This window comes from Monodelphis domestica, chromosome 4 (genome assembly GCF_027887165.1).
Source record: "Monodelphis domestica isolate mMonDom1 chromosome 4, mMonDom1.pri, whole genome shotgun sequence".
In the NCBI taxonomy this organism is placed as follows: domain Eukaryota; kingdom Metazoa; phylum Chordata; class Mammalia; order Didelphimorphia; family Didelphidae; genus Monodelphis; species Monodelphis domestica.
In genome coordinates this window covers 102,403,428-102,475,516 of record NC_077230.1, presented here as the reverse complement: position 1 = coordinate 102,475,516, position 72,089 = coordinate 102,403,428, and the positions used below count along the sequence as shown (strand labels likewise).

At 37.1% G+C, this 72,089-nt stretch overlaps 1 protein-coding gene across 1 annotated transcript; it reads left to right on the top strand.

Annotated features, from left to right (window-relative positions):
- The first annotated feature begins 30,817 nt into the window (after positions 1-30,817).
- RBP2 (retinol binding protein 2) lies at positions 30,818-61,293 on the top strand. Its single transcript, XM_007493945.2, has 5 exons — positions 30,818-30,894; positions 34,188-34,277; positions 52,612-52,790; positions 58,856-58,957; positions 61,020-61,293. Exons 2-5 carry the CDS (start codon positions 34,205-34,207, stop codon positions 61,068-61,070), a joined length of 405 nt encoding a protein of 134 aa, XP_007494007.1. The 5' UTR covers positions 30,818-30,894; positions 34,188-34,204; the 3' UTR covers positions 61,071-61,293.
- The last annotated feature ends 10,796 nt before the right edge of the window (positions 61,294-72,089 follow it).

The following is a 72,089-nucleotide window of genomic DNA, read 5'->3' as shown; positions in this document are numbered from 1 at the left end:
ACCTGGAGATTTCCTCAGCTGCATTGGATGGCCGTGTTGTCTTTTGTGCTCCAACACTCCCTAAGCACTCCACAGTGCTTTGCTGTGTTGCCATCTCAGCCGTTGAACCTTCTTATTGGTTTCTTCCGCCTGTTTCGCTGAAGCAGTCTTCACATGCTGGGTGAGCAAAGCCCTGGTTCACCAGGGGTCAATGACGACCCGATGGCTACCCTCACAAGGTTTGGCTGGCCTGTCGAAGCCGTTGCCTGGGGTGTGGCCGCTGCCGCATGCTAGCAGCTACTGGGAGCCACAAGTGAGAGCTGGGTGTCAGGTGAGGGTCAGAGGCTGGAGAGCTGCCCTAGGAGGGCATGACAAGCCCTCCATACCAGAGATACTACCCCTCCCTGAGCACCCCATACACCTATATTAATAGAGGATCTCAGCTTTCCATTCTCAGAACTAGATAAATCTAATCATAAAATAAATAAGAAATAATTTAAGGAGATGAATAGAATTTTAGACTAGTTAGATATGATAGCTCTCTGGAGAAAACAGACTGGGAATAGACAAGAATATACATTTTTCTCAGCCATACATAGCACTTGCACAAAAATTAGCCATATATTAGGACATTAAAATCTCACAACCAAATATGGAAAAATTAAATGTATCCTTTTCATACCATAATTCAATAAAAATATATTCAATAAAGGGCCTTGGAAACATATGCTAAAAAATAATTGGAAAATAAATAATCCAATCTTCAGAATGAATGGGTCAAAGAATGAACCATAGGAACAATAACTTCATTGAAGAGAACAAAAAGGAAAAAAAAAAACATCAAACTTTATAGGATTAAGCCAGAAGAGTACTTACTGAGGGAAAAATTTATCTCTCTCAATGCTAACATCAATAAAATAGAGAAAGAACAGATCAGTGAATTCAGCATTCAATTAAAAGGACAAATTTAAAATTCCCAATTAAAAACCAGATTGAAAATCCTGAAATCAAAAGAAAGATAAATAAACTTAGAAGTAAGAAAACCATTTGGTTACTAAGTCAAACTAGGAGCAGGTTTTATGAAAAAAAAATATTGAAATCAATCAAACATTGGTTACTTTGATTAAAAAAAGAAAGAAACAAAATATTAGTATTAAAAATGAAAAGTGTGAATTCATTGATAATTAAAATGAAATTAAAGCAATTATTAAGAGCTATTTTGACCAGTTTCATGTCAACAAATATAAGAACCTAAATAAAATGGATAAATATTTAGAAAAATATAAATTGTTCAGATTGAGAAGAGAAAATAGAATCCTTAAATAATCCTATCTTAGAAAAAAAATTAAACACTCTATAAATGAACTCTACAGAAACCTCCCCCAGGACCAGATAAATTCACAAGCTAATTCTACTAAGCATTTAAAGAACAATTAATTCCAATACTATCTAAACTATGTAGAACAAAAGGCAAAAAAGGAATCTTACCAAATTCCTTGTATGATGCAAATTTAGTGCTGATACCAAAATCAGAAAGAGCAAAAACAGAGAAAAAACTGTAAGTCAGTTTTCCTAATGAATGTTGATGCAAAAAATTTTATTTAAATATTAGCAAAGAGATTATAGCAATATATCACAAAGATAATATGATATAACCAGGTAGGAAATCAGATTATGTAATTCTGTCACCTAATTAATTGTTTTCCTTTAATTAATTGGTCTTATTTGAATAATCCCTTTTGATTCATAAAAATGGGTCCCCCCATATTGAGTCCAGTGCCAAAATTGAAGAGTTCTGGTCCTAATTTCCTGTGCAATAGGCATATGTTGCTTAATAAATAAATATACTCAGAAGTTTGAACCTTTATTTCTTCAGTAATTTCATCTTTTCTATTACATTTTTATTAATTACACATATCTACAATTTTAATAATTCTTTTCTGACATTTTGTGATCCATATTCTCTCCCTCCTTCTTTTTATCCTTTCCTGAAATAGCAGGTAATATGATATAGGCAATACATGTGCAATCATGCAATACATATTTTCATGTTTGTCATGTTGTAAAAGGAGACATTTTGATTACATAAAAAAACTCACAAAGAAAAAAAAAAGAAAAATGGTTTGTTTCCATTTGCATTCAGATTTCATCAGTTCCTTCTATGACAGTGGATAGCCTTTTTCAACAGTTCCCTGCAGTTGTCTGGAATCCTTGTCTTCCCAATGATTGTTAAGTCATTCAAAGTTGATCATTCTTACAATATTGCCCTTACTTTATACACCATACTTTGGTTCTGCTCACTTTACTTTAAGTCACTTTATATTTGCCTTTTCAGTTTTTTTTTAATCATTCTGTTCATCATTTCTTATGGCACAATATGACTCTATTACACTCACATACCACAACTTGTTCAGTCATTCACCAGATGACAGACAACCCTTCAACTTCCAAATCTTTGCCATTACAAAAAGAACTATTAGAAATATTTTTGTACAAATAGATCCTTCCCCCCTATCTTTGATCTCTTAGGAATATAGAAATAGTACTGGTGTTAATGGGTCAAAGGGAATCAGTAATTTCATCTTTCGCCCACTACAGTGATATCATAAGCAAATTAGGGGAGCATAGAATATTTTACTTGTCAGATCTATGGATAAGGAAAGAATGTCTGATTTAAAAAAGCAACAAGGAATATTATAGAACATAAAATAGATAATTGTAATTATATTAAATTTAAAAGGTTTTGAGAGGAGTGAGGGAGGGAGAGAAACTAGAATTCAAAATTTAAAAAAACATTAAAAAGATTTTACATTCAATTAAGAAAATTAAACTCAATTAAAAGAAAATTTAAGTTCATTCTGGACCTTCTCAAGTTTCCACCAATTATAAACCAAACTTTCTCTCTCATTGCCACTGAATAGAAAAAATCAGAACACTTACAATGAGGCTCAATGATATGATGACAAATATTTAACAACTAACTCTTGAAAAAAATGCATTCATGACACACTTTTAAGTTTAATCTACATTATGAATGTTTTCTTCATTACTTTCTTTTTTTTAAAACCCTTACCTTACTTCTTGGAGTCAATACTGTGTATTGGCTCCAAGGCAGAAGAGTGGTAAGGGTTAGGCAATGGGGGTCAAGTGACTTGCCCAGGGTCATGCAGCCGGGAAGTATCTGAGGCCAGATTTGAACCTAGGACCTCCCGTCTCCAGGCCTGACTCTCAATCCACTGAGCCACTCAGCTGCCCCCTCTTCATTACTTTCTTAAGTCTAGACAACAAAACAATAAAGAAATCTCTAATTGTAGCATTTGTGGATTTCTGACATGTAAATGCTTACACTGAAAATTTCAAAATTGGCTCTTGCTAACTAGTTACAGCTGGTTTTAGTGTATCTCTCCATAAGGGATAGTGAATTGTGAAGAAAAGATGGGTTGAAATTTCTTCTGTCAGGATGAAATTTGTAGCCAGAAGTAGCCCAAGACAAAATAAAAAAAAAAACTAGGCAAAGTTCCCATTTTGATTCATGCCACTTTCCCTTTCTTTGCCTCAGTTACCTTCTAATCTTATCTTTTAAGTACACCCAGCTCTCCTTCCTGAACTTTCCTACTCTGTCCTCAAAGGTTCAAAACTGCCTCCCACACCTCCCTTTATCAAATCTCATTACTCAATGTCTGCCCCAGAAGGGAGATCATGAAAGGGGGAATTATAAATTAATTCACACAATAAGATACTAATAACTGATATTTTCTTTTCTTATAGTATTTTCAATTTAAAAGAGGACCTAGAAGAGGCGATGGTTTTACTCAAATGTACTGAAAAGACAAATCTCTAATGGAAAGACTTTTGGTAGGAGAATGGAGGGAACTTTGTTGTGATACCCTAAGTCCCCACAAGCTATTCTGTTGGTGTGTAAATTTAGTTTTCTACAATGTCTCCCTACCCAATTTTCTCTCACCAGTTTTTTAAGATCTGGCTCAAGATAAAACTCTACCAAGAATTCTTCTCCAACTAACCTCATTTTTTTTGATCACCCTTATACTCTAGTCTCTTTGGCATGCTCTTTAAAATCCATTATCTTGTTTTTTAACTTAAATTGCTCTGTTCTTTTCTTTATGTCATGCATGATCCTTTTGATCATTTGAGTGACTTTCTCCTGGTCTTTTTTTTTTTTTTGGTCTTCTTGAGCTATGCTAACCAGAACTGCTCTCACACCGTATTCCTACATCTCTTGACCAATTCCTCCCTTGGCGTGGTTCAATTATAAGTGAATCTGGTATAAGAGTGAGTTAATTAGTAGCCTAATCTGAGTACGGCTATCAGTTCAAGCTTAACATGGCTTAATCTTGTCTTGTTGCAGTATAAGATCTTCTGACTGAATTAAGAAATCTCCTTGCCACGCAGTAACATACAGTGATCTTTGTCCCATGGAAGAGATGGTGTCTGGATGGTAGAAGAGAGGAAGCTGACCTCCAGATGAGTTGGCCATTTCTACATCTTATCAGGGCATCAAGATATTGCCTTGTGAGGACTTGAAAGAATTGCTTATATCTTGCAATTTGTGAATTTGATCATTTATATCTCATGGTGATAAATCTCAAGGCTGTATTAATGCCCAAACCCACCTATGTCCAAGTGCAATCATTTTGGCTTTATCATACCTGAGCTGGAATAGAAATTCTACCCACCCTTCTGACCTCAACTCATGTGCTGCTTCTTTGAAACTTTCTACATTATTATAACCTGTGCAGGTCTCTCCTTTCTCCACATTGTTACAGTACTCATGGTCTGAAGTACACAATCTGAAACTCTGAAAGCTGGGATTCCCTTACAATCCACTATGAACTCAAAAAATCTTGTTAGAAACTCAACTATCAAAGTGGAGGAATTCCATGGAGACTGGAACAACCTCCAGGAAGTGATGCAGAGCGAGAGGAGCAGAACCAGGAGAACATTGTACACAGAGACTAATACACTGTGGTATAATCGAACGTAATGGACTTCTCCATTAATGGCGATGTAATGTCCCCGAACAATCTGCAGGGATCCAGCAGAAAAAACACTATCCATAAGCAGAGGACAAACTGAGGGAGTAGAAACACCGAGGAAAAGCAACTGCCTGACTACAATGGCTGAGGGGACATGACAGAGGAGAGACTCTAAACAAACACTCTAATGCAAATACTAATGGGTTCCAATCAAGAACACATGTGATACCTAGTGGAATCACACGTCGGCTACGGGAGGGTGGGAGGGTGGAAAAGAAAATGATCTTTGTCTTTAATGAATAATGCATGGAAATGATCAAATAAAATACTATTAAAAAAAAAGAAACTCAACCATCGCTTCATTTTCAAGATCTTCAAAGCTGCTCCTACATTTTGGGCCTCTTTCCTGACATTGTAGCCTTGTAGACATGAGTATATGCTCTCTTATTTCCCATCTCTATCTGGGGCCTGATCTCCACTACCTTTCAGGGTACCTTTCATTCCTCTGAGATGAGAAATGATCAGAAACATTCTGTTTGAGCCCACTTCAGAGATATAGCCATGGAACTTGTACAGAATCCAATGGTGCGTAGCTTAGTAGACAAACTTAATTCTGAAATTCTTTAGGATTGGAAGCTTCTGTCAGGGTAAAAACCAAACTGGGATACTAACAACAGCAATAACAAGAATCTAGCATAGGGTCTAGCTCACTGTTCCAACTCCCACATACTTTGTAGGATGAGTCCGTAGACTGGCTACCAGTCCCCCTGAGGTCCTTGAGGGCAAATCTAAGGAGTTGTCAGTCATAATTCTGTTTCTTCTGAGCCCTCATCATGTATGTTTCCCCCAATATTGCTTATTTCCTAGTTGTATAATCCTGGGCAAGTCTCTTAATCCCAATTGCACAGCCTTTACCATTCTTCTGATTTAGAATCTATTCTAAGTCAAGGGTTAAAAAAAATCACTCAACCAGTTAAAATCTCTCCAACATCAATTAAGTAATTAACATTAATTGTCTTTTACGAAGGGGCATTTTCTAAGAAAGTGTAGCAAAGTCTAGGGGGGGGATCGCTCTCAGAACAGGGCCTCATTCTACCCTTTATCACCTTGTTGGAGGGGGTGGAGTGAGGGGAGGAGGGGTGGGAGGCATCAAATTTACAGTACTTGCAAGCAACCATTCCCCCATGCAACCTGGAGAGAGGAGACTACCCTCCTGCATCAAGGATTCTTTTTCTTTCTTTGAAGTGTCTTCACCAAGTTCATTTCAGAAGATGGTACAGCTTATAAGACCCCAATGTTAAATTTTCAGTGTGAGCATTTGCAGCCCAGAAGTTTAAAGATACTATAAATCAGGATTTAATTTATTGTTCTGTTGATTATCTAGACTTAAGAAAGTGATGGAGAAAATGTCAAAAATGCAGATTAAATGTAGAAATCTGTCAATTTGCTTTTTCTTTTTCCTGGAGAGCAGGTTATAAAACATTTAGCAGTACACCACTGCTTTCAGCTCCAAATCCTATAACCCTATTTCTCTTAAGAGTTGGTGTAATCCTTGAAAAGAGACTTTGACCCCAATTTACTTGAATAGAGAAGATAAGGAGGGGAAATGGGCACCAGAGGAGAGAGCAATGTCTGAGTATCAAATACAAACTTCTTGAATTTATTGGGCAGAATTCTTAAGCTTCCCCAAACTAGCTAGTCTAGAATCTTATTCACACATTAATCTGCCACTTGTGAGCAGCTTTGGTCACATGAGTCCTGGGGAAGACTCTCTTGTTTAGGGAATGCTCTACATTAGCACTGAATAGATTTAGTGAGTAACAGTCCACTTGGTATGAAGCATCACCACCCTTCCTTAAAATATCTGCACTTTAATAGCTGAAATACCACAAGTAGAGATTCATTCCTTTGGATTGTTAAATTGTTTTCTATCCTTGGGAAGGGAGGGGGGCAGTCTAAAGATCAAACATTTTTTCTTTAAAATCAAAAGGCTGTTTTGGGGGTCAAAAGGGGGCACAGATCAAATTTAATATTTCATAGGTTATATATATATATGTATATATATATATATATAATGCTCTCCAGGTTATGCTTTAATATAAATGTCCCTGAAAGGTGTTAAATCCATAAACTATGTTGTGAAGGACTTTATCAGCTGCTCTTTTCCTAACAGTCATCAGATTTCATAACAGGATCAGAATTTTAAGGTTGAAAGGAATCTTAGGGGTCAAATCAGTCACCTTACTTTAATGGGGAAAAATGAAGCTCAGTGTATCTAAGGGACTTACCCAGGATCATACATGTAGTAAATATATGAAGCAAGACTCAAACCCAAGACTTCCTGACTATGCTACACTACCTCCCCAGTTCATAGAAATGGAAATTGAGATAGATGAGGAGAAGAAGATTCTGGAACTGAGAGCACTGATAGAAAATAGGCATGTTTGGGTGTGACAATTCAGGAGAGGGCTCCTGAGGATGCTGGGCGCCTGAGGAGTGGAATGGGAACACCAGGTATTGGGAAGGAGTAAAGTAAAGCGAAGCTCCAAATAGAAAAACAAATTCAGCCTCTTTTAGGTAACCTGCAGTGAAAAGATACTGGGCTTAGACTTGGGAGACTCAGAGTTTAATCCAATTTCTGAAACGTAAGTTAGATAGCCACAGACAATGACTAAGTTTCAGTTTCTCCATGTATAAAATGAGAAGCTTGGACTAAGTGGACCCTAATGTGCCTTTTTTTTTTTAATAAGATCACAGATTTAGAGCTAGAAAGAAACTTAGATGCTATATAGAGATTATCATCAGAGACACAGAGAAGTTAGGAAATTCACCCAAGGTCACACATATAGTAGAGCTAGGATTTGAGTCAAGAACTTCAGAATCCTAATCTAGTGCTCTGTCCATCATATCACACATTACACGATTCTATGGGAATATGTATAAATTTGCACTATTGAAACACAATGTTGAAAGGAAAACCTTTTATAATATTTTTTATAGTAGTGTGAAAATATGGGCTATTAATAGGGGGCTAAAAATTGCCCAGTAGGACCTGAATGTATGTTTCTTTACTCATTGAAATTGTGGTTGTTCTGATGTCCTCAATGAGGAAGATGACAGCATTGCACACAATGGAATCTGGACTTTAGTTTTCATTCTCTAAGGTCAATGTCATCAAAGTCTAGGGCTTATCTGACCTAGATAAGAGCCAGCATCTCTGGTGAGAACTTTTGGCCACAGAAAAGGTATAATTACTCTAGAACTCTGCCATGCCATATGTTGGTTATTAACAGAAGGAATCATAGATGATCCTGGCTATATTATTGAACCTCTCTGTGCCTCAGTTTCCCCAGCTGTGAATTGGAGGATTGAGGGAAAGGTAGACTTGATAACCTCTAAGATTCCAATTCCAAATCTATGATCCTATTAAAGAGATAATGTTCACTTCCCCTTAAATGGGACTCACTTTGCACAAGAAAAGCATTAAGCAAAGGAACCATACCATAGCTTGAATTTGTGGCAAAGACTTCTTGATTTATCTATTGATTTCTGTAGTGTTTTCCTCTTGGAAAAACACTAATGCATTTTGCATTTAAGAAAACAAAGTTCATCATAAAGAAGGTAATCTCTTCAAGATGACTGGAGAGTTCTTTGGGCCTCAGCTTCTCTTTTCTGCCTCAAGTACACTCACTTATCTGTTCCCCTAGACTCATCCTCTGAGACCTAAAGCAAGAATATAGAACTCATTTTAAAAAGAAAAGAATGGTAAAAATAAATAATTTTTAAGGTGATGGGTTCTCATTCACTCACTCATAACTTATTACAATCTTAGATCTAGAAGGGAACATAAAAATCCATCTAGTTCAACCCTTTCCATTATTCAGATGGAAAAAACTGAGACCAGAGGATGTTTAATAGCTTGCCCAAAGTTATATACGTAGCTAATGGTAAAGCCAGGATTAGAACCCAGGATGATTGAGCTCCTCAATTACATACACTTTATTAAAGACTTCCTATATTCTAAGGGCAGCTATATGGCCCAGTAGAGAGAACACAAGGCCTGGAGTCATTTAGATACATCTTTCTCAGTTCAAATCTGGTCTTAAGCACTAGTTGTGTGACCCTGAGTAAGTCACTCCATGTGTTTGCCTCAGTTTCCTTATCTGCAAAATGAAATGGAGAAGGAAATGGCAAACCACTATAGTATCTTTGCCAAGGAAATCCCAAATGGGAGCCAGGTAGAGTTGGAAATGACTGAATACCAACATGCTCCAAGTATTGTACTAAATGCTAAAGATGCAAAGGCAAAAGAAAAATAGCTCCTGCCCTCAGGGAGCTTACATTCTATAGAGAGTGAAGAATAGCATGAATATAGAAAATAATAAACTTTTCTAACACTCAGCATGACATAATATAACCCTAACCCTACCCTGATGTGCATCTGTTTCATGAATATTTGTCTTATCTCCCCAACTAGATGGTAAGATTGTATCTTCTTCTTCCTACAAGTCTAGATTGGCACAGTAGGAACTAAGTCAATGCTTTTAGATGAACTAATATTACTGAAATTTTTTTTCTACAGTTTCTTTCTCTGGTTTATGGGTGATCAGGTTGTGGCCACAGAAATTCTTAAAGATACTCTATCAAGTTGTAAAGAGGTTGCTGTTTGCAGGGGTGAAGGAAACACAGTGATGACACCACAGATCCTTGGAGTATTCAAGAAAACAGAAAATACATATGTAGTGAATATTTTAACTACTTTGATTTTTTAACTGAAAAGGAAATTTGGGGTTCTCACCCAGCTTTGTTCATGGGGATGTGACTGTTCATGGAAAAAGTTGGTTTGGATTGTATGCTCCTAAATTTAATTCTGAGAATTTAGAAGGCTTCAAGTTCAGCTCTATCATTTTGCAGATGAGGAATCCGAGACACAGATAGATTAAGAAATTTATCTAGTGTCAAACTACTAGCAAGTATATAAGACAAGTTTTGAATACAATTCTTTCTGATTCCAAGTCCAACATTCTATTCACTGTGCTACCTAGGCTGGCAGGTGGCCAAGTCAAAGTGAGTGCGCATAAGTGGGAAGGAAGGAAGCAAAAGATTTTTTGCAGTTTCTATTGAAACTTTGGTTTAAGATCTTAACAAAAATAAAATTTCTCCCTTTCTCATCTTTGTCCATCCACTCCACTACCATGATTTCCAAGAAGGACTGGGGGGTTCTTAGTGGCTGACAGCATGAGCGTAGGACCCTATAGAGAGTGAGAAATCACAGTAGCTCCAGAAGAATGATAATAACCAAATCAATACATAAGAATGATTGGTTGGACAGTGAACAATATTTGAAAGATAGATTGCAAGGGTAGATTGTGAGGGCTTGGTATTAGGGGGGAAAAAACTCCTTACTAATAAGTTATCCAAAAGTGGAATGGATTACCTTAAAAGATAATGGATTTAGTATTCTGCACAGTAACAGCAATGCTGTAATGATGATCAACTGTGAAAGATTTGGTTATTCTGATCAATATGATGATCCAAGACAATTTCAAAGGACTACTGATGAAATAATGTCATCTTCCCCCAAGAAGAGCCCAGAAGAAGTCTGAGAGCAATTTTATCAGTTTCTATATTTTTTTGCCTTTTTGAGATATGGCTAATATGGGAATATATTTGCATGATTTTATATGTATAGTTAATATGTTGCCTTCCTTCTAAATGGGTGGGAGGTAAAATGAGAATATGGAATTTATTTTTAAAAAGAAAAGAATGTTAAAAGTAAATATTTTTTTTAAGGAGATGGGTTCTCACTTATTCAAGGACTTCAATCAAACAAAATTATGTTGACTATGTGGTACTAGGGATTCTTCTCCAAGTAAACATTAGGCTTAATGGATAAAGAGGCCCTTTCCAAATCTGAAATTCTGTGATTTAGTAAAGATGAGAAGATCTACTAGGAGACTAGTATAATAATTCAGGTAGTGATCCTGTACTTGGCTGGTGGCACTGGAATTAGTGAAAAGACAAAAGATATTAGAGATGTTGTAGAAATAAAAATCAAAAGGAATCAGTGTCTATTTGAAATATGAGAGTCTAAGGAGAAAGTAGAACCAGAATGGAGAAGATGCTCAAGTCCTGAATGAAAATGATGACAATGATCATCAATAAGTCAATCAAACATTTTTTAAGCACCTACTATATTCCAGATACCATATTAGACACTGGGGATAAAAAGACGAGAAATAAAATAGCTTCTTCCCAACAACTTGTCTCTTCTCATGGAAGAAACAACATATAAGTAAATTGGTTCTTATGTGACAGAAAGAAATATGATAATAGAGGTGGCTAGGTGGGCATTTAGGTAGTGCAGCAGATAGAGCACTGGGCTTGAAATCAAGAAGACTCATCCAAAAGTGGAATGGATTGCCTTATTCTTATTAGCTGACCAGGGCAAATCACTTAACCTTCTTTGTCTCAGTTCCTCATATAAAAAATGAACTGGAGAGAGAAATGGCAAACCATTCCAATATCTTTGCCAAGAAAAATAGTGGGACCAGGAAGAGTTGGACACAACTGAAAAGGCACAACTTTAGAAGGGAAGGTTCAAGTGACCCATGCATCCCAAATTCATCATGGCCAAAACTGAGCTCATTCTTTTCTCCAAAACTTTCCCTCTTCCAAAGTTATATATTACTATCACTACATCACCTAGCTAATGTATTGTCAAATCTTGTCATTTTTATGGTCATAACATTTCTCAAACTATATCTTTCTTTGTACCCCAAACTTAAGCATCTTAATTTGAGCCCTCTATCACCTTTTACCTGAATTTACAATAGTCTTTTTATTAGCATTTGTTTTATTTTACATATATGACATAATATATAATGTAGCAATACTATTATATATAATTTGTTATAAATATAACAAATATTATTTCCAAGAGAAATAAATTCTCACAATATGTTTAAAAATGTATTCCTCATTCTATTTTCCCCCTTCATCCCTCTGTTCCATCCTTCCCAAGAAAGCAGATTATATGATATAGATTATACATATGTTATCATATAATATACGTTTCCCTATTCATCATGTTGTAAAACAAGACACATATTGCTTACACTAAAGAAAAAATTCATAGAAGAAACAAAGTGAAGAATGGTATATTTCAATCTGCATTCATATTCCATCTGTTCCTTTTCTGGCAATGGAGATCCTTTTTTTGTCCCTGAGAGTCCCTTGGAGTAGTCTTGGATTCTTTCCTTGTTAATAGTAGTTGAGTCATTCACAGTAGATCATCATATATTATTGTTCTTTCTATGTACAACTTTTTCTTGGCTATTCACTTTGCATCACTTCCTACAAATCTTTCCAGGTTTCTTTGTGATCCTCTTGTTTGTCATTTCTTATGATGGCACACTATTACTCCATTACAATCATATGTAACAACTTGTTCAATCCATTCCTCAGTTGATGGGCATCTCTTCAGTTTCCAATCCTTTGCAACCACAAAAAACAAAACAAAACAAAAAAAAAAACAATCCTGCTTTAAATATTTTAGAACATAAAATTTATTTTCCTTTTTCTTTGATCACCTTAAGAAATAAACTTGTAATATCACTATCATAAATATAAAATCTATAATGCCCCTATAATAATAGGTAATACTGAGTTAAAAGGTATACACAGTTTTACAACAGCATATTTCCAGATTGCTCTCCAAAATGGTTGGAGCAGTCCATAGCACCATCAACAATGTATTAGTGTTCCTATTTTTCCACAACCTCTTCAACATCTACATTTTGCCCTTTTAACATTTTAACCAAAATGATAAATGTGAGATATCTCAGAGTTGTTTTGATTAGTATTTCTCTAATCAATAATTATTTAGAACATTTTCATGTAGTTTTGATTTCTTATTCCAAAAATTGTCTGTCCATATCTTTTGACCATTTATCAGTTGGGGAACAGCTTAAAATCTTATATATTTGATACAGTTCTCTATATATTTCAGACTTCTATCCTAGAAACTATCTATAAACATTTTCCTAATTTGTCGCTTTCCTTCTAATCGTTGCTGCATTAGTTTTATTTGTACAAAACCTTTCTAACTTAATGTATTCAATGTATTCATTTTACATTTCAAAATGCTTTCTATTTATTACATATTCACAAATTCTTCTTCTATCCATAAATCTGATGGGTAATGTGCTCCTTGTTAATATAGTTTATTTATATATATAATATAATTTATTTATAATATCTCTATGCCTAGGTCATGTATCTATTTTGATCTCACCTTGGTAAATGAGGTAAAATTTTACAATAGCCTTCTAATTGTTTTCTCTGCCTCAAGTCACCTCACTATTGAATTATTTCTTTACATAGTTGCCAAAGTGATTTCCTTAAAGCATAGGTTTTAACATGTCACTTTCTGTTCAGAAAAAAATCCTAGGAATTTCCTATTACCTCCAGAACCAAATACAAAAACTTGTTTGGTATTTTAATGTAGTTCACAATCTAACATCTTTCTACCTTTGTATTCTTCTCATAACAACATATCCCTCTGGACACTCTATAGTCCAGCAATTGCTGTTCTTCACACAAGTTGGGAAGCTAGTTGGTGGCATGCAGCTAGGTGGAGCAATGAATAGAGTGTTGAGCCTGGAGTTAAGAAGACCTGAGTTTAAATACTGCCTCAGACACTTACTAGCTTGTGTACCCTCTATTAGCTTCAGTTTCTTCATCTCTAAAATGAGCCAGGGAAGAAAATGTTCAACCACTCCAGTATCTTTGCCAAGAAAATTCCAAAAGTGGTCTCAAGGGTGACACAACTGAAAATGACTGAACAACAACATATAAGACACTCTTAGACTTGGTTTCCCTAATTGCACCACATACCTTTAAATGTTCTCTCTTCTCATCTCTGTTTTTTGACATCCCTGACTTCTTTCAAGACTCAGATCAAACATTACTGTCTACAGGAAGCCTTACTGATCTCCACGGTCACTTGAGCCTTCCCCTCTAAGATTACCTCAATTCCATTTGGTTTTATAATGTATGACCCTGTTTACTTACACATTGTCTCCTCCATTAGTACAAAAGCTTCTTGAAGTTAAGGACAGTTTTTGAATGCTCTTTCTTTTTATCTCCAGTATTTGAGGATTAAGGTGCCTGGTATAGAAGAGCTTGATGAATGCTTGTTGACTGATTGATAGATAGAGATGAAGGGCAATATTAATAATAGATCCGTGGGGTAGGAGCAATATCCTAAGCTTTTATCCCATGTAGTCTAGGCTTAAACATTAGGCTTAATGGATAAAGAGGCCCTTTTCTTAAAGGATTTCCTTAAAAGGTATTGAAACCATCATCCAAATTTAATCATTTCAGGGAGTAATGTCTTTGGCCAATTTCAAAGCTTGATAGTGGTCTGGATACAAAGAATCCAAGACACAAGAAATCATCTGAATCTTCCCTCAGGCTTCTGACCAGTTTACTAGCTTGACCAGCCAAACCCAGGAAGTCTTCATTCAGGTGAGTCAATGCTGTATCCTTGCCGAATATTCTTTCCTGGCTCTGAATATCTTTCACTTGCAATTCTGATCCATCAATCAATTAATCAATATTAATTATGTGCCTACTTTGTAGCATTGTTCTCTTCCATCCCTCTAGGTGTGTATGTGGGGTGCTCTCCCCTCATGAGAGCTGCTAAAGCTGGTACTATTAATTGCTTCAAGACCCTTAGATTTGTAAACCCTTTCAAATATGATGAATGCTGGGGTGTCATCATTATTAAAATATTTTTCATAGATGCCATGACATACCTGAATCCTTCCTGTGGCCACATAGCCCTTGAGATCTTGTCCTTTGCATGTGACACTGTAGCTATAGGACCTAAGTACCAGAAGACCCTGTAGAAAAAATAATAGCTCTAATATAAGTACTAGTCAGAGATACAGGTCTTGTAGCCCTAGTTACCGGAGTGAGGGGGGGGGTCAGGAGTGTGGGACAGTCATTGAATTCGATATATTTTAAGCTACTTATTCCTTGTTTATTTGCCTGTCAGCACAATGCTTTCTATTTTAAGTACATTTGTGGAGCTGCTCTTGCTATTATATGAGGCTATCTGAAATATCTAGACCAATTTAAAAACAGGAGGGGAAGGGAGGGATTCAGTAAGAAGGGGCTCATCATTGCAAATAGCTTGAACCCAAAGCTGGGGAAATGCTCGGGGAAGCAGGTGGATATTCTTTTTTTGTGAAAAATATGTTTTAAACCTTAAAACACTATAAACATGTCAGCTATATTATGGTTGTTACCACCATTTTACACAAGAAGAAACAAAGAGATTAAATGACTTAACTGTGATCATACAACCTGGGTCAAGATGGGCTCAAACCAAGGTTGTCTGATTCTAATTCCAGTTTTCTTTTTTTGTAAACCACAAAGAAAAGTGAATCTAAGGACACTTTTCATGACTTTGTAATGGTTAGTTTTTAACAGTCAACATAAATATTGCCAGATGGGAAGTTATCTGTAAAGGAAATATTTAGTCTGTAGGATCACTGCACCTGCCACAAGGTTAGAATGATACATTCTTTAATTTTGCACTGAATCCAAGAGTGAGAAAGCAAAGCTTTGGCAAAAGTTCACTAATACAAAGGCCTTGAAATAATTAATACTGCCAGTTTCAGCAGCTCCCACAGTGGGAGAACACCCTCATGGGAGAATGAGGGAGGATGCCAACACAGTGGAGGCTAGGAGTTGGATGTTTTCATTGTGGTTGTTTGAGTTACTGATGTGGAAATTAGTTTTCTCTGTAGATTTTAATATAGCTGATCCTAGAGACCACAGGGGAGGCTGACTATGGCAGAAGCCCTGTCTGAATCCTGTTTTATGTGTATACATCATTTCATTCTGACCAACTTTAGTAAATCTCTGCCTTATCGTATATTCCAAAGCCGATCCTAACACTTGGGACTAATAGACTGAATTTTTAAAATGGAGAATATTTACTGGGAGAAAGGGGATTTAAAATACTAAATCTTTAAGAGAGAAGAACTTCTTTGACTGGAGTTTTAGAACACTAATTAATGAAGTTTTCTTCATCCCAGCCCTTAAATTTGGAGCTATTAAATGCAGTTAACTCAATGCAGTAGAGATACTACTGTATTTGGGATCAGAAGACCTGGATTCAAATCCTCACTCAACCATCTACAGTTATAGATTTAGTGGTAGAAGGGACTTTAGAGACTCCCTAATCTAATCATCCATTTTGAGGAAACAGATCCAGGCACCAAGGAAGTGATGAGACAGGATTCAAATTAAGGTATTCTTGATTTGAAGCTCATTTCTCCTCTCATTGGTACTATGCTATCTTTGGAGAAAGTTAAGCAACTTCTCCCAGGGAGTTTCCCTTCCTTCCTCTTTAGAATAAGACTTGAAAGATTCAAAAGAGCAAATAATTTTCCAATGATTTGTAGCTGACAGTCTAGGATATTTTTGTTCTTATATTTTGATATTATGGAAATTGAGTTCTAACAAAACAATTAAGCCACACTGCAGAAGTGACTCTGGGATTTTAAACCAGGTCCTGTCACCTTAAATTCCATGTTTTATCAGCCTTGTCCCAAAGTAAGCAGACATTAGGGAAACTTTTAATAACAGAGTTGAGTATATTTGTGAGACTGTCAGATACCAAATAACACTGAGACAGAAATCCAGAGACCTGGATTTTAGTCTTACCAGTGATTTGCCAGGTGACCTTGGACAAATTACTTAAATCTTGTATCATATTTTCCCGTCTGTCACTGTTGATAATATTTGCCATTTCTACCTCACAAATTTGTTTTAAATTTTGTTGTTGTTCTGTTGTTCAGTAGTGTCTGATTCTTCATCACTCCATGAACCATACCTATCCATGGGGTTTTCTTGGCAGAGATATTGGAGTGGTTTGTATTTTCTTTCTCTAGCATATCCAGTGGATCCTTTTGTAAGGCAGAGGTAAAATGACTTGCCCAGAAGAGTCTGATGTTCAATTTGAACTTAGCTGCTTCTTGTCTTTTATTAGAATTTCAAGGGAGGCTAAAAAAAAATCTTGACTGATTTCTCTACACAGAAATTCTCATGAAGGAGAATTCTTTATTCAGGTAGGCTGAATAAAAGGGAAGAAGAAAAAGGTTAAGGATCTTGGGCTCTAATCCAGAGTTTTGTTTGCCTAACCTGAAACTCTATGGACATCAAGGATGAACAATATTATTGTTAATAATAATAATGGCAATCTCTTATACTCGTATGATACATTTGTACTCTTCTAAGTTGCAACTCATTTGACTTTATTTAAAACAGGAGGATGCAAAGTTCAAATCCCAACATCAGACACTTTATAGCTGTGAACAATCTTTGAGAGCTGAGCCAGCAGTCTCTCAGAAGGGAGGTTCCTTCTGTTTAGGTGTGATGGTCCAGTCGCATAAGAATGAGAGACATTGAATGCTCAACCCCTATTTAGGCATCACTCAGTGTTCTGCCATGCACAGGGTTTGTGTTTTTTTTTTTTAATAGATTCAGTGAGTACATACTTTTCTGGCACACAATCGTTTTTCAACATTTGTGGTTTCATAGACCCTAACAACAGACATGAAGCCCAAGGAGATAGTCAATGAAACATTGTTGCTATAACAGAAATAGATGAATGACATAAACAGTGTGATCTGGAGGTTAGTTCCTCCTGACCTAGAGGATAACCAGTTAGGAGAATCATCACAATTACTTAGGAGATGGGTAACAAAACATTTCATATCTAGGTACAAGGTTAGAGGGTAATTTAAGACAGATCCGAATTGGGATTTTCCTCAATTTCCAAGCTGTATATTTCTTGTGTTTGATTCAGGCACCTAGCAAGGTTGCTTGGTTGTTATAAACATAACAAATCAGTGGAGTATGTCTGTAGCTTGTGTTTCAAAGGAATGATTAATTTACCTGTCATGCTTTGCCTGCAATAGGTGTAGAATGTTTAAGTGTGCTTCTGCTTGAGAGAGAAGGGAGGGTGGTGGGTAACGGTCTTTAGATTTTAATTCTGTGATTATAATCTTTTGAGGTAATAATCTGGGGAGTGTTATATATGTGTTAAACCTGCATTTGCTCTCATGTTATTTTTCATATTTTGGGAAGAGAACAATAATCATAACAATTCCATTAGAGAGAGACAAGTCACACGGGGTAGGGGTGAGGGGGAGGTTCAGTGGTTGCCTCATCCTTCTGAAGGTTGCTCTGAAGCCTCCATTTCCCCAAACTGTGACTCTGTCAGACAGTGGGGGTATGATGGTTCTCCACAAACAATGTAGCAAATGTTTGTATGTGGGATGAAGTGATTCTTAGGATTTCCTTGCAGCCCAGGACTTTTACCTCATATCTTCATAAAATCATAGAATTTTGGAGCAGAAAGGGAACACAGCAATAATCTAATCAGAAACAGATTTTCAGAGAGTCAAAGTAAATTGCACAAGTCTCATAGTTTGATAGAGTTGGGTCAAGTTTCTGGGATTTTAGAACATTTAATCACTCATCTAATCCTTAAGATTAATGATTGTCAAACTTTTGTTAACTGAATGAATTGAGAGACTAAAAAAGGGTGAACAGGTAAGGGAAAAGAATGCCCTTTGACAATCAAACCTAACTACTCTTACTCTCCCCCTTTTTTCCTACCTCTTCCAGGTGCTTTATTCTTTCAGACCCAGTTCAAATATGCCTTCATTCCCTTCACCCCAGACCCAGTGCTCCAACTATGTAAAAAATGGCTCCTCTCAAGAACCACACAGCATAGCATTTAATTATAGGGTTTAGATGTATTTTTTGAATTTTTCCTAGAATAAACTTTCTCTCCTCAACTAGATTGTTGGGCAGACAAACAAGAATAAACTGCTCTTCTCTCCTACATAGTACAAGCACAGAACTAAGTGGAAGTAATTCTCTTCAAGGCCCAAGGGGCTGAAAATGATGACCAGAATACAGACATAGAGGCTTTCACTGGCCAAAGAGAGTGAACCTTTTATTTGAGCACTTGATCTTTCACATCTGACTCTCAGCCCTTCTACCTGTCTTTTCCATGATAATTTTGTGAAGGAGTTGTTTGGTTTAAACTTAATAGTGGCACATTAGAAATGGAAATTATCTCATTCCTTAAGTTCAAATTACTGGTATGTCTGCCATCTTGAAACCAATGATATCTAATAAAGGCTTTTTTAAAACTTCATTTTTCCAGATTCCATGCCAATTAATTACATTAAAATTTTTAATATTCATTTTCTGGACACATTTTCTATGTTTTCTAATGTATTTCAATAAAATTTGACAGTCTAGACATTTAGCCACCTGAATATTAGGTTTTTTTTAATTTTGAGTTCCAAATTCTCCCTGCTTTCTCCCATCCATGGTAGGTAATCTGATGTGTACATGTGCAATCATATAAAACATTTTTCCATATTACTCATTTTGCTGCGTATATTTTTTATACCTTCTGTCTTAGTATCTATTCTAAGAAAGATTAGCTGCAAGAGTTAGACAATTGAGGTTAAATGATTTGCCCAGAGTCACAGTGTCTATGTGTCACAGGTGAGAGTTGAATGCAGATCTTCTTGACTCAGAGACTGAGCCTGTTATCCACTATGTTACTCTGTCTTATTCAGTTTGGAAAAAACTCTTCTTCAAAATGATATTGTGGAATATAAGTGAAAAAATTTGTGAAAATATTAGAGCCAAGAGATGTTCTGTTTATGACAAGAACATTTTATGCAAAATTTAATGCTTATAGTAGTTTTAAGGCAAGCTGTCATATTGAAAAGGTTATTCATTTTAGAATCAGATGACTTGGATCCAAATATTTGCTCTATTTTGGATTAGTTGTGTATCCCTGAACAATTGCTGACACAGTGGATAGAGCTCTGGCCTTAGAATCTGAAAAACTCATCTTCATGAATTCAAATCCTGCCTTAGATACTTACTGGTTGTGTGACCCTGGAAAGGTCACTTCACTCTTCTTGCTTCAGTTTCCTCACCTGTAAAATGAGCAAGAGAAGGAAATGGCAAACTCACTCCAGTATCTTTGCCAAGAAAACCCCAAATGGGTCACAAAGAGTCTGACATGACTGAAGTAACTGAACAACAAGTGTGACCCAAGGCAAGTTATTTTGTTTCTTACAACCTCAATTTTCATTATCCATAAAATGAAGGGAGTAGATGATCTCTATGGTCTCTCTTCCAGTTCTAAATCCTAGAACTTAGTCATAAATAAAAGCAGTCCTTGCTTCACGTAATTGGACCACTCTGTAGACCTCAATGAAAAACAATTTTTATGTCATGCATATTTTCCCTCTCCACTCTTTTCATTTAGCCTATATAACAACAAGTATACACAAAATAACTACCTAAGTGATAAACGTAGACCTATTAAATACTAAGCCTTGTTATGAAATGAAAGGCAAAGTTAATGATAAAGCATGCCTAATACAGTGCAGTAGAGAGCCCTTTCCCTGCCCCCTGCACCTAGTTTTATCATCAGCGATTGGCTGCACAACTTTCTTATGAAACTCCAGCGAGAGGCTTAATCTGGGCAATGATTTTCCTTTTTGCCTCATATATCTGATGGTATCAAACCATTCTCAACTAGTCTTTCATCATTCGTTCCATAAGGTCAAATTGATGGAATGCAAATTTACAGAAAGCAAGAATTATCTCAAGTCTTGAAATATAGTCTAAAAATAGTCTGAAAATAATGCACTTATACATTTTTCTTCTAACTTACTAACATACATTTCATACTTCTCTATTTAAATGCATTTGATTTCTAAATCACAGGGATCTCTTAATTGTTGGAGTTTCCATGATTATGCTCAATAGTGCGGAACATGGCTAGTAGCTATTAGGGCTGTTTTCTTGGATTCCCGACCCACAAGAGGGATCCACTCTTTTGAGCTCACAAAAGGAGAGTGCCCAGTCCTGGCTCTGGGTGCTCTTATCTTGTCTGAGAAATGTCAGGCTTTCAAAGGCTCTAGAAGAAGGCTCAGAAGGAACAACACTTCCCCCTAGTCAGGATTACAAATTCCAGGACTTGGACTGCTTGGAGCCAAGCCTCAAGGCTGCCAGACAGGTAAAAGAAAGGCTTTCTAAATGTCAGCTCCCGGGAAACCAGGGGTTAGAGTGAGCAATTCAGCATTCCAGTGACCTTGAGCTACATAAATAGAGCCTCTTGGCTCCTAAGCCCTGACACCGGCAAGCAAGTTTGTGAACATTTCAAGATGTGTCTTGTTTCCCCACTCCCCCACACCATATGTGGACTGTGCTTGTCACTGGCCTCTTGGGCTGGATTTTCCACCATTAAGAAGACTTGCATATGTAGAGGTTAAGAGAAGAGATGGCTCTTAGAAAGAACATCATTTCCATTCTCCCACCAGAAAAGCTCTGCTTGACCTTACATACAGGTACAATAGAAGAACACTGACGTAACGTCTGGAGCCCTGAAAAAATCTCTGTTGTCCCCAAATGCCTCCATCTGCTTGAAGTCCATCTCCTAAGAGACGTGTCTGTAGTTCCACAGATAGAGAGAAGACTGTAAATGGGGCAGAGCCTCAAGACTTGTACAAAGACAAAAGAAAAACAAATTTCCCCTCTGCCTCCTAGTAGAAGATTCTTAAACCAATGTATTAGGGTCTTCGGTGAGGGCAGGTTTTAGTCAAAGCATAAAAATGCTAGACATTGGAAGAAGAGGGGAAAGTCTTCCAAAGAAGGGATAGCATGGCCATAAAGGGGGAAGATAGAAAGAAGAAAAGAATGTGTGTGTGTGTATATATATATATATATATATATATATATATATATATATATATATATATATATATATATATATATATATATATATATTTCCACCTACTAAGTTCCTGGCAAGATCTTATACAAATATTATCTCGTTTAATCCTCACAACAAGGTGAAGTCAGTACTTGTGAGTTCAGTACTATTATTATCATCATTTTTCAAACAAGAAAACTGAGGCAGAAAGTAGTGAAATGACTTAGTAGGAATCACAAAGTTAGTAAGTATCTGAGTCAGATTTTGAAGCAAATGTCCTTGCTCCTAGGTCCAGGCTTTTATTCCCGTGCCCTAGAGCTGCTTAGGAGCAGAAAGACAAACTACCTTAACATTTCATCAGTTTAGCTAGAAAAAGAGAGAGTTTTAGAACTGGATCATAGTGTAGCTCCTGATTCTATAAGTCTGACCATTAATGGATAATTAATGCCATTTCCTTGAGTTTGGAGTATTTGTTCCCCTTTAAAATGAAAAATAAAAAAGAGGAGGTGGGAATCAGATTGACCTACCCTATTTTTATTCCATCATTTGCCATCAAATCATTTTTCCAAATGAGTGATCCTCTGGTGAATCACTATCTTTAGGTTGGGTAAAAGAGAGCCAACACATAAAATCTTACTTGTACAAATGAAATTTATGAAACGTTCTTCATCATGGTCCACAGAGGCCTCAAGAGAGGTTAAGAAAGGGAGACATTGCAAATCTCCAAATCATATTCAATGCAAAAGGTATATGTAATTGTGGGTGAATGGCAGTTCCCAATAAGAGTTCCCTCCCTGTCTCTCCCTCCCTCCCTTTCTCCCTTTCCCTCTCCCCCCCCCCATCTCTGTCTCTGTCTCTCTCTGTCTCTATCTCTCTCTCATAAAGGAAGTCTCATCTTTGACATGTACTGGTTCTTTTCTTGGAATCTTTAAGCATTTTAATTTTTAATTATTATGATTATTATATTTATATATAATATATAATAATAATAATTATTATTAAATTAAGTATTTAATTCATTGAGGGGGAAAAGTGGGAAGAAAAAAGAGGGAGCTGACATTCTCATGGCTTACTTTTGATTTAGTTTTCAGAGAGAGAGGGATCTTGGTACTCATGGTCTTGATACTAGAAACATTTCTAGAGCCCACATGTGTTGGTGGGCTCACTAAAAACTGGCATTATTTCATCTCATCTGAGCTCTCCCTACGAGAAAGGCAATCCTTCTACTCCTCTCTGGTTGAGTCTCTACCACACTCATCAGAACAACTGTTCCACACTTCTTCTGTCCTTACGCCTCCCGTAGCAACTGTTTCTGCTGAGGACGTTGCCTTATATGTTGCTTTAAAAATCAAAACTATTTTCTGAGAGCTTTCTCTTCTCCCTTTCTGTTATATCTTATCCCTCTGACATAATCTCCACTATCTCCTATTTTACTCGAGTTTCTGATGAAGAAAGAGGTAGGCTTTTCCTTGCCAAAAATTCCCTTTCTAGTACACTTTATCTCTTCAGTTCCTATTTTCACTAGCAGATTGTCCCCACTATCATCCTCACCTCTAAGCTTCAATCTCTATCTATTGGCTTCTTTTTTACTGCCTAAAAAAAGCCCATTTCTTTCCAAACCTTAAGAAATTCTCACTTGATATTGTTAGCTATTGTCTTATATATTGTCCCTGCTAGTTATTGTCCAATATCACTCCTCCCTTTCTCAGTTAAATTTTCTTCATTTTTTCAATTAACAACCATTTATTTTCTCTCCATCTTACAAATCTCCTCCATCCCCCATTCCAAAAAAAGAGAAAAGAAAAATGAAACCCTTGTCACAAATATGCATAGGCAAGCAAAAAAAATCCCATATTGGCCTTACCCAAAAATGTTTATTTCATTTTGCATATTTATAAAGTCTATTGCCTTTCTGTTAGGAAGGAGGTACCATTTTTTCATCAGTGGTCCTCTGGAATCATGGTCGATTACTGAATTGATTATAATTCTGAAGTCTTTCAAATTTTTCATTTTTACAATGTTGTTTTCCTATAAATTGTTTTTCTTGGTTCTGTTCACCCCACTTGCATTAGTTTATACAAGTCTTTCTAGTTTTCTATGAAACTATTTCATCTCTTCCTAAAGCACAATGGCATTAGATTACATTTATAAATGATAATTTGGGTGATCATTACCTAATTGATTGGCACCTCCCTAAGTTTCCAGGTTTTTGGTCATCACAAAAAGCTACTATAAACATTTTTAAAACAAGGGTCATTTCCCTAATTTTTATCTCTTTTGCAGTATCTTTGAGTCAAAGCAGTTTAGTAATTCTGAAGCATAGTTACAAATTGCTTTCCAAAATGGCTGTGTTAATTTACAATTCCACCAACACCATGCTTATTTTCTCAAATCCCCTCCATCATCTTTTTTTATTTGGATTTGAGGTAGAATTCCGTAGTTACATTTCCCTAGTTATTACAAGAATTGGATGATTTTTTCATATAGTTATTGAAAGCTTGAATTTCTTCCTCTGAAAATGATTTATATCCTTTGTCCATTTAACAACTGAGAAAAGATTCTTTTACAATTTGAATTAATTCCTTATGGGTCTTGGAAATGAGACCTTCATCACAGATATTTGATGCAAAGATTTTTCCCCCCATTAAGTGTTTCCCTTCTCATTTTTGATATATTTGTTTGTGCACAGACTTTTCAATTTTGTGTAATCATAATTGTTCATTTTTCTTCTGTGATTTTCTCTATCCCCTTTTTAGTCATGAGTCCTTCACCCAACCATAGCTTTTTCTTGTTCCTCTAAATTGATTATAATGTGACTTTTCATATCTCATTCATTTATTCCTTTCAGACAAATGTTGGAATAGGTGTAGAGTGTTCTAAATCAACTTCCTGCCAAATTGCATTTCAGTTTTACTACAATTTTTTGTCTAGTATTGACTCTTTGCCCTAATTGCTGAGATCTTTGGGTATGCTGATCATTAGGTTACTGGCTTAATTTGTTTCTTTTATGTTGCAGAGCAAATATGTTTAGCTACTTGGCCTCTATTTATTAATCAGTGACAAATCATTTTGAAGATGGCAGCTTTGTATTATTGCTTTAGATGGTTCTGCTAAGGCTTCCTTTCTTCTCATTTTTTTAGTAATCTCTCTTGAGATTCTTGACCATTTGTTCTTCCACATGCTTTCTCAGCTAAATTTCTTGAGAAAAATCATCGACATATGGTGCCTCCACTTCTCAAACCCTCTGCAACATGATTCTATAACCTCTCTGTTCAACTGAAACAGCTTTCTCCAAATTGCCAAATCGAATGGCCTCTTTCCCACTATTTTTCCCTCTTGATCTTTCTGTAACATTTAATGCTATTCACCATCTTCTCTGGGTGATTTCATGAGAATGTGCTTTCTTGTTGCTCTTCCTACCTTTCTGACTGCTCTTTCCCAGTTACTTTTTTCTGGTTTTTCAACCATATCATGCACATTACATGCTATTCTTCCCCAAGGTTCTATCTTGGGTCCTCTTTTTTCATTCTCTCTCTTGTTGAGTTCAACGACTCCTATGGATTCAACAATCATCTCTATGCATATGATTTATTGACCTATATGTGTATTGCAGAGATCCTGTCCCATAACACCAATTAACTGCTTATGAAACATTTCAAACTAGATGTGTCACCATCATCTCAAATTCAACCTGTCTAAGATCAGAACTTATCTTTTTCCCCAAGCCCGTCTTTCTTCCAGACTTTCCTTTTACTCTTGAGGGTTTCATTACTCTTCTAGTGGTCCAGCTTCACAATCTTGTTGTCAGTCTCAACTTCTCACTTTTACTCTTCTCCCTAAATATCCAATTAGTTGCCAAATCTTATTCTTTTTACCTCCAAAATATATTTTGAATCCATTTCCTTTTCTCTACTCACACAGCTATCCTAGTTATCACCTTATTACTTCCCATCTAGCCTACTCCAAAAGCTTCCTCGCTTCCAATTCCTTCCCCTTTCGATTCCATCCTGCAAACAACTACAAAAGCAATTTCCCCAAAGTACATATCTGACCACATCACCCCCCTTTTCATTAAGCTTCATTAGGTCCCTGTTGCCTCGAGAAAAAAAAAATATAAACTTTTCTTTTTGCATGCAGAATGCTTTACAGCCTGGTTCCTTCCTATCTTTCCAATCTTTTAAAACATTAATTCTCTCTATAGATTCTTTGGTCCTTAATACAAAGTCCTATCTGTATTAACCTACACCTGGTGCTCTATCTCCCATCTACAGGCATGGGAGATAGTACAGAATATACTCCATGCCTGAAATTCTCTCCTCATGTCTACCTCTTATATTCCATGGTCCTTCAATATACTTAGCTTAAGCTCTACTTTCTGCAGGAGACCTTTTCTTGTCCATGACATCCTCCAGCTACCAATGCTTTCTCCTCTAATATTATTAGTTATCTATTTTAGGTGTATCTCATATATACCTATAAATGAACCTGTTATCTCCTTCCACTAGAATGTAAACACCCTGGGGGCAGTTAGGTGGCTCATTGGACTGAGAACCAGGTCTAGAGATGGGAGATTCCAGGTCCAAATCTGGCCTCAGACACTTTGCCATCTCAAAGCTATAGTATATGAATTAATCAATAAATTAATCAATATTACTTAAACACCTACTATCTGCCAGGCATGGAGCTAAGCCCTGGATATACAAAAAGGTAGCACAACAATGCCTGTCTTCAAGGAGCTTTATAATCTAATGGGAGTTATCTGGTCTCAGACATTTCCTAGCTATGTGACCCTGGGCAAGTCACTTAACCCTTATTGCCTAGTCCTTACTGCTCTCTGGCCTTGCAACTAATGCACAATATTGATTCCCAGACTAAAAGTAATGTTGTTATTGTTGTTGTTGTTTTTAAATAAAATAGCTTCTTCAGAGGAGGGACTGTTTTCATTTTATTTTTATTTGTATCCCCAAGTGCTTACCCCGGGTACAAATAATAATTGCTCAACAATTAATTTAAGAGGTGGTCATTAGATCATAATGGACTTCACGGCAAAACAAAGGACAATGGTACCATAATTTATTAAATGTGAATTTCTGATATAATACAACTCTCCTAAGCCTATTACTAGATTCTAAAGGGTACAGTAGGCATAATAAAAGGACTACCATTTATTTAGGACCTTTTACCTGCTAATGGGTCTTCCTACATTATGTTTTTTCCTGTTTCAATCAATCCATCTTCCTTTCAGCCACTAAAGTAATTTTCCTAAAGTGTAGGTCTGCTCATGTCATTTCTCCTTTTATTCTCTAAATGCCAGTTGCTCCCTTTTGCCTCCTGAATCAAATATAAAATGCTGTTTGACATTCAAAGCCCTTCATAATTTAGCCTTGTCCTATCTTTCTAGTACCTTAATCCCCTACACATACTCTATTCCAGTGACACCGGTCTCTTGGATATTCCATGAACAAGATGCTGCATTTCTTTACTTCCTCCATTTTTTTTGGCTCTCTTCTCAGTCTGGGATGCTCTCTCTCCTCTACTCAGATTGCTGATCTCCCTGGCTTCATTTCCATCCCAAATAAAATTCCATCTTCTTCAGGAAGCTTTCCTTAAGGTCTCTTAATTTCAATGCCCTTTTTCTGTTAATTATCTACTTTTTATTCTGTAGACTACTTACTTGGTACATATTTGTTTGCACGTTGTTTCTCCCATTAGTTTGTTTTTCTTTTTTAAACCCTTACCTTCTGACTTAGAATCAATACTAAATATCAGTTCCAAGGCAGAAGAGTGGTGAGCATTAAGCAACTGGTATTAAGTGACTTGTCCAGGGTTCCACAGCTAGAAAGTATCTGAGGGCAGATCTTTCTCATTAGATAGTAATGCTCCTTGGGGCAGTGATTGTCTTGTGGGTTTCAAAATTAATAATCAATAACTAAATATTATATTTTATAAAGTTTTATTAATAATAACTAAAATAAAAGAATTGTCTGACTTCACCTGGGTCACCGGTCCAAGAGAGGACAAGGGAGGGGTTACAGCCACTGAAATACAATCACACAAAACGTGGCGACTCAGGAAAAATGGAATTTTGGGAAATTCTAAGGGACTTCTGGGGGATGAAGTCCAAAAGGCTCAAAATCTCCATTTATACAGTCTTTTGCCTCTTTTTGTATACCTAGGGCTTAGCACTATGCCTGGCAGATAGTAGATGCTTAATAAATATTGATTGATTGATTGATTGATTACTTCATATACTGAGATATGCATATCCATACATACTTTTTTGGATGGATGGACAGGCTGTGTACTGTCCTTCCCTGATTCTATTCTGTACAACTTTTCTTGAATAATATTCTGCCCCTCTCAGTTTTGGGGCCTTTTCCTCATTTTCCATGGTTTTTCAAAGATTATTCACAGATGCTCAGGAAGGTAAGTATGTCATCTAAACCAGGTGATTTGAATTAATTAAGGGCAATTTGGGTGCTTCCACTTAGCCTCCAACTGACTTGTCATTTAGACTTCTTGGGACTCAGCTTATCTGCAAAATAAAGGAGGTAGAATTAGAGGGACTTTAAAGTTCTTTTGTTGTTCTAGAACATGAAAACGACTTTATTTGGGGGAGGTAGGAAACAGTATATTTGGACAGTGAGTAAATCTGGTTGAAGAATAAGTTTCATATTTGAAAACAATAGGTAATATTGAATAAATAGGATAGGAACAGATGGTGGATGACTTTGAAATCTTGCTTTCTCTCTTTTTCCTTCCTATGTCTTAGCTATCTAAATCAAACAAGGTTGAATTAGACTTCAGCAATAATTACATAGGGTTTGAAGGATGATATCATTAATTACTGTCCTTATTTGTTTCCCAAAATTAATATTCAGTGGAAATATATAGATATATCTTGGCTCCCTGAAAGTGAGCTTTAAATAAAATTATAGGGGGATTTAAATGAACCCCCAGCCCCACTGTCAGTGTAGACTTAAGACCCTCTCCGCTGAGATCTAAAAATAGAATGGGAATGTGCCTGGGCATCTTTATTTCAGAGACTGTAATATCTTTCATCCCATGATATGCAGGTGACTCTTGCTTTAAGGAAACCCCATAAAGAATTGTCAATATTTGGAAGGTAAAATACCATTTGTTTATTTGTTTTATAGAAGTACGCATCATTTTACAAGAGAATTTTTCACAGGGTTCCTTTTCATAGTAAGTTTTAGACATATACAACAATATTCAATGTATAAAGCTTTAATTTACACATAACTTCAGCAACATATCCATTGCATTAAATAGGATGCAGGAGCATCATTCTATAAGACTAGTATTAATAGGTTATTGGTGTTATATTAATTTCATATAGAATTATTCTATTTCTAGGGATATTTGTCCTATGTAGATGTATATATAACATATATGATTTATTATATGCATCATATGATATGACATAATATATGATATATAATTATTTATATAGTATATAATAAATATGTCATTATAACACATTACATATAACATACAATATCGTGTGCTATATATTCATATATCCATAGTTTAAATCATATCCTTGGAAATAAAACCAATATAAAATATGTGTATATATGTATGTGTATGTATATTTCATTGTATACTAGTCTCATAATTCCCTTTCCTGCCCACATATATGTATTGAAATCATGTTATATGACATGACCTATGTAGATACTCATTTATATATCCATATATACATTCATATTATAGTATATATCCTGTGTGGGTTTTTTGGTTGTACTCAGGGCATCTGTGCTCCTTCTAGATTAAAATCTTGGATCCTATACCAAAATGGAATGGATGGCCTTGAGGAGAGAGTAGGTTCCCCTTAACAAGAGGTCTTCAAATGGACTTTGGATGAATACTTGTTATGAATGTTTTTGAAGGGAATGTAAAGCGGTTGGTTGCTCAAGGTGGTCCATTCCAACTCTTAGATTCTTTGATTGTGTAAACTTGCCTAGGGTTGCGTAGCCAGAAAGCAAAGGAACCCCAGGTTGAATTCAGGTCATCTGGCTCCCAAGCCTACTGCTTTTTTTTTTTCACTCTGCAGTATTATAATTTAGATCTTTCTCCCTTAGCACATGCTATTCTGTCTAACTGGATTTCTTCTCTCCTCTTCTCACCTTTTGCCCATGTTAACTATCTTTCAAAGCATATCTCTAATTCTATTTTTTTTTTTACATGAAGCTGCAGGGAAAGGTAAAAAAGCATTTATTGAGTACCTACTATATGATAGGATCTTCTCTTGATTTCTTCTTTTTTTAAACCAATTTTGCACTGCTTAGGCATATTAGTCAATGAACAGGATTGTAGAGTATAAGATATAGAAAGAAATTAAAGAACACTGGGTTACGTACTAATCTATTATCTAATTTCCTGTCCTACATCATTAAGCCATTCATTATATCAGTATATAATGTGATCTATATTTCAGTTTTATTCATTGTTTCATGCATGTTAGTTTTCTTTTCTGAACAAAATTTTAAGGTCCTATGGAAAGGACAGGGTTTTGTACTTTTCCTGTATATCCCATAGGAACCAGTATTGTGTTGGGCACATTGCAGGTACCCAATTACTATTGTTAGATGGTTGATTAATTAATTCAAGGAAATAAGTGAAATAATTACCACCTTGACATTCTAAAATCAAGATAGTTCTTCATCTGGATAAAAAAAATTAGGTAGGACCCTAATTGAGGGTAAGGGAATAAAACAAAGGAACTTCCAAAATATTTCTTCCACAGGATCCTAGAATATAAAGTTTTAGTGAAGGGTGAGTCACCTTAAGCCTCAGGATTGACTGACAAATGAACCAGTTTTGCCTGATCATGAAATCTTAGAGAAATTACCGACAGTAGGGTTGTGGTGTTTACCATCCTCATAAGTCTTAAGAAATGTCCTCTAGAGAATTGCCCTCTGGAAAAAAGGGAGGGAGAGGGACAGGGGTAGGATGACGGTGTGGGTGTGTATAGAGTTGGGGAAGAGAATGCCACCCAGAAGATAACAGCAGAATGCAGTGAATCTGGCACCTGGAAAACTACTCTCCTTGAGACTGGAGGTAAAATGGTTGAGCATTTATCTTAGACTTTATTTCATCAATGCCAAGCAGCCAGTAGATCTTCTTGCCATTCTGGTCATTATCTGTTGGGGATGTTCTATTAAGTGAGGCCAAATTTGGGACAACAGATAAGAAATATCCCAAGGAAAGTCTGTGGGTAACTTAAATACATTAGGACTTGTGGGCTGTCCCAGAAATGCTACCCAGCTTAGAAGCTGAGGTAAACTAATGAATGACTAAGCCAAATAAACTACCAAGGGGACTAAGGCATTTGGATCTGTCCCTGAACTTTGAAGCTGAAATTAGGGAGGACAATGTTAGAGCTCAAAAATGCCTATTGACTGTTGTTAATCTAACTCTTCCAGATATTATCTTCTATAAATTATCCTCTATGGCTCTTGTCAGAACCCTAGACTATAAGATATGCGAGGTTAACCCTTTTGTGGAGTGTCTGATGTAAATAGTTTATTAAAGGGAAGATGGGGTATTAATAGATCTGGTTTAGTCATTATTAGTGTTGGCTTTAAGATACCACAATTTCACAGGATCTGTTTTTCTTGGGGATCCAGTGAAGTTGATGATTTTTGATTGATTGATGATGATGATTTTTAATACAGTGCAGTGATAACCAAATTAGCCTCTTTATGAGGAATCTCTCACATCCTTAGGTCTAGGTAACTCTTCATCCTGTTTCATCTTAACAACATAGGAAAATATTTACCTTTACTGGACCTAAATTCAGTCAATCAATAAACAAGGATTCACTGAAGGTATGAATTATCCTAGTGCATATGGAATATATTGAAAAACAGCAACCGATAAAAATTAGGATCCATCTGGAGGAACAGGACCAAGGTATGAAAGAATAAATGAACAATGTAAAATAGAAATATGATATCGAATGCCAACTTAAATGTTATATGAATTCAGAGAAGAGGGAGATCACTGAGGACTCAAGTAATGAAGATATTTCAAGACAGAAGTCATATTTGAGCTAAGCCTTGAAGAGTACCTTGAAGGTACAGATTGGAAGAGACCATTATTCACTTTTTCTCCCTAACTATATTTTCCCTTCTCTTTTGCTAGTAAGTCAGCTTATGGTTTTGGAGATTTGCTTTCACTGAGCCATGAAGGAAACTCTAGAACTTGATTATCTTGATTCTTATTTTTGTTTATCGCCTAATTCCTATTTTTCCCTCTCAGAAACTGTTAGGTGTACCTTGTCACCTCTTGATGACTGAGAGGGGGAAATGGAATTAAAAGGTAAACAAGAATAAGAATATCTGTACCACCCTAGAGGTCCAGAGATGACTCTACCAAAGGTTATCTATCCCTCTTTGCCTCTATTTAGGGGTACAGATATATGTTTAGATCTTTCTTTACAGGTGCTTCCTTCCTGAGACCCAGTAACTTTTGTTCACATGCATTCGGGATGCCTTAAAAATCCATGGGCTATTTCTGATACTGGTAACAACCAGTCTTGAGTCTTTTTATTGTATATTTTTGTTATGTTATATTTTATATTCAATGTAATATATCATATATAACAAAATGTATTAAATATAATTTCATGTAACATTTTATTATACCTTCATTTTTATATATAATTTAATGTAATTTATTATATAATTTTTATTATACACCTATCAATATTCCTTGTTTTTCCACAATCATTTTTTGCTCTCTTTCCCCTCCCATTTGTCTACCATTTCTATATTTCTACAGCAAATACATTATTATGAATAGTTTGAGATATATGCAACCTCTCTTCTTTTTCTACAGTTTAGTGACTTTTTTTGAACAATTCTAAGTTTTATTCCAGAATGCTTGGACCAATTCACAATTCTACCAATAGCATATATTTTTAAATGTTTCTATCTTTTGGTATTATATCATCTTTATTTCCCAAAATATCTCTTGACTTCCCCTCACCCATCAAGCCATATCTCATAAGAAATAATTTTTAGGGGGCAGCTGGGTAGCTCAGTGGATTGAGAGCCAGCCCTAGAGATGGGAGGTCCTAGGTTCAAATCTGGCCTCAGCCACTTCCCAGCTGTGTGACCCTGGGCAAGTCACTTGACTCCCATTGCCTAGCCTTTACCACTCTTCTTCCTTGGAGCCAATACACAGTATTGACTCCAAGACGGAAGGTAAGGGTTTAAAAAAAAAAAAGAAAGAATTTTTAAAAGGAGGAAAATCAGATCAGCAAAGCTAACCAGCAGTTCAACCAAGTCCTCCAATGTAGTGTTGCACTCCCATAGTTTCCTACTTATGTAGAAAAGGAAAGAATGTATATTCTCAGATCTCTTCTACTATTCGCAGTGTGAATAACTGAAATTCTATCTCCGATGTAAACCTTTTCTTGATTACCTAGCCTATAGTGTCTTCTCTTTTCTCTAACTCTTAAAAAATTTATAGAGGCAGTTAGGTGTCTAGTAGGATAGAGAGTCAAGTCTGGAAATAGGAGATTGTGGATTCAAATCCAACCTCGATACTTCCTAGCTATGTGACATGGGCAAGTCATTTAATCCCAGCTGCCTGCTAACTGTTCTTCTGCTTTGGAATTGATTTTTAATATCAATTCTAAGACAGAAGGTAAAAATTTATTATTATTATTATTTTAAAGCATTTATGGGCTGATTCACTCTTACTATGAATTCATTGGGGGAGAGGGCTGGGGAAAGGCTGTGTTCTTGCATATGTCTTATTTCCTCAGACTAAATTCTACTTGAGGGAGTAGACTGTGTCTTAAACTCCATATCCCCAATACACACAGTCTCTGTCCTAGAAACACTTGCTCATCCAATTGGATGTCGATTCACTAGGGTGCTTCAGCACTTGATGCTTGACTTCATTCTCCTGAGGGTCATCTTTGCCTGTTAGTCAAAGGCAGGTAAGAGGCCAAGGCAATGCCCTCATGACCACATGGTATGGGCTCTAAACATTTTTTCCCTCAAGTGCCAGACAAAATGTTCCAAATTGTGCCTCAAAAGAAGCCCCTGTGAGTACACAGTGAGCAGATGATAGTCAAAGGAGTCGTGGCAACAAGGGTCACTGTATGGTCCTCTCCCTGGTGACTCTATCTCCCAAACTTTGTTCTTCATTCACCTGCAGTCCCACTGAACTTTGTTAATGAAAGTAAAGTTCTCTGGAGATTGTCCTTCTGACCCTCGAACTCTCTTATCTATCTCCAAAGCCATAAACGGTATTCTGGTCGGATATAAAATAGCACATTCTAACTCATTCTCCCTACAACTTTTATTTCTACCGCTTGACATCTGTTCCTCTCCAAGCCTCTGATCCAGCCACGATGCCTGGTGACCAGAATGGAACCTGGGAGATGGAGAGCAATGACAACTTTGAAGGCTACATGAAGGCATTAGGTAAATGTGAACACCCCAAAGAGTAAGGGGCAGTCAGGAAGGGCAATATCTTATCTGAATTCCAAGGGAAAATAGAGGCATTGGGGTAATGGAAAGCCCACTGGGCCAGGGGATTAGGAGACTTGAATTCCAGCACAAGGTTATGTCATTTATTTGCTGTGTGACCTTCAACAAGTCCCTTTCCTTCTCTTGGCTACAGTTTCCCCATCTGTAAAATGAGGCTGTCAGAATAGGTTTTCACAGTCTATTCTCCGAATATGTGCTGTGATAATGATTCCTCTGGTAACTCGATCCTTTTTGTTACATTCAAGTTACTGTAAAATCCCTCTTCTGAGTCTAGAATAGCTGATTAATTCAGTTAACCTTATAAAGGATATTATAGTAAGGCTGAAATATGTTGCAGCAATTGCTCAATTTATAGAGGGGGAAAGGTCAGTCAAAATGGATTCTTTCCGGGGTGTAGACCAATGGACTTGTGGCTTGTCAGGATGTCAAGCATGCCTAGGACACTGAGTCAGGCTACCCTTTTGAAGCTTTTCAGCTGACTCTGGAGCCAAGTTAGAGCAGTCAACAAATAAAGATAACTTCCTAAGCTGCACAGGATGGTTTTGTGTAAAGCCAAGCTTCTTTTCTTTATCATCATCTCTTTAAACATTAACAACACCTTTAAGTGCAAAGATATTATGATAGATTGGGGTAGGGCAGTGTCTAGATCTTTGACTTCCTTGTCATCAGAACCTCCAACTGAGGAAAATCCCTCTTCCAAAATAAATTCATAATAGGGAATCCTAAAAAGTAGCAGAGGGCTGTAGGTAGGAGTCAGGCAGACTTGCTCAAATCTGACCTCAGACCCTTCCTCTCTGTGTGACCCTGGACAGATCACTTAACCCTGTTTGCATACCCATTACCCTTCTCTCTTAGAATTGACTCTAAGGGGGCAGCTGGGTGTCTCAGTGGTTTGAGAGTCAGGCCTGGAGATGGGAAGTCCTAGGTTCAAATCTGGCCTCAGACACAGAATTGACTCTAAGATAGATAGTAAGGGTTAAAAAAAAAAAAGTAGTCTAGGGCACCAAAAGTTTCAGTGATATGCTAAGGGTCCCATATGTGTGAATGCCAGGGACAGGACTTGAATTCACCTTGTTTTGAGCCTAAGGTCAACTATTTGTCAATTATACTATATTGCTGATATAAGGGCTTTGGAACTCTTAACATTCTATGAATATGTACTATTATAATGATTCCTCTGATAATTAATCTTTTTGTTATATTCACGTTACTGTAAATTCTTCTTCTGAGCCTAGAACGACTGATTAACTCAGTTAACCTTATTACTACCTTGTAAAGTTCCAAAAGATTAAAAAAAAAGAAAATCTAAGGATGTCTGAATTGAAATAAAAGAATTCCCCCTCTGATATTTACTCTCTATAGGACCAGGAGCAATTTACTTTATTTCCATGGGTCTCCATTGCTTCACTGTAAAGGATGTTGGACTAGTAGGTTTTTGAGGATCCTTCCAGCTCTAGATTTGGTCAGTGACATAGCTAGCAGAAGGGAGATCCAGGTTCTTTGAATTAAAATCCAAGAGTTTTTCTTCTATACTCTACTGCCTCCCCTAATCTAGAGGGGATTCCTGTTCAGATAGGGATTAGATTAGAAAGATAACTAATGCCCCTTCTAACTTTTAGGTTCTGTACCTAACCTCAGAGACTATTAAAGGAGAAAACCATTGGCAATTCTGTTTTGCAAAACAATGACAAGTCAACTTATTATATACCACCAGTGGCCATCATTTTTGGCTGAGTAATACTATAATAAGTTACATTTTAAAATATACAGAAGCAGAATATTTATTGAAATTGTAACTTTTCAAAGGCAAGTAATACATAGTGCTAAAGTTTTCCTATTGCATTTAGAGTAGGGAAGAACTGATTACATAAAATTGAGAATTAGGATTCCTGTATAATAGTTCTACTTTCCCTTTGATTGCTCTTTCTGCCAGTCTATTGACTCAGAGCAAGAATTAAATTGTGGGGCAGTGGGGTAAAAATTAGCCTGGAAACCTGGGTTCAGGATTCTTTCAGCAAATCACCATAAACTTGGGCATTTAATCTCTCTCAGCCTCCATTTCCTTATATTTCAAATAGGCATAATAATTGTCCTGTCTAAATCATCAACAACTAGGGGCAGCTAGGTGGTGTAGTGGATAGAGTGGCAGGCCTGGAGTTAGGTTTAAATCCAGTCGCAGGCATTTAGTACTGATGTGACTCTGGTCAGGACATGCAACCCTGTTTGCCTCAGTTTCCTCATCTGCAAAATGAACTGGAGAAGGAAAAAGACAAACCATTCCAATATCTTTCTCAGGAAAACTCCAAATGGGGGCCATGAAGAGTTGAACCCAATTAAAACAACAATAATAAAATGTCAAGAACAGCCAGTCAGTAAGCACAGAGTTAATATCAGTGAAAATGTATGTATGCTTTAATACCAAATATTATACAATGGAAATTATTTTATTATGGATTTTTCCATTTTTCTATAATTAACAAATATCTAACTTTCATGAACCTAAGCCTCTACAAAATAGATTGTGACTTGTCCATTGCCTGGAGAATTTATCTACAGTAGTTAGTTTCTGTGGATAATTTATGAATGCAAATTCATTTTGGTGTCTTGGTTTACTTCACTCCATTATCTGTACTATCTAGGAAATGTCTCTTCTCCCTTCCCTACATACAGTGGAGACTTAGCTTCCATCAAAGTTGCTTTTCTTCTGAAATAAGGGCCTTAGTATGACAAAATGACATATTCATTAACTGAATATATATTATGAAAATGAATTCACCAATGTCTGTGGGGGTGAGGGTTAGATCCTTTAAGACCTTTAAGGCCTTCTAAGTCCAACCCCTTCATTTGACAGATGAGGAAACTGAAGCCCAGTAAATTTAAGTGACTTACTCAAGGTTACAACAGGAAAGAAGCAGCAAAACTAGCATTTAAACTCAGGATTTTGTCAAGTTTGTCTTTGTTGCACAGTGTTAAGGGTAAATTTAGGGTTGAGACTGAATATAAATTTAGTTGGTCGCCAGGGATTTAATTTCTAAATCCCAATGAAACACTCAAGTCAGAATGGAATTTTATCGTGGAGAAGGAAGAAATTAAGAATGAGAGAGAGAAGAAAGAGAATTTAAACTGCTCCAGCTCAGACTGAGCCAGGCAGGAGTTCAGAGGCCTTGGCCAAGGGGGCCTCCCCAGAAAGGCAAGGGAAAGGAGAGTCAGTCTTATCACTTACCACGTGACCACCTCAAGGAAGCCATCTGAGGAGCTCCTCCAAACTCGAGTTTCAGGGTCAACTCCGCCAAACCTTCCTCCCCACAGGAAGAAACGCAAAATATAAAGGCAGTTCTTTGCATCACTTCCTGTGTTTCACATGTGCCAATGGTGGTTTAAACTTGGCTTAGAACAACCCAGGGTTTAGTCAGTTGTTTCTGATTTGTCACTTGCTAGCACATGTCAGTCATAGGCCATCCTCCTCACGGCTAATCCTTAAGTGGGGTGTATACATTCCTAGTTGCTAAAATTCTAAAGACTAAAATTCACAACAGTCTCCTCCTTTGGGCCCCTTTCTCTCTCTTTTAGGTCCCCCTCAGGACACCAGGACCTTCATACTAAACTCAGATACAAGGGTGGGTTTATCTGACCCTCTTGTCACTCTGAGGCATTTGGAGCTTGACCAGAACCTCTTGGGATTTACATTTTAAAGAGGAATTTCATTCCCTGTAGTAGACTGGTGGGGAACAGATTCTTAGATGTTTGTGTATATTGGGAAGGGTAGGGGTGTGAAGGTGAGGCAGTATTCCAAGTTATCCTGACTGCCTGTGAGCCCAATCTTTCTTATAGGAAGAAAATTATCTTTAAAATGTGAATCATCAGGTGCATCCCAAGAAGCAATAATACAAACATAGGCTGCATCTTGCATGTATGTCCTAGAACAACTCATAAACAACAGGAGTGTGAGCTAAATTTAGATGCTTTTTTGGTGCAGTGTTTAGCCCACAAATGTTAATGTTTCTGTAAAACCAAATCCTTTCCCTAATTCAAAAAAGTAAAACTGACAGTACACTTTAGCCTAGGAAAATTCTATCTCCTTTTTATTATTACAAAGAATATAGTTAAACTTATACAGACTGGTCAGAGTAATCCAATAAATCCAATAATTATTTATTAAGTACCTACTATGTGCCAGGCATTTTCTAAGCTCTGGAGATACAATAATGAAAAGAGAAAAGTCTCTGCCCTTAAGGAATTTATAATCAAATAGGGAAGGGGACACAACACACAAAAGAAGGCAGGAAAGGTGGACAGACCAGAGAATACCATGCACAAAGGCATGTAGTTCCATGGAGTTGAAACCAGAAGGCACAGCTGATGCAAAATGGAAAGAACTGAGGCCAATTTCTGTACCCTACTAGGGAAAGAAATGGGAAGAGTTTGGGATTCCACCCTCCAGACCGCCAATTAGAGGGGGAAAGAGAGGGAGGTGACTTCAGACCAAGACTTGAGTTAGCAACCTGGTAATGAGATTAGAGGTAATGAATTTAACTTGGGAGGGGCAACTTGAAACCAAAGAGATGCAGAGATATAGTGTACAGAGTATACTGTATACTCTATACAATCAGAGAGATACTGCAGACACAAAGTGAAAAGTACCTGGGTTGGAGGCACAGCTAGCTCAGTGGTTTGAGAGTCACAACTAAAAACAAGGGGTCTTGGGTTCAAATGTGACTTCAGAAACTTCCAAGCCATGTGATACTGCTGTGCAAGTCACTTAACCCCCATTGCCTAGCCTTTACCATTCTTCTGCTTTGATATCAATACATGGTATAGATTTTAAGATGAAAGGTAAGGGTTTAAAAAGAAAAGTACTTGTATTAGACACCCTAACTGCTTCTCCAGTCTTTCCTGGTGATAGTAGTAGAAGGCTTGGTCAAGTGTTTGTTATTCATCTTTTTTGGCATTAAACAATTATAGGTAAAAGCACAAACTTCACATTGTTTACAATTCATTTAAAAAACATGTAAACTATATGTCGTCTAATATAAACAAATGCTTTTGAGTTCCCTTTGGATTTGTTTTACTTACTTTTTTCTCTTGATTTTTTAAGATGTAATCAGTGTGTATAATGTATTTCCCTTATTTTCTTTATATTTCTAATACATGTCATTTCTAATAATGTAATATAATCCATTACATTCAAATGCCACAATCTATTCAGCCATTTTCTCCAATCATTGTATTTGTGTTATTTCCAGTTATTTTATCATTACAAACAAAGCTTCCATTAATATTTTCATACACAAACAACTTTTTATCCTCTTGATAATGCTATTGGAGCCAATCCTATTAATACATTTCCAAGGTCAGTGAGCATGAATGGTTTTATTGCTCTTAATGTATATTTACAGCCTGATTTCTAAAAACCAATTCACAGCTGCTCTAGCACTGTAATAGTAGTCTTTTTTCCTCTATGATCCTATCAGCATTAATTTGACCAACTGAATCTGTCTGTTTTTCAGTTAATATACATCACCAGGGCTACATTTAACTAGACTGATCCTTAGACAGCAGACACAATTTGTTGCCAGGACCATACTATTTCCCAAACCTAATCTTTCCAGAATGGTCATTCACAGTGGAACTTTTGTTCCACAACCCCTCAGGAATCCAGGATTACCTCCTTAGTATAATCAGTGTTAAGACTTTTGAAGAATAATTATCCTCTCTAAACCATTGTCTTACCACTAAAAACTATGTTTTGGATCATGTATGCTCAGGCTTAGAGATAATACTAGCCTCATGTGTGTATGTAGGGGGAGACAGGGGAGAGGGAGGAACTTTTCAGATATCTCTCGTGTTTAACTTGTCTAAGGTTCTACTCATCTCCCTTCTTTTTTATTTGTTTTTTGGTTAGACTTATCTAGTACTAAGAGGGGGAAATTAAGTCCCCTATTATCATTATTTTGTTATCTACTTTTCATCTGTATTTAATTTAGTTTTTCCTTTAAAAATCTAGATGTTATCACTCTTTGTGCATACAGGTCCAATACTGATGATGTTTCATTATCCATAGTATCCTGTATATATAATATAATTACCCTGTTCCTCCCTTCCAATTATATCCATTTTAGACCCACCTCTGATGGAGAGCATGACTACTAACCTTGCCTTCTCTGGATCTGTTGATACATAATATATTGTGCTCCAGCTCTTATCTTCACTTTATATGTCTCTCATTTTCAGTGTGTTTCTTATAAAGAACACATTTTCAGGTCCTGGGTTTTGATCCTGTCTGCTTCCATTTTCTTCCTATGAGTGAATTCATCCCATTTACCCTCAATGTCATAGTGCTGTGCATCTCCATGTACTCTATTCTCTTCACTGTCCCTCTTTTCCTTTCTTTCTGCCATATTCCTTCTCTGATGTCCAATTTCCTTTGACCCTTACCTCTCTAATTCATACCCCTTCCCCCAAATCTTCCCTTATCCTCTCCCATTGCCTTCCTAGTTACAAATTGGCCTACCTTCCCCTTCCCTCCTTATCTTTTAATTCTTATGCTATCCACCTTTCCAAAAATCTCTTCCTTATCCCCCCAACTGTACCCTCCTACTTCTTGATATGAGCACAATTTTTAAAAATCCCTCCCCTAGACACTAATTCATTGCTGGTGGAGTTGTGAATTGATCCAGCCATTCTGGAGGGCAATTTGGAACTATGCCCAAAGGGTGATAAAAGACTGTCTGCCCTTTGATCCAGCTATAGCACTGCTGGGCTTGTACCCCAAAGAGATAATGGACAAAAAGACTTGTACAAAAATATTCATAGCTGCACTCTTTGTGGTGGCCAAAAATTGGAAAACGAGGGGATGCCCATCAATTGGGGAATGGCTGAACAAATTGTGGTATATGTTGGTGATGGAATACTACTGTGCTAAAAGGAATAATAAAGTGGAGGAATTCCATGGAGACTGGAACAACCTCCAAGGAAGTGATGCAGAGCGAGAGGAGCAGAACCAGGAAAACATTGTACACAGAGACTGATACATTGTGGTACAATCGAAGGTGAAGGACTTCTCCATTAGTGGCAATGCAATGTCCCTGAACAACTTGCAGAGATCTAAAAAATACTATCCACAAGCAGAGGATAAACAGTGGGAGTAAAAACACCAATGAAAAGCAACTGCTTCACTACAGGGGTGGAGGGGATATGACTGAGGAGAGACTCTAAATGAACTCTCTAATGCAAATGCCAACAACAGGGAAATGGGTTCGAGTCAAGAACACATGTGATAACCAGTGGAATCGTGCGTTGGCTATGAGAGAGGGAAAGTGGGGGTGGGGGGCAGGGAGGAAAAGAAAATGATCTTTGTTTCCAGTGAATAATGTTTGGAAATGACCAAATAAAATAATGTTCAAAATTAAAAAAAAAAATCCCTCCCCTATCTTGTCCTAAGAGTTCCTCCTTTATCTCCTCACCTTACCTCCCTATTTCTTGATATGTACTCCCCTTGAGGTAACTCTTCCTTTCCTCCCTTTATTTATCCTCTTGCCCTCCTTTCTCTTAACCCACTCTTCCTCTTTTTATTCCCTCAGTCCCCCAAGGGGACTCCCAGTCTCTCCCTTATCCCATCCCCCATCCCTCCTATTTCTCTGTACAGTAATATTCTTACATTTCTAATTATTTATGTTATTTTCTTTTTTATTTCAGTTCTGATAAAAACAGAGTTCTAGTACTATTAGCCTTCTACCCTCTTCCTCCCATCTCAGTGACAGTTCCTTTACTTATTCTTCCTTCATATGGAATAACCATCCACTCTGCCTCTTCCTGTTCTATTCCACTATATTCCCCTCAACCTAGAATTTTCCACTGATACACACCCTTTCAAAATACCTAGGCCATTCCCAGGGGTCATAAATGACATTTTCCTTTATAAGAATCAAACACTTTGACATTTTGGGTTGCTTATAATCAGTCATTTGTTATCTTTGTATATTTCTTATAGGTCAAATTTTCTGCCAAATTTCTGCCAAATTTTCTGGATTTTTCCCCACAAATAGTTGAAACTCCTTTATTTCATTAAAAAAAAAATATATATATATATTTACCTTTTGTAATTGTGTTCATCTTTGCTGGATATATTATTCTTGTTTGTAAGCCTAGTTCTTTTCATTTACAAAATTATGTGTTCCATGTCCCATGTTCTTTTAATGTTGCCTTTGTAAAGTCTTGTTCTGACTATAGCTCCACAGTATTTAAATTATTTTTTTTCTTGTTGCTTATAGTATTTCCTCCTTAACCCGGGGACTATAGAACTTAGCAATGATGTTCCTTGTGCATTTTTATCTTTGGGTCTTTTTGAGTTGGTGATTAGTGGATTCTTTCAATTTCTACTTTACTGTCTGATTCTAGGATTTCTGGGCAGTTTACCTTGATGATTTCTTGGAGTAAACTATTTTTTTGATCATAGCTTTTTGGGAGCCAACTATTTTTATATTGATTTGATTTATTTTCTATGTTAGTTGTTTTTATGATAAGACATTTCATATTGTCTTCTATTATTTCATTCTTTTGGTTTTGCTTCACTATTTCTTGTTATGAAATTATTAGCTTCCCCTTGCCAAGTTCTAGTTCTCAATACCTTATTTTCTTCTCTGAGTTTCTGGATATCTTTTTCCATTTGGATGATCTTTCATAATTTTCTTGTTTTTCTTACATTGCTCTTATTTTTTCCCTCATTTTTCCTCATTTTCTCTCATTTGATTTTTAATGTCTTATTTACAGTTTCCCAAAAGCTCTTTTTGAATGTGTGGTCATTTATTGTATTTCTTTGCTATTTCTGAAGTAGGTGTTTTTACTTTACTGTCCTCTGAGTTTGAGCTGAGGTCTTCTCTGTCTCCATAATAGCTATAAATAGTGGGGTTCATTCTTCTTTGCTCACTCATTTTTATTTATTCATTTTTAAAAATTTTAGTGGACGGGTTCAGAAATGTTCAATCATTGGACTTAAGTCATAGAGTAGTGAACAATTGCATTGAGATTTAAACTCTGATCTTCCAAATGTATATTTTATGTTGCTTTAACCATCCCAGTATGATTTAAGTCAACTCAGTAAATGTTTATTGGATTGAGCTGCATTATATTGTAGTGGAACATAATTTAATAAGCTTATTTCATTTTTTCAAATATTTTTATTTTTTTCTAATTACATGTAAGATGTTTTAACATTCATTTTTTTTAAAGTTTTGAGTTCCAAATTCTTTCTTTTCCTCTTCATTGAGAAGGCAAACAATTTGATATAAATTATACATTTGTGGTCAGGCAAAACACATTTCCATATTACATCATGAAAGTTACATCATAAAAGAAAACATACAACCTAAAACCCCCCAAGACAAATAAAGTTTTAAAAAGTATGAACAGTCTTATTTTATAATGAAGAAAATTGAGACTCAGAAGAGTGGCTGGTGTAGCCACAGAGCCAGTTATTGGCATAATCTGGGTCAGGCTGCTGAATAGATCAATCATAAGCATATTTTTCAAAGTCACTAATAGCCAGTATATATTGAAACAATGTATTTCTCCAAAGACTTGATTATGAATGTTTCTCTTATTTGTCTTGACTTACACGTGAAAGAGAAAATATGAATTTGAACTGAAGGAAAAGGGTCTGACATATGGTCTGTGAAAGCCCAATTCAACTCTAAATATTTATAAATGTCCCAAAATTCTTAGTGCAGTTTTACATCATTAAACAACTTGTCCCCCTCTTTCCCCAGCTCCTGACTCCAATTGTTCTTTCACTAGAAACAGCCATAATTAACAATTCCAGTCCCTGGGACAACCACAACATAATGTACTGGAGGTAAATAGCCTAAACAATGACCTCAAATCAGCTTTCTAACATAAATTCAATTGAGAGAGAGTAAGCTTTCAGGTGAGAGTAAAATCTTGAGTTATAAGGTTCCATGTAATACAGAGATCCTTGACCCCTTGGAGAAGAGCTCTGGAACAATGCTGGAGAAACTGTTATTGAGGGATAGTTCAGGGTGACAGAGACTCAGGAAGGTACCCACATGGAGTGAAAGCACCAGGTAGTGAGAGAACACCATCTGGTAGCTTTCTATTTTAACTAACAATTCTTGCTAAGAAAGAAGCAGTGTAATTTAGTGGATTGAAAGTCATAGAAAAAGAAAAACCAAAGGTCAGGATCCTCCTCTGAAATATATTGCCTAAGTGACCCTGGGGAAGTAACTTCATCTCTTGGTGCCTTCAGAAAATTCCTTAAGACCATAAATTGCAGGGCAGGTGATGATTTTCTTTGGCAGAGAAAATTTTCTTTTGGGGAATTCCTATACCAATAAAGACCATGTGGGGTGCAGTAGATAAAGGACTAGACCTGGATTCAGGAAGACTCATCTTCCTGAGTTTAGATTTGGCCTCAGACACTAGCTGTAGGATCCTGGGCAAGTAGTTTTATCATGCTTGCCTCAGTTTCTTCAAATGAGCTGGAGAAGAAAATGGCAAACCACTCTAGTATCTTTGCCAGAAAAACCCCAAATGGAGTCACAAAGAGTCAGATGAAAAACTACTGAACAATAACTGAATACCAATGAAATCATTGACTCAAAACAAAACAACCAAAAATTCTTGCTAATTTCATTTGTTCTTACTTGCTAAAGAAATACAAGTACTGCCATTGCTCTCTAACGCCTCACCACCTTGCCTTCCTTAAGGCCTTGATTAGTAATTCTTTCTTTAACTCTCCAAATTCAAGAGAAATCCCCTAGAATTCCTCCCCAGCAGAAAAAGAGTATCTTTTAGTGATGGGGTAAATAGAGAGTAGCCTATTGCTATTGGCTAGGTAAAGTTCCAAAACTACCCTAGAAGATGTGATGGTGTATGAGAGTACGAGTGTGTGAATACGTGTATTGTGACTGTGTATGTTGTATGTATGTGTGTGTGAATTATGTGTATATGACCATGTGGTACATGTATGTGTTGTGGTTGTGTAGATTTCTGGTTTTGTGTGAACGTGTGTGTGATGGTAGAGTAGGAACATGCTCGGTCTAAGATTCTGGGCATGTAACCCCTCTCTAAATGTGTTAGCAACAAAAAGAAATGGCATGGAAATAAGGAGAAAATTGTTCTTCCACTCTGTTTCTCATGGTTTTAAAGATGGTTGATGTTTTGAGTATTAAGGAGTTCAGGTTCAAAGCCCATTCAAGCTGAGTTTCTGGATGGATATTCACTCAGTCATCTCTTAAGATCTGGGCTCTTTAATTTACAAAGAGGGCTGCCCTTTAAAAGAGGAGCCTTAGCTTTTTCCACGAGCACATCACAAAGCATTTTCATATTAGATAGCCAACCAATATATCAACTTTATGACTTGTATTGTTCGAAAGGCAGCTATGAAAAGAATGCTTCAATCAAGTCTCTCTTGGTTGGGTTTTTGGAGGGTGCCTATGTGTGGCAGCTACAACTATTATATATTACTCAGAAATAGCTTGCCTTTAGACTCTTTCCTCGGAGATCTAAATTCACTTTACCTGGCTATAAATCAGGCTCGGAGATATCTTTAATCTGTAAAAGCAGATAAAATATGTCTGATAACCATTGGGCTAAAATACCAAATAAGAGAACCATTCCCTCTGGTAAGTGAAAAACAAAATTATCTTGTTTAAGTGTGTGGAGTCTGAGAAAGAGGAGGGGGAGCAATCAGTTGTTGCAGCCAAACCTCCCTCTCCTTTTGATTAGCAACACCATGTAGCCTCCAATGGAAAATTTGGTGCCATTTTCCTGAGTAAGTGGGAGGTGACATGATTAATTCACAGATGAAAAAGCTAAAGGGTGGCTATTAGGCCAAGTCATTTTTCATTTCCTAGGAAAAGGGGTGGGGGGGACCCTGAACTAGATTTTCATTTGCATAGAGCTCCATTTTCAGAGTCCCTAGGAGCTGGTCAGAAATATTGATTGTAGCTAGAAGTGGGTATTGGCACTATCAGGGCTGCCCTCGTCATGGAAAAGAGGTATATAATTTTGATTCCTTCCTGGGTACCCAAGGGCAAGGACTAATTTCTATGATGTGCCTCTTTTTTTGAGATGCCTACTAAGCAGAATGTATAAAAAGGCCAGCATAAAGTCTGAATCTGAATTTTGACAAGGCCATCAGGGGCCTTCGCCTCTTGAGTATTTTGGTCTCGGTTATATCCAGTTTTTAGTGCTTAATCTCCTTATAAATTTCAGTAGAGTTCTAAGAGTAATAATGGTCTCGACAGAGCTTTTCTTTCAAAAGCCTCCCTCCTCCACAACAAGATGAGGATGCTCTTTTGTCATTAGCCTCATAACAGTGTGTTGTGGGGGAAATCACTTTTAAAACCTTAAAGCACTATATAGCAATATTGTTATGAGGATAATAATGAAAAATTGCTCTCATCTTGGTCTACAAATAGGGGCCTCTCGATGATCTAGACAGCGAGGGTATTTTTACAGATGGAGAAACTGAGATTCACAAACAATAAATGACTTGTCTATGATCTCACAGTAAATATGAATTTCTGATCAGGATGTGGGCTCAGATCTCCTCCATCTAAATCTCGCCCCTTTTCTACTACATCCCACTCACTACCTCTTCTTTTTGACCAGATCTCTTCCCTTTCTTCTCTCTGGTTCCTTTTCAACTTCTTAACTTGTTTCTGAACAGCACAGCTCCCTGGAGCTCGGGTCTTGGGCCTCAGTTCAGAGGGCTTGCTAGGTCATTGAAGCTGTGTCTGTATGATGGCAAAATTATTCGGTCCCTTTGATGAAATGTTCAGTCAGAATAGTTACCTGAGACATGCGGACGGAATAACTAAGAGATTGACAGCAACTGTGGATGGAGACAGGAGACTGTATCAACTTTTCTTTGACTGTCTGAAGTGACCCGTCATTTGGGTCAAGCAATCATTTTTACCTGTTCCTCCACTGTAAAATGAGGGGGTTGGACTAAATTACCTCTAAAGTCACTCCCAGCATTGAATAGCTGAGCACGATCTGGCTGCTATTGATCGCTGTACAATGCCAGTAGAAGAAGAGGTCAAAGTATGCCAGAATTGTTGTGGAAGGCTTCATAGAAGAGTTGGAAATGGAATTGGGTCTTGTAGAGTAAGGGCAAAGGGAATAGTGTGAGCAAAGTGGGATTGGCAAGAATTATCTGACATAAAGTAGTGAATAAGGAGGCTCTGGCCCATTTAAAACAGAATGTTTATATTGGACAGTAAAGGGAAATAAGGGAGGGTAGAGAGAGACCTCCTCATTCTTTGTTCTTTGGCTTTTGGGACAGGCGCTGGAGAATATTGTGGGTGACGATATAAATAGCCCTTTTAATATACTTCCTGTCTCCTTCAAAGGTAGATTTTTAAATACTTAGAATCTGGAGGTTATTCTTCACTGGGCTTTTTCCAAGAAGAATCAGTTTAGAGTCCAAAATACTGGATCTTTTTATCCAATAAAGGCTTTTTCCTCCAAAGAGATCAATAGTATCTTAGAAGTTGTATGTTCGTGTGAGTGAGTGTGTGTGTGTGTGTGTGTGTGTGTGTGTGTGTGTGTGTGTGTGTGTGTGTTTGGGGTGGGGGGAGGATAGAGACAAAAAGGGAAACATTTATATAATTCCAGTGTTAGGCATCCTATTTAGAATCTTCTACATAAATGCTAACTGTTGAGGACAGACATATTAAAGGTGCAAAGAAGTCACAGAGACTGTTTGTGTCTCTATTTCTCTTTTGACCCTGCAGGCTGTGATACTTCAAAGTGTTACTGGATGATTTCTCAAACCAGGAAGTCATCTAAATGAGCTGTCAGAGAATTTAAAGGGTTTAAAGTGTGTTTTCTCCAACTGGCGCTTATTTTAGAAAGAGCCATGGGCATGGGAAGCAAATGGTGTTGAGCAGGGACGGTATGTAATGGCAAGAGTAAGATAACTTTCATCCATCTGTGTAAGAAAACCTCAAATAAGTAGAATTGCAATTCAACTAGGTCCCAGAAGTCCCTGTGGCAATGGGAGGAGGGACAGAAGATAAAGACACTCGTATCTCAACAAGACAGAGGAGGTACATAAACCTAGACAGTGTGCCTTTAAGTTTCAGGACATTTAAGAGTAGAGCAAATCTAGGCGTGTTCCAAAAGAATTCCCAAACATCTCAGAACCATGGTCCAGGCAGCCCAGGATATAGTTTCTTATGGGGCCATCTATATGTTGTGTGGTGAACGTGTTGTAAGTCAGGCCTGATAGAGGCTTGTCTGATGTTTCAGGTTAAAAATTGGGATGAGATAAAACACTTGAAGATCATCTAATGTTAACAGAAGGATGTTTACTTTGCCACAGCAGAGAAAGGATATTTAACAAAGTTGCACCATAGATTCATTAGTCTGCTGGTTAGGAGCTTGAGGAATTGAGCTACTGACGCCTCTTGTTCTGTTTTTTTTTTTTTTTTTGTATTAAAGTCACCAGGAAACTACATCAATGGTCCAAGCATTTGTCCCCTAAGCCTCTTCTTTCTTTTCTTTTTTAAACTCTTATCTTGTCTTGGAATCAATACTAATCAATAAGTATCTTAGAAAGTGTATGTGCATGTCTGTGTGTGTGTGTGTGTGTGTGTGTGTGTGTGTGTGTGAGTGTGTGTGAGTGTGGTGAAGATGAAAAGGGAAATATTTCTATGATTCCAGTCTTAGGCTGCCCAGATAAACTATCTTGTATCTGCTACATAAATGCTATCTGTTGAGGTATGAAAAGAAGTCACAGAGACTGGCTATGTCCTATTTCAATTTTGACCCCATAGGCTGTAATACTTAAAAGTGTTACTAAGGGTTACAGAGCATTAATTCTAAGGCAGAAGAGTGGTAAGGGCTAAACAATTGGGATTAAATGACTTGACTAGGGTTTCACAGTTAAGAAATGTTTGAGGCCAGATTTGAACCTAGGTCCTCCCAACCCCAGGTCTTTCTCTTTATCCATAGAGCTACCCCACTGCCCCACAGAAGTCTTGATGACATTTTCAAATCCTCTTATAGATAAAGTAGCCTAAGACTAAGATGCATATTGCTCCCACCACAAAGCACAAAGTGATTTTCTCTAACTCAAAACTCAAAGAGATTTCTCTAAATACTTCTAGAGTTCTTTAGTAAATATCATCAACTATTTATGATGATGAGTTCTACCGGTTTGGTTCTCACCAGTTCCTTCTCTAAACTCTGGTCATTCTCTGAGCTCTATTTCCACTTCTTTGAGAGACATTTTGAAGTAGATATTTCTCCATCACCAAAAACTTAGTGTGTCTAATACCAAGCTCACCATCTTTCCAATATTCTCCCTTATTTCCCGACTCCCCAATATAAGCTTTCTGTTTAAGATGAGCCAAATCTTCCTTATTGTGTCCTTTTTTGACTTTTTCACTTCTGTTATTTGTTCCATCATTTTCCTGATGAATTGGAGAATCCAGGCACAAAGCCCAAACCATCTTTTACCCTCATCTTCCTTATTCAGTTACCACATCTTGTCAATTCTACCTGAGTGACCTTCAACATGTTACTTAGCATACCTAATCTTTCGTTTGCATAGCCATAAAGTGAGGACTGTAGGGTTAGATGGACTCCAAAGTCCCTTCCAATTCTTGACATTCAATAATGCCACATCTCTTCAATCTGTCATTCCCTTCCCATTCTTGTTTCTACATCCATTTTCATTTCACCACTGGACTATTATGCTAACTGCTCTGCCAACTTTCAATTTCTTGATCTACCAATCAATCCTGTACCACAGCCAGATAATTCACCCTAAAATGGCACTGTCATCATGTCACACCTTTGTTTTAGAATTTTCACTAGCTCAATATTCAGGATTCTTTACAATTATTATGCAGTCTACCCTTTATACTCTTTACTTTTATTACCTATCAACATGAGGTACAATGGAATGAGCCTTAGACATGGTGGGGACAAACTGGGTTATAATCCTAGTTACCATTTACTACCTTGTCTTCCATATTAGGGAAGTAATAACTTCTCTGAGCCTCAGTTTTCTCATCTGTAAAATGAAGAGATTGCCTAGCTGATGTCTGAGGTCTCTTCCAGCTTTCCTGAAGTATCTAAGAAAGCATAGTGGGAATAATCAGAGGACATAACATTAAATTCATTTCTTCTTCTTACTACTTGTGGGAACTTAGCCCAGTATATTCATCTTAATTTCCTCATCTTAAAAAACATATTTTTATTAATTGGTTGGACTAGATGATCTCTCAGTTTCCTTACAACTCGGCATCCTATAATCTTCTGAAATAGGGACAAAAAGCAAATAATTTGATATAAAGAGATAATGGAAGGTAGAACAAAGAAAGATGATGAGGAATATTTTGTTATCAGAACTGCATGGAGCTATAAGAAATGTCAAATGTAAATTATTTCCTGAGTTTCTCAAAGTGGATATGATAATGTTTTATCTATTATCAAATGAAACACAATGATGCTTCATAAGAGGGTATTGATATAGTACTCTAGTTTCTTAGAGAAAAATAACAATAAAAATTCAAACTTTTCTCATTGTTATCATAATCATTATTGCCCTTACAATATAGTCAGTGTTTTAAAAAAAATGACAGGAACCAGGTCTAGAGGTGAAAGGTCCTGGGTTCAAATGTGACCTCAGATACTTCTTCACTGTGTGATCTTGGCTAAGTCATTTAACCCCAATTGCCTAGCCCTTGCTGCTCTTCTGTTTTGGAACCAATACTTGGTATTGATTCTAAGACAGAATATGGGTTTTTTTTTAATGATAAACATCACAAGGCAGATATTTTGAAGAAAGCTTAGAGCTTTAATGTGTTAAAGATCCTTAAACAATACACTCATGTCATCTATAGCTATATAGATTATGTACTATAGCATTTATTATCGCAAATATTGCTAAATAGCAGTATTTGACTAGAGACCAAATTCTGAATAAATTTACCCCAAAGGAAGAGCAATATTCAACTTATAAATTACCCTCTACTCATAATGGGAATACTGGCTTCCTTGCTATTCCTCAACTGAGACACTATTTCTCAGCTTCCAGCATTTTCACTAGCTGCCCCCTGTGACTGGAATGATCTCCTTCCTTGCCCCTGCCTCCTGGCTTTCCTGACTTCCTTTAAATCCCAGCTAAAATCCTACCTTCTAGACTCTAGATTCTAGGGGAAACCTTTCCTAATCCCTCTTAACTCTAGTGCCTTCCTTCCCTCTGTTGGATTATTTCCTGCTTATACTGTATATAGTTTTGTTTACATAGTTATCTGCATGCTCCATTAGATTGTGAGCTCATGAAGACAGGGACTGTCTTTCCCCTTTCTTTGTATTTCCAATGCCTTTCACAAAGCTGGGCATATAGAAGGTGCTTAATAAATGTTTATTTACTGATTGATTGACTAATGGCAGCTCTAGTGGTTTGGAGGTCTGGGTTTGGGTTAAGCCTTATGCATGACCAGAAGTAGAGTATTAGCACAAGTTCTAGGTTATATTAAAACAGTTCTAGATTCTACATTAACTTGACTACCTAATATAAATTACAAGACCTGTGGGTCTTGTACTTACTTTTGGAAATGCAAATATTCTTTCACTTACTGAGGGTTACTAAATAGGGGGGAGAGAGAGAGAGAGAGAGAGAGAGAGAGAGAGAGAGAGAGAGAGAGAGAGAGAGAGAGAGAGAGAGAGAGAGAGAGAGAGGATGATGATGAAGATGATGATGATAAAGCATTTAAGTGCTTTCTCTTTGTAAGACACTGAGCCAAGCACTGTAAAGGGACTGGACCTTTGATTTCATTGGTACAGGAAATTTCCTCTACTAATTCAGGCTGGCAACTTCTCTAAATCTTAGACTTGCCTACAGCAGTGAGAGGTTCAGGTACTTGCTTAGGGTCACATACAGCCAGTCTATGTCAGAAGCTAGGTCTCCCTGGCTCTGAGCCCACTCTATTCATTATTTCATGGAAAATATTCAATTTGTTTTCAGAATGGATGAATAAAGACAAACCTAATTTGTGAACCTGTTCTCCACTGCAGGAAGTTCATTCCACTTTTAAGATGCCGGAAAACTAGGGTTTCTCTCCCCCCACCCAACCCCCTTTATGTAATGGACTCTCCTAGTTAGTGTATAAATAATGGAGTGATGCCTGGCTATGATCTTGATCATAGATGCTGAATGTCTGGTCTTGTTAAAGAAATGAATTAGTCTGGCTTAGAGCATCATGAACTTAACAGCTCTCTCTGCCAACAGGTATTGATTTTGCCACCCGCAAGATTGCCAAGCACCTATCTCAGACAAAGATAATTGATCAAGATGGTGATAACTTCAAGACTAAAACAAACAGCACATTCCGGAACTATGATTTGGATTTCACTGTTGGAGTTGAATTTGATGAGTTCACTAAAGGCCTGGATGATAGGCACGTTAAGGTACTAGCCTGGGCTTTTATTTTCCATTTCACACAGCAGCTAATGCAAGGGCCAGCTGTTCTGAGATATATGATGGAAAAATAACATGAGCAACTGGGAGAGATGGGGCAGGGGGAGTAGAGCTTTATGAGGCAAGCAATGAACAGCAGAGTTTGTAGCTTTGCCTTTTTGCTATGAATAAATTGTATCGTCCATGTAAGAAAGTGTCCTATTTTAAAAACAAGCTCTGATCTCTTGGATTCTTCTTGGGCTATAGAAATATGTATGTATGTATGTATCTATCTATCTATTTATCTATCTGTATATATATGATATATACATATATATAGTGTATATAGTGGTATATGTGTGTATGTATGTATGTATGGTATATGTGTATATGGAATCATATACATATATAATACATAGTAACTAGATGATGTGGTAGATATAAATGAGTATGTATATATGTATGTGGGTGTATGTTTATATATATATATACATGCACATATATACTCATATATTCTATTTACAAATACATATATAAAGCCAAATTAGTAGTAATATCCACCATCAGAGCAGGGATCTTTGAAATAATTCAAAGAATCAAAGAAAGTCTCAGAATAATATAATGTAATAATAATAATATAATGATAACAAAGCCCTTGAAGCCCTTTACACTGTAGGTGAGGTGAGGCAGAGCCTCCCCTAGAACTTCACCCTTGTGTAAAATATGGCCATATTGAAAGTAGCAGCAATAGTCACTGCATGGAGAAGAAACAGAAATGATATACAAGTATCCTTTCCACATGCTGGGGTTAGGAGTGTGCCATTCCTGTGATAAGAAAAATTCATATACATTTCTTTGGCCTTTCCTGTGTACTGGAGAAGTCTGAATTTTTTCTTTTTCTTTCATGAGGTGTTTACTTATATTCTATGCATTGATGAATTTCCAAATTTTTTGTGTCATCTGCCTGCCTTTGTGTGTCATTAGTGGCTGTCACAAAACTCTCCAAAGATTCCTATTTAAATAATTTTTATGTTGACCTATAATATTTTGAAACCATTATGGGGAAAGTTGTGATATGGAAGGGATTCCTGCATAAAAATCCAGTAGTCTTGGACCGTTCATTCCCCAGAGGAATAAATGTCTCTATTCATCTTAATAGTCCCAGAAGGCATCATGTAATATCACGTCCAGCATGGACAAATCCCTGAGATTCCTAGTGATTCAGCAAACATGTCAATTCAACAAAGCTTTCTTAAGTTCTTACTGTATATGAGGCTCAGGAAATACAAAGGAAAAAATGAAACTGTTCTTGCCTTCAAGATGTTTGTAAGAGGATATAATATTAGCCTAGTATAATTAAAATATTAACATAATATCATATGCTATTACAATACAAATATAATATTTGATTATTAGGAGTATACATGTATACGAGAACAAAGGAGATAAAAGCACTACAAAGTAATTCCAAAAGGGAATGCACTCAAGGAGGAAGAAGTGAGCACCTAAGCTAAATTTTGAAGGAACCTAATGATTCTACCAGTGTAGAGGAGCAGAAATTATTTACCAGCTATGGAAGACTATTTTTGCAAAAAGACAAGTAATGCCCTGACTCATCAAGAATACACTTGATTTTATTTGGTGGGTTCTGTTTAAGAAGGTTAAAACAAACAAACTTCAGCATTAAAGGCATAAGGTCCATTTTTTCCTCCCAGGAAAATTCACTTCTATAGGAAGCATCATTTTCCAATGATTTTGATTAGGTGAGGAGTTACTGTATTATGAAGCCTGAAAGCGAATTCATTAGAAATCAGAACAAATGCCAAAATTTGTCTCCATATTTGCACTATTCTTCTATTCTAATGTTAGCTCCAAATGAATATTGTATATCATTTAATTTCTTTTCAGATCTAGTTGTCTTCTCATTAGAAACCAGGTCTGTCCTCTAGCTTTATTCTATTGTACTTTGTATCTTTCAGAACAGTTGATTTTCCCAAATTTTTTGTCAATGGTGATAGTATCACATCTGTTCACAGCAATCCTGCCTCTTTCTCAGTCCTTCATGGACTCAGTTTCCTTTATATCTTGTCAAACTTCAAAGTAGCTGCTGCTCCTGTTGAAAATTTGAAATCTTCTTTGCAGTATCTCCTCTATTGTGGAGACTTACCATTCTTCCCCTAACCCTAAATTCTGCCTCAGATACTTACTAGCTGTGTAACCCAGGGCAAGTCATTTAATCTTGTTTGCCTCAGTTTGCTCATCTATAAAATGAGTTGAATAAGGAAATGGCAAACTACATCAGAATCTTTGCCAAGACAATTCCAAATGGAGTCATGAAGACTTAGATAGAACGGAAGAAACAAACTATCCATAACCTAAATCTCTTCTACTGATGCATTCTAAATATATAGGATCAGAGAGAGCTAACAGAAAATTTAGAGATCTTCCAATTCAGCCACTTTATTTTTTATATGAAGAAACTGAAACCCAGGGACTTTAAGTGACTTTGCCGAGGTTTCCATAGTGTTTTAAAAAAAATAAAGAGGGAAAGGAATGTACCCCTCAAAGTAGGCTTGGACCCCAAGGTATAGAGAGAGGGGGGAAAGATAGGAGAAACACCTTCCACAAAGCAGGGTTCCAGGGAGACAGCAGATGTAACGGGTTGGCTTAGAGGGAGGAGAGGAGGTTTGAAGATTTTTCCCCCTTCTGCCTTCCCTCCTTAGCTAAAGCTGCTCTCCCCAATTCGCTCTTGTCCCTCTTGTCCCCCCTCCACTACTTGAGACCCAAAAGGCCTCCCCTTGATCCATTCACTCACACTCAGCTTGGGAAACAGATAACTTTAATGTTAACTCAATCAGATAATACAAAAGGAAATAACAGGCAGGGAAGAATGGGAAAAGGAAAGTGGGAAAAGGGGGTCCCTGTCTCTATCTAAAACTCTTTTCCCTCCTCCTCGAGTTTGGGGTGAACTCAGGCCTAGGCAGCCTGAGCCCCCTGAGAGAGAGTCAGGGTGACTCACCCCTGGCCAACAGGAGCTGAGGTAAAGTCTGTTCAGGTTTCTCTTCAGAAGTCCCTTCAATTGGAAAGTGTTGGGGGGAAAGATTTCCAGTCACCAGCAGGAAAAGTGGGTAACCCTCAGGAGAAAGTCTTTATCCACCTTCTCTCTTGACGTCTATAGATGGAGAGACCTCACTGCTCTCCAGCCAGAGTCTTCTCCCCTCAGGGAATTCACTCCTGGGGCCACATCGAGGTGATCAATTTAATATACTCCTCAGTCTGGCACTTTTTCTCTGGTGTCAACCTCTGTCACAATAGATAATGAAGAGCAAATGTGGGACTCAAACCCAGGTCCTCGGATTCTGAATCTGGAGAGCTTCCTTTCATAGTGTACTCCCTAAAGTTTTCCTTCTTGGGTCTTTCTCCATCTCTTTTTGTTTCATTGTCCAACTCTTCACTCACAATTGCAGCAACAGCAGCATCCCTAAGTCTCCTTTTGGCTGACTTTAACTTTACCCACCCTTCTTCATCCCTGTCTTCTAATAATGATTTTCTCCAAATTCTCCTCATCCCTTTCCTTATTCAGCATATCTTAAAGACACAAGGTAAACAAGAGACATTGTATTTGCCATTGATTATAGGACCTAGTATCCACATTTGCATTTTTAAAAGCAAGGACAAATTAGTCAAATATTTCTACTCTGCTCTCCAGAGTACCAGTTTTTTTTTAAGTAGTCCAGAACCAGTCCCAAGACAAACTAAAAAGGAAAACCACTAGGATATAGTATCCCTCTTTCCCTTCCTTTTTAGTATCAATGGTCTTCCTTTTGTACAAAGGTTCAGTGCCTTCATGCTGTCCAGGGCCCCTAATGGTAGTTCCCTACTCAGGCTTGTCTTCGGAACAATTTTCTGTGTTCCGGACCTTTCCTTCATTCTATTCCTATCCTAACAGAGTCGTTTCCCTTTATTTCTTTCCTACAGGGCCCTGCTAAGTGACTCGATAATCTTGTGACCTAATTTTCCCTAAAGTGTTAATGTCTAATAACAGCTAAGTATCGGTTCACTTGGCAGTTAGGTGTGCATTTTATTCGTTGCCTTAATACGAAGGCATGACTTTAGTGGCAGAGCTTTCAGGAGCTCTGGGGTGACAGTGAGGAGTGATCTGGGGGGAGGATGCCTTTCCTGCTACCCTCATATTCCCATGTAGGGAGTCACCTACCCTGTGTGAATGCAGCTCTCTGACTACTGTCTATTTGGAACAATTTTCCTTTATCTTCCTTCTACAAGTTTCTGACTTCCATCTCTGTTTATAACCTCCTTTCCCATCTGCTCTTTTGAAGATAATTGAGTCTCTTTCAAGTATTCTATGATACAGAAGATGAAGGCTGCCATATAAAAATGAATTGAATGGTGGTATATTGAACATTATTGAAAGAGTTTCTTACCATCCCTCCTACTGTCTGTTTCGCAGCAGAGTAAAGGTATTAAGGTTGCAGTTACTCCTGTAATTCATTGATACCCAATTACTTTGTAGCTGGAAAAACTTTGAATTTGATCAATCTAGTTTAGATTCTTGAAATAATAAGTGATGGCAGCCTCCTTATTGAAAATGACTATCATTATTGAATATTGTCATTATTAGAGGGATTCAGATAATGCAATCATCTGTGCAGAATTGGGTTGTTTAATGCAAAATACCATTTCAATAAAATCAGCAAAGTCCCCAGTGCATCTAGAGCTCCTACTATTTGTGAGGCACCCTGTTAGATGGCGTGGGTGCCTCCTGGAGGATGGGTTGAGCATGAAATCAAAATAGATTATTCACTCTTTTCCCTGATGAAGCTTGCAATGCAGCTGAGATGAGAAGATAATATAGTGCACAATATAGGTTATATAAGTGATAATATTAATAAAACTTCATAGCATGGTAGTCATGGTACTTCATGGCTCTAGAATCTGAGATCTTGGATGCAAATCCTGTCATTGACACCTATTACCTTTCCCACCTCAGGCAATCCTCTGAGACTCTCTGGGACTCAGTTTCCTTTTACTATAAAAGGAAGGTTTTTGATTACAAATCTTCTGAGGTTGCTTCCAGCCTTAGACCTGTTATTATGTGCCACTATGTGCTTTATACTTATTATCTTACTTGAGCCTCACAATAACCCTGTGAGGTAGGTGCTCCCATTATGCACATTCTATAGGCAAGGAAAATGAGGTTTGAGAATATTACCTTACTTACCCAGATTCCTTCAGCCAATAAGTATGTGAGGCAGGATTGAACCAGCCTCCAGGTAAAGTCATCAATACACTATGCTACACTGCCCTTCACAGATAATAAGGGACAGACAATAAGAATAGTAGCAGAGCACTGAAAGGAGGCATCATTGTGGGATGGGTTGATGGAGGATGTTTTTCAGGGGGAAGGTAAAACTTAAGTGGGCCATGAAGATCAGGTGGGATTTATTATTTTTTTCCATTTGAATAAGTTTATTTAGTCAACTTAGAACATTATTCCTTGGTTACAATAATCAGGTGGGATTTAGATGGGCAAACTAGTAAAAAGAGTGCTGATCATGGAGTGCTGAAATCAGCCCCTGGTCTTGGTTTCAAATCTTGTTCTGTCACTCATTATCTTTGTGATCTTAGGTAAGTCATTTAACTTTAGTTTACTCATATATAAAATGAAGTTGGGCAAGAACTACAGTCCCTCCTAGGATTAGATCTAGGACCCCTTGTTCTGAGATAGGTAGAGAGGAAAGGTAAGAGGATTAAATAAGGGGAATATTAAGCACAAAGGCAACTAGATAGAATTGATACACCACTTCATATGTGGGAGGAGGGGAGTGGGAGAGACAGTATTTAGTCCAATTTGACTGCAGTGCGTGAAATAGTAGGAAAGAAGGTTTAAAATGACACTTTGGACCAGGGTCTTGAATGCCTGAAATCTGGCCAATGAGGAAAAGAAAATAATAAGAAAATGGCTGAAGTATCTTGGAGGAATATTAGCAGTCATCTGGAATTAGTGAGTCCTAGGCCTTTTCGTTTGGAGTACCCTGACTCTCTGTCCTTCTTACAGACTCTAGTGATCTGGGAAGGAGATAAGCTGGTGTGTGTGCAGAAGGGAGAGAAGAAGAACCGAGGGTGGAAACAGTGGGTCGAAGGAGACAGACTGCACTTGGTAAGCTTCATCTTCATTCACTCTCCCTTTATTTGACCAAACTTAAACCATACTGTTAAGCCAGTAAGGCTAAAGAAAAAGAAAAGAAACTACAAGAAAAAACTACCCCCCTCTACTCTGGAGTTTCAGTCAAAGGCACATCCTCTCACAGACCAAAAAGCCATTTCTGTCCTGCTTGGGGGCCCCTAGGAAACAATCTAGAGAGCAGCTTCTGTGAACTGTTGTTTTTTTTTTCAAAGCTCTAAATGCTGAGTTAGGAAACTAAGATCCAAGGAGGAAAGCAAGGAACCTGCAAAAGACCATCTGGATCTTTGGAAACAAATGAACATGGAGTTAAGGCAAATCTGAGCAGGACCTACATAAATGTCCTGCTGGAGATCAGGAGCAGGAACAGAAAGGATAATCAGAATTACAGAATTTGAGACATGCAGAGAGTCTTAGAGGTGCAATCTCCTCATTTTATAAATAAGGGAAACTGAGGCTCAGAAAAGCAAAGTGACTTATGTAAAGCCATGCAACAAATTAGAAACAGAGACAGATATTTTAGGATATGTAGGTATAGGTTTTGTCTGGTCAAGAGAATTTCAAAATGTTTACTTAAAGAGGATTCATCCTTCTCTATCAGATAATGATTTCCCATCTCTCCACTTCTTTATGTCTCTGTGCTGGTTCTGCTCATCCCTCCAGGTTCTCTTTGATACCTATTCAAATTTCCCAAATTTTATAGTTTTATAATAAAAAAAAACTTGAAATGTACCATGCCAATAGGCTATTTCCACCATCAGTAAGAGGAGGTTTATTTCTTCAGTATGTCTTAATCTTACAAGTATTTCTTTATTAAGCCCCATACTATGAGAAAAGCACTTTGTTAAGCACTGGTCTGCCTCTGATGATTCACATTCCAACCTATAGATGTGGATCTAACCAGCAAGATAGTAGAGTAGAGAGAGTGTATCTGGAGTCAGAAAGGTCTAAGTTTCAAATCGAGACTCGGACATTGGCTGTGATTCATTGAATTATGTTAACATTGTATAGCAAGGGGTTGGGGGTTAAAATATACCTATACATTCACTTATATATACACATGTGTATACATATATGTTTATAGTGGGAAAACATATATGCATGTATCTGCATATGTGTGTATAATGGAGTTGGACCCTTTCCAAAGATGTTCTGGCTTCTTCTCAAATGACTTGTATGCTTAGCGGGGCTAGGGGCCATAGGAAGCTCTCCAATCTAACACCATGTCACAATTGCATGGATACCTTGATAAGCTGATCTAGGAATAAATCTACAATGTTTTCCCCTCTTTTTGAGATGTTGCATATTACAAAACATTGCAAAAATATCCCTGCCCCAGGAGGATGGAGTTTTTTCTTTCTACTCCAATGTTTATGGGGATTCTAAGGTTCCATGCATGTCCCTTGCACTTTCCAAGGTTCAATGAGAATAACATAAAGCCTGTTTTCCTCTATCTAAACCAGAACCAATGCCCCAGTCAGCTGACAAGCAGGGCTTTAATACCTTTCTGCAACATAAATCCAAAATTTGCCAATAGTTCCTCCAGGCAAAGTTCTAATTATCTGCCTCCCACACTGGGCTGAACATCCTTATAAACAAACACAGGACCTAATGGAGTGAGGGAACATCACTCTATTGAGCAGCTTCTCTCTTTCTCTTCACTTTGAAAAAGCTTTTCTTGCTCTAGTTTCTACCTTCTTGGTTGCTTCATTACTTCTAATAAATTACACCATGTTGTTTTAATCATAGAGTACCAGCAATCCCACCATTAGAGCTTGATTTCAATGCACTTTTCATTTTTAGAGTTGTAAAAGCTCAATTCCCAAGTCAGAACCAATTCTCCACAGCCCCGCAGTGTGTGCTGGTTCACTGGATTCATGAAATACACTTTAACAAAAGCTTCTAAAAGCCCTTCTTTTTCATGTGGTCACTTACTTCATCTCTCCCTGGGAAATCAAGGGTCACAGTACAAGCCAAGATGCCAAAAGGGAATAAAATCTGCTCATTCCCCATTAACTGGTCGTTTTCCTCATTGCAGGAGCTGACGTGTGAAGACCAAGTATGCCATCAAGTATTTAAAAAGAAGTAACTGTTGATCAGGAGACCTGTTGAGTTACCAGTTAGAAATTATTTCATGTATTTTGTAAAAAAAAAAATAAAAAAAGCTTCAGAACTTCCTCCTACTCTCGAAAAAGCCTCAGCGATGTGTCTGTGTGAAGTTTTAAACAGAGGCAAATGTGTGAGAGTGACGAACAAATATTTCCTCTTTTGTGATCTGGCATTACATTAAAAATCACTTTTTTTTAAAGACAGCAGTTTGTCTTGAAAGTCCTGTCACTTCATGTGTAGAACTAAATGACTAGATCGGGGGTTCTTCAACTATGTCTATATGTGGATTTCCTATTCTCCTTTGGCCAACTGGTGAAGCTAATAGAACCCTTCTTAGAAAAATGTGTGTGTGTGTGTGTGTGTGTGTGTGTGTGTGTGTGTGTGTGTGTTTCATGGACTCTTTTTACCAGCTGGTGAAGCTAATGAACCCTTCTTAGAATAATGTGTGTGTGTGTGTGTGTGTGTGTGTGTGTGTGTGTGTGTGTGTACTTCTTAGCCTCTTTTACCAGCTGGTGAAGCTAATGAACCACCCCTTAGAATAATGTTTTTTAAATGAATAAATAAAATACAAAAGATTACAAGGGAAACCAATTATATGGAAATGAAATATATTATTCCCTGATCTGAGCTCATGGACCCCGTGAAATTTCATGGACTGAGGTAAAGAATCCCTGGTTTTCGAGCATCATTTTTCTAGAGTAAGATGGATGTTTTGGTAGAGTAGGCAAATGCCTCGATGGTATAATCTGAAGGCTAATGAATAGTGCCTTTCTCCAACTATCTCATGAAATCGAGGAGCTAACATAGATCTTAGAGATCATCTAGTCCAACTTCTTCACTTTATACATGAAACTGAATCCCAAAGAGGTTCTAGATCATACTGTAACTCGATGGCAATAGTAACCTAGAACTCAAGTCCCTAAAATGTTAGGGTTCTTCTAGACCACTAAGGTCTCTCTCTTCCCACTCTAGATTCTTTGATCTTTTTTCTTTTCCCTTACTCTCAGTTCAATGTTCTTTCTGATACATGCACCTTACCATTTTATGCTATAATTATATCCTCGTTGTTGTTCAGTTGTTTTTCAGTCATGTCTACTTCTTCATGACCCCATTTAGAGTTTTCTTGGCAGATATTAGAGTGGTTTACCATTTCCTGCTCCAATTTATTTTACAGATGAGGAAATAAGCAAACAGGGCTAAATGACTTGCCTAGGGTCACATAGCTAGTAAATATCTAAGGCCAGATTTGAACTCAGAAAAACGAGTCTTCCTGATCCAGTACTCTATTTACTACATCATTTAGTTGTAGGACATAATCATAGCCTAGTTATTCTTAATGTTATACTTTAAAGGACTTTCATTCCTTTGAGGTGAGCATTACCTCTAGTCAATTGTGTTTTTTTGTGACTCCACATAAACTCTAGATCCTTAATGTTCATAAATAATTCCTAGACCTCTTTCTTTCCCTTAAGGGTAAGGAAAAGGATGGGTAGAAGAGAGGAAAGTGAAAACACTAGTCATTAATCAGAAGAAAGAAAAAGAATAAAGAAAGCTTGGCCAACTTAATTTTGCCATGAGACCAAGGGCAAATCCCATAACCTTTCTGGGCCTCGATTTTTCTCATCTGTAAAATGAAGGAGCTGAACTCAATTAATCTGAAAATGTATAATCCAAAGATGTTAAATATTCTCTGATATCCCTTTCAATTCTATATCTATGCTACTGTGATAGTCAATTCTGGAAGTTCTGGAAACTAACACAAAATCCTTCACAAAGTTCCTTTTGGTCCCCAGAAAAGAGAAGTAGGAATTGACTTGAATGCCAGGGAAAAAAAGATAATAACTGCCGATACTGCCTATGTGGGCAGAGTGAGAAGGAGGAAGGCATCTATTGGATGAAGATGAGTTTTCAGAACCTCCTGATTCCTACCCTGAGAGTGTGCCCAATGTGGGGCTCCTGGGGTATTAACTACACAGACCACTTTGGAATGGCCTGAGGGATGGTCTAAAGATGTTTCCTTCACATCTGAAACTCCTCAGCCCAGGCTCTAGCCCCAGAGCTGTCAACAGGAGGCTGAAATGCTCCCAGTGTGAAGCATCCCCTGGCTATTCTGGAGCCCCTTCACCCCCAGGGGAATAATTGAGCCCTTGCCCAAATTGCTTGTACTTTCTAATTAATTTAGTTCTAGGCCACTAAGTCTACAGTTCCAGGGGTCCGGATGAGTGGACACTAAGTAATAATGCCTTAATACTTGCTAGGCTGCCTGCTGCTTTTAAAGCATTCAGTTAATTAATCCTAGCAGTTTTCCATTTCAGCTGCTGGGTAAGGAAAATGGGCCAAAGAAAGCTCCAAGTGCTGGAGTATGGGGTTGGCAGAAGCCCCTGAGCACAGAGCTACTGGCAGGACTGGCTTCCTGTACCTCAAGCAATGGGAAGTAACATGATCCCTAAAATCAGAAAACCTGTGTTTGAATTCTATCTCTGCCACCTGTTGACTGTATGGCTTCCCACAAGGCACAAATACCTCTGTAAGCCTCAATTTCCTATCTGTAAAATGGAGTTAAGGGGAGGCTTTGGAATAAACAAAATCTGAATTCTCTCTGAATTCTAGTCTGTGTCTATGTCAAGTCCCTGATTTCAGCCTGACAGTACATCAAAGAGTTTTGAAGCAGCCTTGCAAAGCTGATGAGGGTCAGCCTTGGAGTCAGGATGACCTAGATTCATGTCTAGGCTGGGACATCCTGCCTTTGTGACCCCAGACAAATCAAGTATCTTCAAATGGTTCTTTAAAACTAAAAGTGGCCAAACAGTTGTTGATCTTCCTCCTTACCAGGCGCTCCTTAAACCAATAAAACAATAGTTTAAGTTGAGAAAAAACAACTCTAAAAGTACAATGTTTTGCACATAGTAATAATATATAATAATAATGTTTATGGAATGTAATTAAACTACGAATTGGCTTATCAGACTAGATGATCCCTAGAGGATTGAGGAATGAGGGAGAGAATGACTGAGAAGATATATTAAGATAAACTTCACTTATTTCACAATTTGTGGGGAATAAACCTTGGCTTCTGCCCTTTCCTGATTATTTGGAGGGAGAATTTAATTGCCTTTCTCCAAGTTTGGGAAGCATCCCCAAGTGTCTTGGACATGGTATTTCTACTTACCAGAAAACCAGAGACTGAAAAAGTTAGTGTTTCTATTCTGATGGAAAGATCAGGCAGTAGGATACCTTACCCATAGACACAATTCTTTCTAGCTAGTCCGTTGAAAAGCAATGGAATACATTCAGATCCTGCTGAAAACTGAATGATACAGTGAGGAAAGTCTTTAATTTGGTGTACAAACTTGGATCTGAAGCCTAGCTCTGCCATGTAAAAGCCCCATGACCTTGGATAAGCAATCCATCAATCAATAAGACTTTCTTAAAGCACTTGCTATGTGCCAGTCTCTGGTCTGGGTGCTGGGAAGAGAAATACAAAGAATGAAACAAATTGCCCATTGGCACTTAACTACTCAGACCTTAGTTTCTTCCTCTGTATTAGCTGGTCTATCCAAATCTATGATTCTATGAAAAGCACCCAACAATAGTGTGAAACAAGTAAAACTTGTCTCGATCTTCCTCCCACCACTTCTTCCTATACTTCTTTCCCAGTTATAAACCTCCCCCCCCCCATACAACTCTGCTCCAACAATGCCAAATGTCCTCATACTTATCTTTTGGGGGTTCAGAGTCTCACACCTCAATGTTTTAAATTTTAAATTTTAATTTCAATTTTAAAATTCCAACCAGGTCTTCCCTCTCCTGATCAGTGAATGCCCAGTAATTAGGATTTACCTATAGGGGCAGCCATGTATAACAATGGATAGTGTGCCAGGTCTGGAGTCAGGAGGACCTGGGCTCAAACCTGGTCTTGGACACTTCTTACCTGTATGACCCTGGGCAAGTCACTTAACCCTGATTGTCCTGCCCTTGACACTCTTCTTCCTTAGAAATGATACTAAGACAGGAGGTAAGGTTTTAAAAAAATAACAACTTAATGTATAGAATTGGATATACATATATAGATAAAATATATGTTGGAATTTAGCTTTCTATCTCCAAAAGGCTTTCCAATTTCTTTAGGGTCTTGCATTCAGTTGATTCTGCCTTTAAAATAATAGGATTTAGGACTGGCAAGGACTTTAAGAGTTTCTGTTCCAACTCCACTATTCCATAGCTGAGGAAGCTAAAGGCCACAGAGAGGGTGACCTGTCCACTCTTCTCTTGGGAGAGTCAGAATTCAAACCCAGGTCTTGAAGCTCCATAGCAACCCTCAAAGAATAAAGTCTTAATGATGAAACTTCAGAAACTGATCTAGATAGGGGAGAGGAAATTTATTAGACTAAGGAACTTTTCCAAAATCCATGCAATCATATCACATTGATGATTACATATTCATTTTAAATAAAAAGATAATCATGCCCTCATAGACCATCTCTGTGTGTCTGTGTGTCTGTCTCTCTCTTTCCTTCCTCCCAAACTCAACTATCAGCTACATAATTCAAAGATTAATGGGCTTATATATTCTAGAACTTACTTGACAGAAGGGAAAATATGGCAAAAGACAGGATATTTTCAAAACATATTCGGATCTCAACAAGTGTGGTAGGTTGTCTGTAGGAAAATGTTGGTAAATCTTTAACAACCAGCTCTGCAACAACAACAACAAAAAGGGTGCTGTAGATACTCTTATATTTAATCTGAATTACTAACATTTTTTTCTGCCACTTTCTTAAGTCTATACAATCAACAAAAACAAAAAATCAAGCCCTGAATTTGTATAGCATTTGTAAATTTCTGAGGTGCAAATGCTCACACTGAAAATCTAGGCAGGGTATGAGCTTGCTTCAACATAATCCTCTTTTGCCTGCTTTTGGAAGTCCTGAGAACAGCCAATGGCCGAGGTGATAGCCTTTTCTACAACCCCTTTCATGTCCATCTCAGCTCTCTCTCTAAATTCCTCCTGCCTCCTGCAACTTTGTCACTTCGCGTTACAGGAACTGTGTGAGCAGAGCCTGAACGCACTAATCATTCGACAGTCATTTATTCAACTGATGTCTATATAAATGACAATTAATTTTCTAAAAATCATTTATGAAGCACTTACTTATGTGCCAGACACTATACTAAGAGCTAAGACTAACATATAGTCCCTGCCGTCAAGGAGTTCTCATTCTAACTGAAGAAACAATCTGAAAAATAATTATATGCATACATAATTGGGAGGCAATCTCAGGGAGATGATGCTAAATGCTAGCCACTGGGGGAGTGGAAGAGCAAGTAGGACCTCAAAGGCTGCCAGTAGAATGTGGGATTTGAGCTGGGTTTTGAAAGAAGTCAAGAGACTTAGGTGAAGAGGGAAAGCATTCCAGATATGGGGTCAGGGAAAAGGAATGGAGTCTAGTCTCATGGTTAATGAGTTGAGTGGATGATTTTAAGAGAAATTGAAGCACATTTTTATTATTATTCTTGCTATTAAAAAAATAAGAGGGGCAGCTAGGTGGCTTAGTTGATAGAGAGCCAGGATTGAAGATGAGAGTTTCTGGGTTCAAATCTGGCCTTGGACACTTCCTAGCTGTATGATCCTGGGCAAGTCATTTGACAATAACCGCCTAGCCCTTCCTACTCCTCTGTTTTGGAACTGATATTTAGAATCAATTCTAAGAAAGAAGGTAAGGTGTTGGGTTTTTTTTTTTTAAATAAAAAATTAGAATATAAAAGGAAATTGAAATTAAATAGATGGCCAGCTTCTAAGTTCTCTCAGAGAGCTAAATAAAGGAGCTGGCAAAATTGGTTTTATCATGGAGCCACCAATCCCATCATGTCGTGGGATACTTTATCTTAAGATTTTTCACAATGAGGTTAAGCAAAGGGACTACAAGGAAGAGAATTTCCCCATCATTAGCTGAAAAACGAAGTCGAGAAATTCAACAAAGAGCTTGACAAGATTTCCCCAGGAAGATCAAAATATACTTTGATAACTGGTGATTTCTATATGAGTGTGGGAATAGGGGAGGATATTGCTAAATATGGTTTGCAATTATTTATATATATATACTTACACACACACACACACACACACACACACACACACACATATATATATCAAAGTTCAATAGTTTATAGGTGACTCAGAAGCCGTTTGCCTAGATATCAAGAAAGCTTTCTTTAAGAAATAGAGTCCAAAGGCCCAGGATGAGACAGCACCAAACAAAAGAGATAAAAGTGTTATGGACTATATCTTAATAGCTACGAAATGACTTGTTTCTGAATGGGAAGTCATTTCATAATCAGCTATCTGTATAATCAGATTGGTTTGTTAGAGCAAATGAACTGATTAGAACAAAGTTCAAAATTGATATCAAATTAGAGTAAAGGCTCAAGATGAGGAAAATACATTATTTCCAATTATATTAACTCTGGCTTGACCTATTTAAATAAGTTATTCATTCTTAAAAATGAAAAATAGGTGAAAGAAAAGGCCCTGACTCTGATTATCAACATTTTGTAGAGTATAACCAATGCACCATGAGGAGGCAGTCAAAAGAATAATCAACCAGCAATACACAGAGAAACATGGCAACCAAAGGTAGAATTGCTTTAGGGTAATGGTATCAAACTCAAATAGAAATGTGTCTCCCTGCTCATCACCATATATTGACTTAGAAAACTATATATTAACATTTTCTATGTTAGCCATACTTTCGAGTTTTTAACTTGCTAGTGGGTAGCAAATTTTAACATGTGCTTTAGAGTACAAACTCATTTGCAAAATATAACAGAGAAGCAGATAGAAAATTATAAGCAATATTATCTAAAGAAATAGAAAAAACAGTAGGGAAGAAAATGAGTATATTGAAAGAATAATTTCAGGTTTTCCCAATAATATTTTTATATGAAGTTAGATAGACAATAAATAGACATAAAAGGGATGTGCCTGTAATTATTTCAATATTAAATTAATGTCACTATTAATTATAGAAAAACATATTTGTAATCAATCAATAAACACTTATTAAGCACCTACTATGTGCCAGGCACCATGCTAAGCTCTGGGGATATTTTTTTTAAAAAGCAAAAGACATTCTCTGCTCTCAGGGTGTTTATATTCTATTGCAGGAGAAACATGGAAAAATGCACACACATTTTATATACACTCACACACACATATGAGCTGTATATGGGATAAATACGAAATACTGCACTAAAGGAAAGCACTAGAATTAAGAGTTGGGAAAGATTTCCTGTAAAAGATGAGATTTCAATAAAAATTAAAAGTATGCCAGGGAAGTCAGTAAGCAGAGTTAACAAGGGAAAAAATTCTAGTGGGGGTGGGGGGGTGGGCTGAACAGCCAGAGAAAATATCCATAGTTGAGGGATTAAGTATCTCATTCATGGAATAGCAAGGTGGTCAGTATCATGGAATCAAGGAATCCATTTCATGGAATAAGGTGTAAGAAGACTGGAAAGGTAGGAGGGAGCTAAATTATGAAAAGCTTTGAATGCCAAGCAGAAAGTATTTCATTTGATCCTGGAGGCAATAGTGTAGCAGTTAAAATTAGTTTCTCTGCTAAAATCATTCTATTTTATGAGGTTTATTAAAGATTAAGAAATAAAGAAAATACAAAATAAGAAAGCACGTGCCTAGGAGGGCCGAAAGGCCCATTCAATTTCACTTACTACATCTTGAGAGACCCAGAAGCGGAAGATGAGAGAGAGTAGGCGGTACAGTCAGTTTAAATACCCCTTTTGCTCTCGGCCCAGATAAGAACCTCCAGTGAGATTTCAGGGAATTCTGGGAACTACCAAGGACTTCTGGGAATTGAAGTCTGGGGTTCAAATCTCCATTTTTACATACCCTCGTTTGATCGTTTGGGAAAAGTTTCCCCAAAAGGATCATGAAAACATAATCAACTTAAAATTACAATAATTTGAGAATAAGAGAAAAAAAGAACAAAACCAATAATTGCTAGACACATTGACAAAAAGGCAGTTAAGGGGCAGTCCCCTTTGGCATGAAATTATACATACAAATAAATGTTCAATCAACCACACCCAAAGTTCAATCTTGATCTTCTCATGAAGCTTATGGTCTGGAGGCATCTTCATAGTGTCTTCTCCAAACAGTTCAGTTTCTGGATTTGGAGAGGTAGCATCTTTTTTAACCTAAAATACTTCTCAAGAGGAATTTAAACTTTGCAATTTAAAATAATAATATTTTTTACATTTCCCCGTGAAGAAGGTAATTGAAAAACACAGGATCACTTAGGGATGCATGGCAGAGTTATGAGGTATATGAATCAATTTGCAAGAGAAATTTAAAAGACATCAGAAAAATCCAAATAAAAAAAAGACAATTTCTGGATTAAAATATAGACTATCAAAGTCTTATGTGTAAAAATTCCAAGTAAAGGAAAAGTATATCTATAATAGGTCCTTGAATCAGGGCCCAATTAAAATGCTCTAAGCAATGATGCATTTACCTAGTCAGTAGCCAGGACTACAGAAAGTTTGCCACAATATGAAAGACAGAAAAGGGACTAGATTATAGAAGCCAAGTAGGAGTCAAGTTTGGGATACTCATCTGTAAGTATTTTCAGAGTGAGTGTGGATACAAGAAAGGCCTACGTCTTAACGTATGTTAAGCATCGCAACCTTGACTCTTCACATTAGGTTTAAGACCTTTGTATTGGCTTAGAAGTACATCAATCCTTCCTGGATTGGTTTATCTTTGGCCCTGTGCAATGGCTCTTTTGTATATCTTGTCCTGGAATCATACAGAATCATTAAGCAGAGTCCCATAATTTTTAAAAACAATTAGTGGCATCATTTTTATAGTCTCAAGCTTTTAGGGCATGCATTGACATTATAACAAATGTATTTTAAACATATTACTGCAAAATCAAAAAGTTAATGAAAACTTTAATATTGGTGACATGTGCTTCAAATATAAAAAGGAGAGAAAAAATGCTGAAATAGTATATTGCACATGCAAGAAAAATATAATAAAAGAGTTTTAAAAATAAAAATATAGCTTATAATCATTGACACACTGTGTCAGCTAAGAAAATATAGAATTCAAGGCTTTCTCACCAAAAATGAGATCCATTTCCTCTTCATATCTGACCATGATCCCCTGTGAGTACAAGTGAATGAATTTTACAAGGTAACAGCTTTTTTTTAAAGAACAGTAGTACAAATATGTAGGTTATCAATGTCCCCAAAATTCTCAATAGCTCAATTAATTACAATAACAAACAAACCCACTATCATATTTCACATAAGTTGTTCTATGGCATTTTTAAAAGCCTATGAACTGGTGGATATTTGTCACAATTTTTACAAACGTAGCAAATCTTTCAACCTTGGTAAACATATTTTTAAACAAAGTAAAATTCATTTGGGTTTTGAACATCATCAAGAATTCTAGATATCATTCTGGTGGAAGTAAAGTGATGAGTTGAAGAGTTATAAATGAGAGATGTTCTGCTTTTGGGAGTCTTCCAGGGGTTCTATATGCCCTGGGGTTAACTTCCCAACTTCTGTTCACATTCTTATAAGTGCGGGAGTTAGGGTTTATAATTGTATTTCACTTCAGCTACTAAAATGGGCCTTACCTTGTGTTAGGGGAAGGCAAAATGACCAGAGATTGTTAAGAAAAATTCTAAAAATCATGTCTAAAGAACCCTTAAAATCAATTTGAGATATTTAGCTCATTAAAATTTCCAAAGGTTGTTATAGCAATGTTCTGATGGAGTCCATCTATCCTCTATGTGACAATTAACAAAGTCAAAAATAGAAAAGCTGTTTTTATATAGACCTACTCAATAATGTTTGTTCAGTATGGTTATAGGGGGAAAACAACAGACTTTAACAGTAGTTAAAACCCAATACATAACAGAACAGTATTGGATGCAGTAATATATGATCTTAAAATATGAACTTAAATCACAAAGTTAAATCTTAAACAAAACAATCAGCAAATGTAATAGAATACAGAGATTTTTATAAAACATGGAGTTTGAAAAGCCTTAAAGATATAACCTCCAGTCTCTTTAAAATTCTTTGGATTTTTATCTATTTAGATGCCTATTGTCAGAAGGCAGAAGATTGGTAATGGTTAGGCAATGGGGGTTAAATGACCTGCCCAGGGCTACACCGCCAGGAAGTGTCTGAGGCCAGATTTCAACCAAGGACCTCCCGTCTATAGGCTTGGTTCTCAATTCACTGAGCCACTGATCTACCTCTGTATAGTGAGGGTGGATTTTAGGAATCTCAAATTTGGCTAAAGAGTTGCAGGGAGCTGAAATTTTCCCCTGGCACTTAGGTGAAGTAAATAAAAGGATCAATGCAGTCAAAAGATATCCTTTTAAATAGCCCATTCTTGTAAGTTCCTGTTTGGAAAAGTCTCTTCCTTCTTTCTTTCTCCCTCCCTGTGATCTCCTTCCCCCAGTCCACATGGAGGCTAATTGTAGCCTAAGGAGAATCACCCCCGTTTTTTACCAGCTGGTAGAAGTGAGTCCTAAAGAAACTGGGGCAGCTACCAGCATCCTGGGTCCTGGGGCTGGGGCTGGGGCGATGAGCCATCTGGGTCAGAGGTCAGAAGTGCGGGAATCAGCTGGAACAAGTGAGCAAGAGAAAGATCAGGAGCAGCAGCCGCCGGGGTTGCAGAAACAGACAGGCAGCAGCCAGGATGAGTCAAGAGGCTTGCAAAATGTGGCTAGGCACTAGCTATTAAAAGATTGAGGGTATTTCATCACAACTAACATGGTTCACCAAAACTGTGGCAATTAAAATTGGTTTCTCTGCTAAAAGTATTATATTTTATGAGGTTGATTAAAGATTAAGAAATAAAGAAAATACAAAACAAGAAAGCATGTGCCTAGGAGGGGCCGAAAGACCCATTCAATTTCACTTACTACATTTTGAGAGATGCGTGTGCCCAGAATTGGAA

Excerpts from the sequence above, each read along its gene's own strand:
- RBP2 (XM_007493945.2), top strand. The coding sequence starts at position 34,205 with ATGCCTGGTGACCAGAATGGAACCTGGGAGATGGAGAGCAATGACAAC. Across the intron at positions 34,278-52,611 it reads AGGCTACATGAAGGCATTAG|GTATTGATTTTGCCACCCGC; the intron begins GTAAATGTGAAC and ends CTCTGCCAACAG. Across the intron at positions 52,791-58,855 it reads TGGATGATAGGCACGTTAAG|ACTCTAGTGATCTGGGAAGG; the intron begins GTACTAGCCTGG and ends TCCTTCTTACAG.